Source organism: Lissotriton helveticus, chromosome 8 (assembly GCF_964261635.1).
Source record: "Lissotriton helveticus chromosome 8, aLisHel1.1, whole genome shotgun sequence".
Taxonomy (NCBI): Eukaryota; Metazoa; Chordata; class Amphibia; order Caudata; family Salamandridae; genus Lissotriton; species Lissotriton helveticus.
In genome coordinates this window covers 1,617,101,592-1,617,173,680 of record NC_136069.1, presented here as the reverse complement: position 1 = coordinate 1,617,173,680, position 72,089 = coordinate 1,617,101,592, and the positions used below count along the sequence as shown (strand labels likewise).

The following is a 72,089-nucleotide window of genomic DNA, read 5'->3' as shown; positions in this document are numbered from 1 at the left end:
GGAGGTAAAGCTTTGGAATTCGGTACATTTGCCTTAGTCACTGCTTCTAAAGCAGGTATAGGCAAAACCATAACAATGTGTTTCCCCTGCGCCAGAGATCGTTCTTTCAGAATAGCAATTTGGACTGCAGTCAAAATATTTTCAACATTGGAAAACCGTATTTCCGCTGATGTGTACAAATGTGATTTGTATGCAATTGATACTGTGTCTCCTTCATTAAACGTTAAGTAAGTGAAACCTACCGTCCCCAGCAAAATTTGTATGTCTAGGTTCGTAGTATTGTCACGTGTTAACAAGAAGTTAGTCGCCAGCAAATCAGACTACAATGATTGAAGAATAGAGGTATGCCAGAAGCCAACTGGCAGAAGAATACGAGAGTTGTTTCAATGCATAAAGCGGTTTGATACGTTGGGCGTAATAAGAAATGTAAGTTTTCCTGAAATTCAAAAATCCCAGCAAAGACTGAAGTTTTTTCAGGGTAGATGGGGGCTACAATTGTGCACATTTCTCCAGAAAGTGGGGGGCTAACTCCCTACCTTCATTATTGAGCTCATAGCCCAATAAATCACCACTAAGCAAGCGATGTGTGATTTAGCAAAGTTACATTTATAACCAAAGTCGGCAAACAACAGAATGATCTGATCCATGTGGACTAGATGTGGAATCAGGTCATCATCCGTCAGATAAATGTCATTAACATATAAGAACACATCGGGGTCAATGCTGTGTAACAAAGACACAACACGTGCAGCAAATGCCCCAGGGCTGTTCCTATTGCCCTTAGGCAAACGTGTAACTCTTTTTTGGTTGCTGACCGTGCTAAATGCGATCAAATCACGGCTTTCTTAAGCCAAATTTTGACTGTAAAAAACGTAGGATATATCCAGTGTTATTTCGTATTGTTTATGAAGTATGTTATTCACCAACACAGAGCTGTACTGCAAATGTACGAACATGACTATTTAAATTTCGATAATCTAAAACAATGTGATATGAACCGTTCGGTTTCGATAAAGAGGTTTATTCATGGGTGATACACAGGGTTCAATTATACCTTGATATTCCAATTGGGACAAAATTTCATACACAGGAGCTTTAGCCTCTCGTCCGATAGGATATTGTGGTTGGGGCTGTGGCGTAGATCACAAAGCAATCTCATGTGCCGGCAAATCTCTATCCCAGCCCATTGGATTACAATTCAACGCCGGAGCCAGGGCCAAGGCCCACTCCGATGCTTAAGCTTGCTTAGCTTCCACGGGGCGTAAAAACTCAGAAGTATCACGTCCTCCCCATAAGAAGAAGCCATAACAAATGGTGGAGGCCAATCCGCCTCTGCCAACAAAATATCATACGAGGAGGTGGGATTATCCCAGAAAACCACAGTAATTGTACGCTGAATATCACCTTCATTCTGGAGTCCTATTTCATATAGTCAATCAGGGGTTGTAACTGTTTCCACTGTAATAAATGTATCAGTTGCTCTCGCCTCCAGACAGGGACGCAGTGTCTCCCGCACTATGGTAACTTCCGCTGCGCTGTTGAGGAGTGTCACTATCCAAGTCCAATCTAGTAGTAGCATTCTCCTCGTCTGAGGCATACTTCGCTGTTAAAGCGTCAACTTTCTTCTATTGATAAGGGGGTCCAAAACAAGGCGGTGCCTCTTGTTAGGCTTTTACGTCAAACTTGCAAGCTGGATCCGGTCCCTGCTGACCGGTTGTGTCTTTGTTGCGATCCTGGCGCTCTCCACCACCGACTTGAGAGTCCGATGTGTCCTGCAAAGAACGCGGAGAGCGCTGATCAGGGACTTGAAATCTATCTGGTATCATAAGTACGCTCAGAAGAAACAGGTGTCTGTGAACCAGCACGTGACCCTGGCTTCTGGTTTTGCTGCCTCCGATTTTTACGCCAGTTCTTTTTAGGAAATAATGGTCGCCCATCTTTCTCAGTTTGGGCATTCTGCTGAGGTTGAGTTTGAGTGAAAGGCTGAATTCCCAGACTATTGTGCCCTAAGGTTTTATAAGCTTTAGCAATAATCTTTGGTAATTTGCCCTGTTTGTCTGCGTCATCCACAGACTCCAAGCGTTTTGCCACTTGTAAGCTTACAGCTTCACCCTTCACATTAGCAAGGTTCATATCGCAAACAATGTCGAACACTCCCACCAGTCTCATTCCCAACTCTAGGACCGATTTGGGCCCGTGTTTATCCTGAACGTGTTTTATCACGGAAGGAGAACGGTTATTGAGGGGGTGCCAAAACACATCGAATATACCGCTGCAAACACACGACCCCAAGTGTTACAATCAGCTAACTCGGGAACAAGGTTTTTTGTTAAACTCATAGTCAAGGTACTGTGTTTCTCAACAGGAGTAGTATTTGGAAAAACAGATTCAATTTGCCCAATTTTTTCAGCAAGCCAATAAGGAAGTTTATCCTTATTTTGCGGACGCTTGCCCATCACTGAATTAATCATGTTTAGGACTTATAACTAAACCACTGTGTCTCGGCGGTTGTGCAGCAACTCCAGGTGGTGCAACCTGTATGCTGCGCGACATGAACTGGATAACAGCTCTTTGTATCTGTATTAACGATGTATGTAATATGCAACATTCAGATATTGTGGATGTGGGGTATACCCAGCCAAAACAGGACGCGTGGCCCTGTCAATTGATAAGGGGCCTAAACTAACCGCTGTCAAAGGGTGAGGAAGGGAGCCATTAATCCATACAGTATGTTGCCACGCTGTCAACAGAACTTCAAGAGATCGATAAAGTCGATAATTCTGCGGAAGCGCAGTGGCAGCATATTCATGAAAGAAATCATCATTTCCATCTACTACCGGAAAAGTGACCCAAGAAAAAAATTCCCCAAAGCGATGAGCTGCATCTGCCTCAAATAAGCGCAGCACCAGCATTAGGGACTCCATTTTGAGTCAAATAAGCTGTGACTGGAGCACGGTTCAGAGCCATTATTGCAACCACCATAATTTAAAGAAGATAATAACCAACCGATGAGCCGCAGTGCAATAATGGGTAAAAGAGAAAGAAAGACCTTTTAAACTTCAAGCTTGAAAAACCTATAATATTTGAAATATAGGAGGCTACACCGTCCCAACTGTCTCTAGAAACATAATTGAGGGGTTTGTGAACAAGCACAAGCACTACTCAGGAGTCTTGCAGATAAGTACCAGACCAAACGTTGGCCGCCATGTTGCAGGGATTCTGAACATACAGAGAACTGTGCGCAGGAATACGGTACCTCAGTGTATAGGGCCTAAGCCTTCCTACTGCTTCAGTACCCACTATCCCAGGACCGACTAGATATAGTGTATCACTAGCTCTCCTAAACAATCACAAAGATGCAAATGATTAGACAATCCAGAACACAACACCCCTCGACTCTCTCTGGAATCGCAGTAACAAGACGTTCCCTTTCCCTCACTCACTCCTACTTGTCCACAATAAGAACAGACAGAGACACTGGTATAGTTTAAAATGTTTATTTTACCTATTGTGCTCAATAGTGCAGTATACAAGCCACTGCTAGCAGCAAAACACATAAACCTAAAACAGTGAGCATTGTAGCAAGGCCATGTATTATAAAGAGAGATGGTATCGTATATAGAGGGTGGATAAGGGACTATAAGGCCTAACAAACCTCTCCTTTGGTAAAAAGAAGTATTATTATATATTAGAAGATCTCCGGGCTTTGTCAGCAGACCCCATTCCTTAGTGCCTAGATGGTATATCTAAATCTTAGGAACTGCATGGCTCTTCTTCCTGGAAAGGTCCCTCTCCAAGTGTGTATTAACCAAAAATGCATTCCCATAATATCAAAGCACGAGTCTTCAGCAGTTGTAGCTGTGTTAGCGTGTTTTGTCTAGGTGCGAGGGACTGACCAGAACAGAATAACAAGGGGCATTGTTTATCAACCTTGCTCACCGTCTTCAGAATAAGATCCAGGAACAGGCGGAGAGCGTACAAAGCAGACGGTTCTTATGTGAAAGGCATAAATAGAGTCTTGCAAAAATAAAATCATGTAGTATCATGCGCAAAAGCAGCATCACTGCAGCAGAGCTCATGCTAACTTAGCGATATCGACAATGTCCCTATCGGCCATATGACACAGGCAGCACATGTTTAAAGTGCTTGCGCATGAAGCAAAGTTAGTTTGCGAACTTAGGGGCATATTATCAACAACTAGCGATAATTATCGCTAAATGAGCTCAGCGATATTTATTTTATCGCCACGCATTGCCGGATTTTATCGCAGAGATAACGTGCTATTAGCAATGTTTATCTCCAAAGCCATAAAATATCCGGCGATAGTGGCAAAATGCGTGAAAATAGCGATATTCAGGCATTATCGCTAATAAGGTCTTAACCTGAATATCCACCTCCCATTGGATATACTGGCTAAGAAGTGGTCTGAGCAGGCGTTAGGTTTTGGCGATATTCGCGCTTAGCGCACATTTTTTTTATCGCTTCGCCTGTCTTGCTTATAGGCGATAGCTGTGTTAGCGACTGCTTTCAGTCTCTAACAGGTTGGGTACGCCCACTTTGCATGTCATTAGCGATAAATATCGCTGACATGCAAAGCGGGCCCCAAACCGGTCGCTATCGCCTAACAGCTTGCTAATAGGGCGAAAAAATTATCACCGTTTTGCGGCCGCTAAAGCTGCGATAATCTCATATCGCCCGACTTGATATTTTGCCCCTTAGTTTGGTGTACATGCAAATCCTGCAGTGCCAATCCCTGGTGACTCGCACTACTACTGCTGAAATGGCCAATGGAGGTACCAATGGGTGAGGTGGACTGGCGTCAAGGGTCTTGTGACCTCAGTGACAGAGTCACTGTCGCTCTGGAGTGTGCAGCTTCACATGCCTGCCCACAAGTTTCTGTATTGCTTTATTTAGTTATGTAATTGTTTTTCGTATTTTGATCCTTTTTTTCTTTGCACTTTGGAATAGAAAAAGGTCGGAAAATCCAGCCTAAGTGTTTCGTTCTTTTTTGGTTCCATTTCACAGTTGAACAAATAAAGGAAAGGAGAGGCAAGAGAGGGTAACAGCAAGTAAGGAAGAGCGAAACAGAGACAGAAAGAGAGGGAGGAATAAAGAGAGAGAGGGGAGAAGGGTAGCTGTCAGTGGCAGAGCAGGAGAAGTGGACACTGCCCTTGTCTTCCCTGTAGAAACATATGGTATCCCAACTGGTATTATTCAACGGCAATTAGTGAGGATATGAGTACAACATTATCCACAAGGAAGCAAGGATACTCTATATGATTATAGCATGTGCTCAAGGCATCATTTATATAAGCATTTTGGGACACAGGCAAAGAAAAGGCAATTAGCAGTTGTGGCAGCACTGCAATATACAAATAATATAATTGAAAACAACCCAAATTGCACGTGGTGCTCAAGGTGTGTGGATGAAAACCAAGGTAGCGATGCAGGTAGCGATGCAGGTGACAATGTGAACAGCGTGGGCGGCGCAAAGTGACTGGTGCAAAAATATACAGTGAATAATTTGGCACAGAGTGGTTCCAGGTAACTTCAGGAGTTTGCATCTACTTCGGTTCAATGTAGTGCTCGTGAACCACTTTGTGTATCGCGCCTATGATCGCGCTCGATGGTTGACGGTGTTTCGATCCACATACATCAGGATCTTCATCAGGACTGGGTTGGGTCGAAGGCAGTGCTGGATGGGAGGTAACCGGAATGAATCGCCGCACTTTGGGACGTCAAGCGTGGTAGGATATGAAACTTGGAATCAATATAAACGTCAGCGTGGGATCTGCTGATAAGGGCGAGCAGAGTTCATGGAGGTCATGGTCGTCAGGGCTTGCGGATAAGTCGCGCTACACGTGGGGGCCCAAAAAGGCAGAAGTCCTTGTCATCGATCCGGCAGTGATCGGTGGGGAGAGACTGGATCTCTGTCAGTCGTGCAGTCAGTCGTGCAACAGTTCCTGTTGTTGATACAAACTTGTCTTCCCTGGGCAGGAAGGAAAAGAGACAGAGTTTGTTTCCATCTCTGCCATCCCTGAACACTAAGCCTTATCATTAGGCCTTAGCTATTTCTCTTGTCATATGACACATTTTGTTTTAAGTAGGATTATAGTTTATATTAACTTTAAAAAGTAGGGCATGCTGTGGCCTGCAGATCCCACCCACTTTGATCACTGGCGGGATGAGTTGGATAAAGTGGAGCATTGCAAAGAAACAGCCCTTGGATGATGAAAACCACCCATTACTATAAAGACATTATAAACATATAGAATGCCGAAAAACATCAAAAGTTGAAGTAAAAACAAAAATGCTAGGGAAGCAGTAGGTTACCAGTCAAATGGCTTGGAATGCAACCCGCGCTTGCAGCATGATTAATAAAGTAGGGCCTAGGCCAATAATGTATTCCCAATCCCCAAACTTCTCTTGTTATTCAAATCTTCATGCTACCCTTAGGGCTCATTGTTCAAGCCGGCAGATAGAGTAACACTGAGGTGGGGCAGGGTCAGCCAGCAATCAACAGTGTAGTTCAGACTACATGCAGCTGTGGAGGCGAAGTGAGATGAAATTCCTAGAGGGACAGAGCAGAACAAAGGGCAGAAGGCAGGTGGCCTCTATGACTGGAGGTAAGTCACAGGTCGAGTGCAGGCCCTTAAAGGTAGTACTTTCGGGCACTAATGGCCCTGCAAGTCACAGAAGGCAGAGGGGAAATTCTTTTGCTCCCTCACTGCCCCATACTTATACCCCATGTCCCCCACTCCAAAATCTGGGGGGGGATCTATCCCCCATGTCCCCCACATTTCCTACGCCCATGGTGTCAGCTGCACGGTACCTTTTGATATGGGTTGCTGTGCAGCGAGACTGCAGTTCCCTCTCGGATGGAGCAGGACCAGCAGTAGTCTTGCCTGCCCTGCTCTGAAGAGGTGATGTGTCTGGCCCGTTGTGCAACCCGGGGATCTTGACTCAACTGAGGAAGGTGTCCGTCCGAGGTACTCCAGCACCCTGGGTGGGTTTGAGGCAGACCAGAAAGGGGCGCGGGATGGGCTAATCCTAAAGAGCCCAGTCAGCCACAGAGCCACACCAACTGCCTGTTCTTCCACACTCTGGGAGACAGGACCTGCTGATCCCTTAGTGCTCATCTGGTCCTGTAGGTTGGACTGTAATCCTACGATTTCCTACAGCGCTACAATCAGTGCAGGAGAGAAGCACACCTTTCACTCCCTCTGTACATGAACGGTGCTCAACCTGCGCTGTTGGAAAGGAACACATGAAGAATGAAGCACTCACCATGTACTCGTTTTTGATAAAAGATCATTTACCTATGTACTATCATTTTAGCTACACACACACCTGACTATAGGGTTAACAAGGACGTACTCTAGGGGTGCCCTATATGTAGTAAACGGGGTGTTTCAGGCTTGGCAAGTAACTTTAAATGTCAAGTCAATGTAACAATAACATGAGCATGCAGGCCCTGCAGTGGCAGGCCTGAGACAGGTTTGAAAGTCTCCTTCTGTGGTTGGGTCAAGCAGCGCTGCATGCCCACTAGTAGCATTTGATTTACATGCCCTCAGAATATGGGATACCACTGTACAAAGGACTTAAAGGTAAATTAAATATGCAAAACAGGTGCAAGCCAGTCATACTACATTTAAAGGAGAGAGCACTTGCACTTTAGCTCTGAATAGCAGAGGTAAAGTGCCCAGAGTCATAAAGCCAATATAAACAAGTCAGATAAAATACAGGAGGAAGGAAAAAGGTTTGGGGATTACCCTTCAAAAAGGGTCAGGTGCAACACATGTTATTTAGTCTTTTCCGGTTATTAAAGCCTACTGGCCCTCAGTTCACACACAGATTCCATACAGACTGTAGGTAGTGGTGGAGCAGGACCCTAAAGTGGTACTTCTTGGAATAACGGATGGTTGGCTAAATACTACGCATCATAGGCTGTTTGCAGCATAGGATATCTGGCAGCTAAACAAGACATTGCTCAGCACCGGCAGTCACCAAACACGCCCAAGTTGACTACTTGAAGGAAAGGTATGAACCTCTGTTGTATTGATGAAAAGAAGATAAATGTTAAGAGTATATGCCAAGAAGCATGACAACATTTTTGGGGCGTGGTCCTTGTGGAGTAGGCACACTGCTTTCTTTTCTATATGATTCTATTCATTTAGACTATGGAGACGACATCTACTCACTGTGTGGGTGATGGGGAATTTATGACTGAAGACCGCTACAATGACCATATCTGCCCTGCAATCTTCTATCCCTCTACTGCTGGTTTATGAGTGCTTTAAAATCAATAAAAATAAGTATTATTTTGTTTTTAACATTATTACATTGCATTGTAAAATCTTGTTTCAATTTTCAGCATACCTCTTAACATTTTTATATTCAAACCTGTACTTCTCAATGTTATGTCCACTCTACAAGGGCTGTATTTAGACAAATGTCTGTACACATCAGTGATGTTCACTTCTCCCCTGCTGGGGATTTGGATGTCTGCCACATTTTAAAGAGTTTTTATTAGATAGTTATGTTTGTTTAACTGTAATTGTTTCTGGTCATGGAATGTGTATTGCTTGTCTAGCCTACAAGATTGACGAACAGATTAACTTTGATATGATATTTTTTGCTTGTGATAAAATATATATTTTCTGCAAATTAATTCTAAGAAGGAGATGCTTACAGACATCATGTTAGATTCCGTATTGATTTCATTTCCATTCAGATAAATACATGTGGCAATGGTTTATTTCCTGTAAAATCTTCATCAAATAAGGTAATTTTGATGTTGGATTGGAAAATTACAATTAGCCAACAGTTATTTAGAGTCCTCACCCAACAACAGTTCATATGCAGCAAGGAAAATGCATGGTCATCATGTGGAGGAGGAGAACAGTCTAGGGCCCAGGTTTACAAATGATTTGTGTCAAGTTTATGTTCTTTTTTTAATACAAACCTGATGGGGGATCCTTTTTGGGGATTTACAAAAACGACAAATTGGTATTTGTGGTGGTTTGTAAGATAAAGTAACGCAAACCTTGCGTTACTGTGCATCAGGGAGGCATCCGATGGGTGGTACATGGGCATTCCTGTGCAACCCCCACGGTTTTTGATGCAAAACCTTATCTAATAACAATGGGAGACAAGGTTTTACACCAAAGAATAACACCACTTGAAAGCAGGCATAAACATTTTATTTCTCCTTTCTTTTCCGATTTAGCATGTGTGTTGCGCTGTATATCATGCATACAATGCAGAAAACATTTTACAGCTTGTCTAGCCCTAGTATTTGTATTGGAAATGTACCCTTCAAGTAGAAAAACAATTCTAGACTCACACCAACTAAATTACCCAAAGTGCAAATGTGTGTGCGTGGCAGCCTGATTGTTCGCCAGCACTAGGGACAGGAGTTGCGATTATAAAAGGCGGTTTGGTATGATATTGAAAATTGGCTCCATATATTAAGGTCAGACACCTCATCACTAATAATCCTCACGCTAATAATGGAATCGAGGGATTAGATTTTATTTTTTTGTTTTTTACCTAAGATATATCGAGTGGCCTATTAACACACTGTAGTATTCTGACTGAATGTCCACCCTCTTTATTCATCATAGAAGAACATTCAGTCAAAGTGATATGGCGTTCGAATAAAATACATTAAATCAAAGTTGTTCTTAGTTGCATCTTCACTCAAAGACTAAGAAGTAGCCTTGATATCTTGCTAAAAATTTCACAACTGTGTTTCTTAAATTTGATGGCCTAGGTGTGTATGTCGTGTTGCTATGTCTAGCAAACACTTTCTCAGGCCTCCACATGGGAGTTTATAGGGTCAATTTCTTAGGCACATAGACTTCTAAAACAATGTACTTTTCCATACTTTCTTTTTTTGATATTGTGCTATTGGTGTAATTAATGTGTTGTTTGGACATGCCAAATAAATCATCTCATAATTGTTAATATTTTTATGAAGCTTGTGTGGGCTGATTATTAACATTTCGCCGACATCGTCACATATTTTGGTGTTACCTATTGTCATAACCTATTTGGGGGTCCACGGAGCAGGGCTGGGTTTCTGGGCCCTAATGTATAGGTTTGTTTGTTTGGCTCTCCTGTCATGGTATCACTGCCAGTATCTTAAGAAAACTGAGGCAAGTCCAACCCCTACCGCAGTTGTCCTGCAGTGGCAGAGATGGTGAGCAATCATAGGCTTGTCAGGGAGATCAAAGTAGGTATACACACATGCAGATGCCAACATATAGCCACGGGTGCATTAAAAAATGTGCATTTGAATGTTTTATTTTTGGTAAAAACAAGCACTTTATGTCAATATGGAACACAATTGAACATAAACTAGAAATATTATTGGATATGCATTGTATAGGTGTTAGGCAAACACATCTAGGGTTTCTATTTCCCTGTGACTCAACTCATCTCCTTTTGTAGTTTTGGGTGTATTGGGCTAGAGACACAGTGCAGGTGCAGCACTACATTTCCGTTCTGACATACCATTTCTGACTGCATTTTTGTTACAAACTCACTCAATCTTCTGGGAATGATCAGGCCAGAGTGTTCCTTCTTCTTACAGTGTGCTCCTAAAAGAGGTATGATGTGCCACAATTGAGTGGCACATCTGTAACACTATGGTCAACAGGTGCAGGCCAGTTTGCAATGTCCTAGAGGGACTTATGTATACATCATTTAATCCCCACTTCAATGTGGATGGGGCAATTGATGTGGGTTACGTTAACAAAGAAAAGATGAGTAGTCTTTACACTTTTCAAGCCCCAACCTATTCAATGATATGTGTGAGGATCATGTGTGCCACAGTATTGTGATACTTTGTTGGTAAGAATGGAGTGACAGAGTGAGAACATGTGAGATTGCAATTATATTGGGATTGGAGTGAGTTGGGAAAGCTGTCAGGTAGAATATTTGTGTGAATAGGTTGTCATTAGTACAGATATTTGTTCTAGGGAATAGGAGTGTGGACTGGGAGAGGGTGATTTTCTACTGCGTGAGAGCTAGTGTTTGCACTTACCAGTCTCCACTCTTCCCAGAATTCCCATGAAGCCTTCTGTGTGAAGCATGGACAACATGTTCAGCTCCCTGAGCAAGAGCTTGAGGGTCTGGGAGGCCCACCACCAGTTGTCCAGGTCTCTTGGTTGCCCAGGGAGCAAGTGAACAGATTCTCTCCTGTAGGTGCTTTAGTTGTTTGCAGGTGTTCTTCTGTGCATGTTTATGGCAGTTGAATTGGACAACACTAAGTCCAATGTGTGGCCTGCCAAGTGTGTGGGCCCCTGATTTATCTTTTTTAGCCCCAGTGTACCCAGGTCAGTTAGTAGGCCCATGATTCTGGCCTGCATTTCCCTTCTCTGGGTCATGAGCATTCTCTGGAACCGTTTTCAAGCAACTGGTGCTCAACCTTAAATACCTTCATTGCCCGTTTTCTCAGAACCCGGAATCTCTTCTGCCACCCATGTGTGAAAGTTTTGACCTAGGATCTCTGACCCTGCTGCGTGGCGTGAGTGGTAAATGGTTTGTGCGGTTTGAGGAGTTTCTTTTGTAGTGGGAGTTGTGGCTGTTGTTGATGTGTGTGTTTATGGATGCATCCATCAATGTTGACAGACAAGTCTACCATCAGAAACCCCTTTCACTACTGCTGTCCTCTGTCACCACGGTCCCTCTATCCCACTCCGAGGGCAGACAACGCCAAATATGAAATCTGAATCTCCACCAGCGCAGCGATGGCGGAGAGCTACCCATCGAAGAAGGGTAGAGGACATGAAAATGGATGAGTGAAAGGCAGGCGAGGGTCCTTCCTCCATTATGATGGATGGTGGTCTGTCAGTCCTAGCCCTAACAACAGTCTGTCTGCCAAACTATGCAACTGGCCCTTAGATGTTGACTCATGTCCCACTATGTGCTCTCAGTTAGTCATTATTAATCACATTGTGGAAGTAAACATGCGATTGAATAAAGACTTTTTGGGTGTTTGTTTATGTCTGGATATGTAATTCTTCTGTTGTTTTTTTTGGACTAGTCAATTTTTTTTCTTTATTGCATGGATTCGCATAGTCATGCGAATTTGATGGCAATTGTAGAAGCTGGCCTTCCCTTGGTATTGGAGAATATGCTGCAAATATCACTCAGGCTTGTTTGCTGAATTCTCAGACTATTTTCCCCTTCAAAGAAAACGGTTTTCATTAGCATATCCAGCTGTTTTTTAATAGAAGTGCGGAAGTTTCTTTATTTGTTTGAGATAAACAATGCAAGGTCAACTTGTTATTTTTTAGCTGCTTTCTAGCATTGCCATGAGTGACAAGTTTAAAATACCAATTTTCAAAATTCCAGAATTCAAATATTGCATACATAAATCTCACCTATTTTTTCCCATTATTATGAGGTTTAATTTGCATTGTGTTTGTGACCCACACCCCCAAGAGGCAGGAAGTGAGATCATGTTTAGAACCAGGCCACGAGAGGGAGCAGAGCTGTGGGCTCTGGTAAGTGCCCCCCTGGGGAGCTGAGGACTGGCTTTATAAACAGCCCTGTCCACAAGAGGCACAAGCTGAAGCCACTGTCGGTGCCTGCCGTGCTTTTCAGCCACGGGACGATGGCGAGCGAGTTCCGGATCTTTGATGCTTGTCCGGGTAGGTGATAACAGCAGGGATCTAGCTATCAATTGTGCAGCAGGTGCAGTGGCACCGGGGTCCAGGAGTTCGAGGGGTAAACTTCACACTAATTACTAGCTGATGTTTTACCACCAACCCAGAGGTTGTGGGAGACTTTTGCTGCTTGCATTAGGTCTCTTTGAAACCATGCTACACCACTGAATTACATGTATGCGCCCAGGAGTTTTCCCCCCTTCTCATACTGCTTTTCATTGTTTTGTTTGAACTACAACTTACAGCGGCAGTCACAATTCTGCCACAAATGCTCCCTCTCCGCTTACAGCATACTTGATAAACAGTTTAATGTGAAGTTAAATTAGGAGGGTCCCACCTTTAAACATTTCTCAGATGTTTTCCCCTTATCCTCTACGGTGTGTGAGTGATAATAAACGATTAAATCAGATTCCTGCCTCAGGCACATAGTTAATTTCGGAGTGACTGCAGCTCCCTCGCCCTGTTTAAGCAGTACCTTACTACTAAACATTAAAGGCGTTGAAGAACGTTTAACTTTATCACACTTTATTCATACTTGAAAAAATCCTCTAAGGTCTCCATGTTTTTGTTGTTTCTTGGAGCACCCCCGGGCTTTATAGAAAGTTTTATATGACCTTGAACCGTAGTTGATGCGTCTGTTACACCCGCCATCTTGGACGCGTCTTCACACCTCCACTTGCATGCTGTGCCGCTTTAGACTCTAAGGGGGGGCATATTTATGAACCCCCTTTATCTGCCGAAGCATCACGTTTTGTGACATTCTGGTGGTGCAAACTACAAAATCATATGAATGCGGCCTCGCAAAGCCACTTTGCTTGGCTCGGAAGGGCCTCATAGATATGTAGTAAGGAAAGGCTGCGCAAATCGCTGCGCTGCCTTACTCTACGCTAGGGTGGCGTTCCGTGGGCGTTGTGGTGGGCGTCACTGACGAAGGAGGAAGCACTGAGGTGTGGGGGTTGATTGGACCCTCTTTACCCTTCGCCCAGCTTGGCTCATGGGGCACTGTCTCCTCATGCAAAAAGCTTATATCATCAGTAGTACTGAGCTAGCTTTTTCACGTGTATCCATAAAATGTATCCATACACATTGATCATACATTTCACTCTCTATCTGTGGGAGCGCATTAGTGAGTGACAGGGGGATCTATATACCCGGTCCTGACGAAGGGGCATGTCGCCCCGAAACATGTTGACCCACACAGGAGAGCAAGACTAGTAACTCGTTCTTGCCCTCCGCCTCACCCCTTTTAACGATACCAGCCAGTGCCTATTAAATAATTTTTTCTATACACCAGGCCAGGTATCTTTTAACTTCACTACTTATCACTCCTGACCCCACTGACACTCACTCCATTATCACTCACATAGTACTCACAATAAAAAGGTGCTCCGGCGTAGCCGCTTGTCGCAGCACTGCCCCGTCCCGCAGCGGGGGCGGGAAGACCCCGATGATGAAGCATGACACCAAGGGCCCTTTTGGTGTGTGAGGGGTATTTTAACACACTGAGTATATTCCAACAACATCGGAATATATACTGAATATATTTTTTTCAGGTGGTCTTTGTTGATTATTTATGCTTTCATAAGAGGAGGATTAGCCCACCGAGGTGCCGAGTTGCACCACCTCTTCACTCCCCCTTTTTGATATCTCCTGGGTGTTTCAATAAAACACCCAAGGATTTTGACGTTTCCTCAGATTTATAAAATCATGTAAACCTGGGGATGCGCCAAAGCCTTATCCCTCCCCAAAGGAGGCGCAATGAGCAGAAATAACTTTATTTCTCCTCATTTTCTCCTCTTTACATGTGTGCTGCGTTACACATAGAAAGGGGAAAAAGTCTCTCAGGATTCTTTTTGTACAGGACAATGCCCCTTCCTGCACAAAGGCAATCCTGCTGACAACACAGGCACCCTTGCACCATGGTGCAAGGGTGCCAACATTGACACTAGGCTGATGAAACGTTGCCAGCGCAGGGGGAAAGGACAGGAATGTACTGTATTGGTTAAATAAGGTGCAGTCCTGTTATTTCACTTTCACGTAGGGCAGTGCAGCAAGGTGACTTGCCGTGCTGCCTGAGCCAAAACCCCATAAATGAGGCCCTAGTAATCCGGCCCATCAGCGTCCATACACACACACACAAACGTCCATGGGGCATATTATCAAGGGCCATATCGCCGCTTTTTCGACTTTTAAAGCCATAAAAGCACCAACATTTCCATCGCACTATAAACAAGCTCGCACTAACCCTTATCAGCGCTTGTTTTCGCTCGATGACTGCCAATTTTTTATCGCCCTGCATGCCATCGCCAATGACAATCTCAGTTTATTGATAATATGCCCCTATGTGTGTAAAAAAACTGCTGGTGCATAAAGGGTGAAATTCATAGTTTCAGAAATTTATGAAATTGTAAATTCATGATAGTTGTTTTTTTTATGCTCACAAACCTTTCAATAATGTGCAAAACTGACAGGGACCATGTTCTCACCCTCCTGGTACCCCGTCACACTCCTCTGTAACCCAGTGTGATAAAGGATGCACTCTGGTCAAAGATCTTGTATTGCAAGCCAGGCATCTGCCAAGTGGGTGTCTTTCATTTGGAAGTTGTTCACCTGTTACCTTGGAATGAAGACCCCATAGCGTTGTGAGACAGGCGCCTTCTGCCTCGCTGGGGTGAGTACCCTCCTGCCCAGAACAGACACTGGGTGGCACTAGGACGTGCCAGCTGCTGTTTTCGTTAATGATTGTTGAATTAATCAGAAAACCTCAAATCCCATTGGAGTTTGTCCATATCCTAGCTGGGGAGGGAGATGATCTTAGCAGCAGCTAAAAATCAAACGAGAGCAGTAGCAGAGTGTACCCTGCCGAAACAGAGAGGCTTTGATATCTCATAGTGCTCACCACCGTGCAATGTGGTGCCCTATAGCAATGAAGAAGTGGGTACTTTCATTCTTGTTTTAGGCGCATGCTGTGAGATGCATTCTACATCTGTGAGTATCTCTAACAAGCCACATCCACCATATGTCCTTCCGTACGCCTGGGAACCCAGTGTAGGGGGAAACTCATTGGGGCAGATTTACAATTCCTGGCGCATCCCTGCATATCAGCAGCGATGCGCCAGGAAACTTGCGACACGCATCACAAACCACCACGGATACGCCGCATTTAGAATGCGGTGCATCATGGCACAAGAAAATGTAGATGCGTGTCGCATCTGCCTTCGTAATGTTAGCGCAGGGCGCGACGCAACTCCAGCACTATGCCAACCTGGCCTATCTTGCACATGGTGCGTCACACCTTACGCCTGTTTCAAGCAGGCGCAAGGTTTTGTCTCAGCGGGGTTGTAATGGCCCGATTTTTGCTAGTAATCAGGACATGTATGCTCATTCCTCTTTGGACCAAAAAGATGCAACATCACACTCCACAATACTTACCCAAAAAGGAATAATAATAACACTAAATCTAAAGTTCTTTGCCTTGCCAAGAGGGCTCATACACACTGACAATCTTCCTAGCGACAGGCGCTGTGCATGAGGCAATTAACCCCACTCCTCTCCGCTACAGAATACTCGCCTAGAAAGAACAACATATATAACAAACACAATACCTCTAACAACAAGGCTGGGGGTGGAAGAATTAGAATTTACACTCCCTGGATGGGAGTAGAATAACTTTCTATTCACAATTATCTGCTAGAAGGGAACATACCCACCATTCTAAGCATAAGTAATTGGATAGGAAGAATCCACACCTCCCATCCCAGGAAAAACAGACAAATAATGATATGCTCTGGGATATTTTATTGGTAATATATGGGAGGCCAAATTGTACTATATGCAAGTATCCATCCTCAAACTAACACCAGTTAGGAATATAAGAATTAGTAAGACACCTCACCCACTGTCTATTCACCCCGGATCCACTTCGACGGAGGGGTGCCCGTTTCTCCGACCGAACCAGGTACAGCGTAACGCCTCCCACAATCACAGCTGCATGTCTTCCCTGTGGTGAACTACTAAAGATCGGAACCCAGACACCTCCTCTAGTACTAGTGGAAACGTAAAACGAAGCTCCTGTAAGCCTCACCCCCTCTTTCTCATCAGATTCAGCACCAGCCTGCTCCAAGCCCACAGCTTCGGCTGGCCAGGAGTCTGTTATGACTTCAAAGCAGAACAAGAACATTCCTCTGACAAGAACTGGTTCTTTCTAGTTTAAGAAGGGTGAACAAGTGGAAAGGAAAACATGGCTTTCCACCTAGAGAGGCTCAGAAAATGGCGACAGCTCAGAAAATGGAGTAGCTTAAGCATGAGCCACTTTTCCAGCAAAAAGGCTAAATTAGTATGTAATATGGCATAAGATCATGCCAAAGTCAATAGGCAAGCCCTGCCATTAAGCCAGAAACAGAAAGTGACATAATCAAACCCTACTTTGTAGCATATTCTTACTAGGCAAGCCTATATATCACTATGTTATGTGATAATATAAATTGCAAAGCAAGATAACATGACGTCAATGGCAATAGTCAGCACTGCCATAAAACAAGGTAAAGTCAGAAACAGGCCTACACATCACTATATTATGCTAAAATATGCTAAATAAGACTGAGATGGTGATGGGCGACAGTCATTACCAAGCTATTTATCATAAAAATAGCACATTCATCACAGGAGTTTGAAAAGTGCCTTAGTGAAATCTTGTAGATTTCACTCAGGTACTTTTCTGAGGCGTTCCTGCAACAGAAAGCCCACGCTGCGCCAGAACGCCCACATGAAACCTGACGCAGGTTTCATGTGGTGCAGGGCTGTACAACGTGACGCATCTCCCTAGATGCGTCACGTTATTAATCCCCTGCAGCATGCCGCTAGTGACGCAACGGCGGCGCAAAAGTGGCACATGGGGCTTGTAAATCGGCCCCATTGTGTACATATTTACCTAGTTCTGGCTTTAGGGCAGTGCGACTGGTACGGCCGCACTGGGCGCTGACTTGTGCAGGGGCATATTCACTGTGCACATATTTACCCACAAGGTGCTAATTGTGTTCAGATGAGAATTGAAAAAAAAGAACACTCAGGTGCATTATTTCAGAACATAAGAGTTGTGCATTTTTAGGACCTGCCGGATCATGTGTCAGTCATACAGGAGAAAAGCGCAGTATGTACATTAATAGGAAGAGTTTAGTCAAAATACCAACACACTATGGAGAATGAGTCCGGAGAGACAGGGAACTCAAGACCATGAGTGTTATTGATCGCACACTAATTTACAATAATAATAAAAACATATACACAAGACCACTTATGCACACTGTAATCATATAATCGAAGAAAAAGGTTAGCAGGCAAGAAATCCATCTTCACATGTGGTCTTAAAGACTGCAAGCGATGAAGAACTGGTCTTGTATGTGTTGGCGTTTTGCCTGAAACGAACACCAATGAAGTGATAAACAAACTCACCAGGGTAACTGAAGATGTTGGAAGTGTGGGTTGGGCGATCACTGGAATACAGATAGGAACAGCATAGGGACGGCGGTGGGCTTTAAAAGTGGGGTGCTTCAAGTGCATGATAAGGGGGCGCTGTGGACGCGTGAATAAAAGTGACACTTAAGTGTGGTGATAAGTGCAGTGAGTTGTATTGATTGTGGGTCCGATTCACAGAACTAATTTACGACAAAATCCTAAACTTACTACTTTTGGTATTTACAGAAGGCAGTTAGTAGTCTTAAGTTAGGGTTTTGTCTTAAGTTAGGATTTTGTCTTAAGCTAAACTTAAGTTAGTTCTGTGAATAGGCCCCGTGTGTCGAGGAAAATGGTGAGTGTAGTGTTACAGGTGAAAGATGGTGGTGCACCAGTGATGTGGGTATAAATGTAGGAAGACACTGACATGAATAGCCAAGATCAATGCAATTGAAACGCTGACACTGTTGAAATCAAGCTCATGCATATAATAATTATGTCATATGTGCATTAGTGAACCTAGATTTGATAGAATATCAACACTGGCAAAAGATTTTTTCGCTGCTACAATAAGATACGAATCAGGACAAGAAACCCAGTGGATAGGGTGGCACGACACTCCAGGTCCTTAAGGAGGTTGTTTCCCTGCCTAGCATTTGTGTGATAGCCTAGTGCATTGTGGATGCTGTAGTCTTGTTTTGCTTTGAATGAACTAATTAGAGCAACAGATCGGAACTCAATTATTTGTGAGTGATTCTTTCAGACTAGAGAAGGTGTCAGTAATGACCAGGAGTGAAGTAGCTAGAAAGGAGGCACCAGAAGGCGTCAGGCGTATCTCACAGGAGAATTAAATCCTGGTAGAAGAGAGTTATTTATGTTGGGGAGTGGTTTATCTGCAAAGGTTAAGGTGACCGTGAGGTAACTCAAGATATTTCACAAGAAGCTTTCATGAATTTAAGGGTTCTCTCAGAAGGTGGTTTCAAAAATGGGATCAATTCTGAAAGTGTTAAAGTAAGTGGTGACCTGATGAGTGTGAAGGAGCATTGGAAAGAAGAGGTTTATAAGTTGTGTGGAGAAAATATAAATTATAATTGATCCAATGTATGCATAGGATTGGATAGTTCTTTTATGCTGAAATACATGCACATAGTTTTGGGAAACGCAAATGGCCTGGTCCAAACTGGGGGGACGTGGCGACCAAAATAACAATGGGTTATACCCAAATCTATGACTGGGGGTGAGTGTTTGAAAACTTTCAACACTCCTTCCATCATTTTATGTTGTGATGTTGCAAACTTTTGTGGATAAGCATTCATTGACTGACGTTAATTACATATTGGCTATTCTTGGTAAAACAATGTGGTTTGCCATATTAGATCTGTTATGTATTTAGATAGTATGGTACCCTTTTATATCCTATAATGATTAGTGTAGGCAGCCTGGGGTAGAATGTGTGGGAGCATTTCAACAAGCAGACTGAGGTAATTTTAAGGTTACAGCACACAACATGTGACACATTTTTCCCATTACGAATGAATGGAATAGATTAAGCATGGGTGGAATTTTCTGATTCGTGATACGCGAATTCGCGCGAATTCGTAATCGCGATTCGCAAAAATCCACCAAATTCCACGAGCTTGAGAATTTTTTTTTTTTTAGAGTATACGAGATTTTTTTACCAGTTCGGGAACAAGAACTTGTGCATGTGGTCACAACGGTTGCGAACATGTTGTTTCCACTTAACCAGCCTGCTCGCGATGCCTTTTTCCTGTTTCGGGTTGCAATGATGTCTTCGCGATTGCAATTTCCTGTTTTGGGTCACAATGACGTGTTTGCGATCGCAGCGTCGCTCGGCCAGCTACCAAAATCTCGCAGCGCACGCGAACAGGGAGGAGAACTCATCAGCGAACGCAGAATCATGGTAAGTCAATGCCGTGCCTGAGAGATTGTATTTTTGAAGCACGAACAAGAAAAAAAAGTCGCAAATTGCATATTTTTGGGCAATTCCACACGATTTGCGAAATTGCCAAAAATTAGCAAATTCCGCGAGCGGAACAGATTTTCCGCCCATACTTAGAATAGATTCTTACAAGAATGGCCATTGAGGGCATATGTGCACTTCATTATGCAAACACACAGCAAATGGGTTAAATATGCAAAGGATCAGGTCATGGGAGGAAATGTGTATGGTGAGAAACCCCAAGGGTATGGTTTGCCATACAATGGAATGGTAAGTACCTGCCTGTCAGTAAAAAATACCATGATGAGTGTTAACCTCTTTAAACTGATAATAAGGCAGAAGGCCGGATCTAGTGTGGATCCAGGGTGGTTGCAGGGAAGGGATGTGAAGAAAATGATGGTTTATCTATAAGCCAGAAAAAGCTTGCAAGCAAAAAAGAGTAGGGATATAGAATGCACTGACATTAACACGTTAGGAAAGGATTTAAGTAGATTAAAATGTGGGTAGCATGGTGGAAATTTGCAAAATCAAAAAGGTGGTCAAAGGGATGCAAGTGTACATACACATTCCAAAATTGTGAATAAACTGGGTAACAAATTATTGTGTTGAAGTGCTGACTGAGATAGAAAAATGAATGTGTGGTCAAGGTGAGAAAGTGTGGTGAGAAGGAAAATAATGCTAGTCTGTTGGTGAAACAGGTGGCTTCCAAATCTGTGTCTATAATTCCGGTTTATTTTGTTTTGGTGTGTGTCAGTGTCTCACTTCAAAAGATAGATAGGTAGATAGATAGATAGATAGATAGATAGATAGATAGATAGATAGATAGATAGATAGATAGATAGATAGATAGATAGATAGATAGATAGATAGATAGATAGATCTTTATGTATCAAGTTATTTAAAGCCTTCACAATATAAAAACAACATTCTGGATAAAACAAGCAAGACACCTAGGCGAGATGTTGTCCACATGGGATTAGAAGGTCCCCTCTAATTCAGCAAAAGTAACAACCTACTACTAATGCATTAGGTTTGTGCACTTCCAAAAAGAACGAGGAAATTAATAACCATTATCTTTTGTTTTTATTTTCTTTAGGAAATATGGTCCCGATTTAAAGTTATATCACAAATGTGAACGGATATCCTGTCCACCATATTACAAATGCATCATATCCATTGGCGCTTGTAATACAGCGACAGGATATCCGCCACATAAGTGCCTGAGTAACCCGTAGGCCAAACTCTAAATCCGGACTTTTTTAGTTCTTAAATATCCATTCATCTAACCTCAGCCCTTTAACAGTGCGCAGTCTGGTGCAATTTCCCACATATGCGAAGAAAGTTCCACTTTGAGCGCTCATCATATTTGCTTTGCATTTCTCTGCCAAGTACACTAATACTACAGTGGTCTACACTAAATCCAAATGTTTATGGACAGTTCCTACATCCACATATCCTTATTCTTTAAACTTTGTGGAGAAAACATATATACTTCTGTCAAAGATATGACACTTTTCAAGCTTAAGTCAAATTTAGATCTGGGAAAGAAACTTCTTTGTATCTCCAGGTCTATGATACTCATTGCAAGTTGCCCAACGCAGTATCCCCTGGAGAGATATTGCTCTGGGACATTCCAACGTTGCCAGTGTTTCCAGGCAAAGAATTAGCAGATCCACAAATACCAGACCCAGAAATCCTGGTCCTGGAGACAACAGTCCAGATCTGGATGCAGAGCTGCTGGGGCCTCAGGCTCCACCTCCTACTGTTTCACAGTGGGAACCTCAAACATTCCTTCTCCGGCTAAGAGCTTCTTGCTCTGTCCACACTAAACCCCGACCACTGCCCTGATCCACTCAGCTTTCTTCGGTCCCATTTACTACCTGCTTCTAGCAAGTGATAGAGGGAGTGGAGAACAGCCTGTTGTTGTGGAATCAGGAATCTATGTTTAACCCCTTCGGCGCTGATGACGAGCTCAGTTCGTCATCAGTTGCGCTGCTCGCACGCTGATGACGAGCTGAGCTCGTCATGTAACGCGAAAATCGCCGCAGCGCGCATGCAGTTAAACAGACCCATTAACACAGGGTCTGCCATATTATCCCTATTCTGGTGTCATTAACTTAAAATTGCAGGTGGTGGAGTTCCAGAGGTTACAAAATTAGAGATTCCAAATCCTCCAAACGATGGTCTAAATATCTCCTGACAAACAGTTTAACATCATGCAGGATTGTTGTATGTAAGGAGGTGCACCAGGAAGACAAGTCCAATCTCATACATTTTGTAATGACATCCTTTATTTTATCAATCATCAAAACTTTTTAGTAAAATGTACAATTAGCTGGATTGTACTTTTTATGAATAAGTTTTGAAGATTGATCAAATAAAATATGTCATTAAAAAAATGTATGAGATTGGACTTGTCTTCCTGGTGCACCTCCTTTTGTACACAAATTTTGTAATCTGTCGAACAGTGGCACTAAACGGCGACAAGTGCCTGAAGAATTGTGCACAGGACATGTAAACTATTAGGGCCATATTATCAAGAAAGGGCGATACATTATCGCAGCTTTTATCAGCAGGAAACTGCCTCTAAAGCAGCGATAATGGGCTTGATAACATGCCCTTGTGAATTCCCATAGAAGCCCAGGTTCTGGTGTTAACCTGAGCTGCTATGGGAATTCACAAGGGTATATTATCAAGCCCATTATTGCCGCTTTAGCGGCAGTTTCCTGCCGATAAAAGCGGCGATAATATATCGCCCTTTCTTGATAATATGGCCCTTAGTGATTAATACGTGAGGTGCAGCCTGGATGGTCCATCGCCTGGCTTTATTTCTGTGTTACAAAATCATGCAGGATTGACATTGCAAGGTTCTGTAGCAGGATGACAGTGTATTCAGATTTTCAGGAACAGTCCTGGTTTTTCATCATCTGCCCTGACAGATTTCAGAAAATTTTGCACGTTTCAGTTTTCAGAGATGGTCGAGTGAGCAAAAAGAGAGGCACGTTTGCAAAAGTTTCAATGCAGGATTGGTTACTAGCCCAAGTCAAAAAATTATATAATTAACACAAAGGATTCTGTGTGCCTCAATGTCAGTGTTTTCTATGTTGATAAGTGCGTCATTTAAGGCATACATGATGCAAAATTGTAGTCTTACTTCTATTTTCATAAAAAGTCCTGTTTTTTATTAGGTCTCACCTACAGACAGCTTGAACTGTCAGTTGTGGAAGACACAGTGCGTCATTTACAAAGAATTGACATAGGGCAGTGCTGCAAGTCATTTTGCTGCTCGTCCCTACACCAATTCATAAGGGCAGGAATGCACCATAATTACAAGATAAGGTGCAGTCCTGTCCTTTCCGTCAGTGCACAATTTGCAGCCAAGAGCCAACACAGGCACCCTTGCATAATGGTGCAAGGGTGACTGTGTGTTGGCATGAATGTTTTTTGCAGGACGGTACACCTTTGTGCACAAAAACAATCACAAGAGGTGTTTTCCTCATTCTATGCGTGCTGTAGAATGCAGGATACATGGAAAGAGGGAAAAAAAACCAAGAAGAAATGTAAACATTTGTCCTTGCTATGCCTGCTCTGAGGAGGTGATAGTTTTAGGCACTGCCCCAAGTTTACATGATGTTGTCAATCATGGGCAGTGTCAAAATCCGTGGGTGAAGAGTGGTAACACCCACAGCAATGCCCATGGAATGTCTCGTTGACGTAGAGCAAGGCAGCGCTTTGCACTGCCTTGCCTGACTTCATATCTATGAGGCCATACAAAGCCACACAGGGTGGCTTTGTGTCGCCTCATAAATGTGATTGAGAGGCCTGTGCCAATGGATCATCATAAAAAGTGAAGCTCCGGTGGCACAGTCCTCTTGTAAATGAGGGCAATATTGTCTCCTGCAGTTGGTTCATACCCTTTTGACTTCTGTGGATCCCCACTTAATCATTACTGGAATCCTCGGACCCCCACTGATACATCATTGGAATCTATGGACCCCAACTAAGTCATTACTGGAACCTGGGGACCCCAGCTTAAGGAACTTTAAGAATGTGAACTTCAAAACAATGTATAACAATACAGAAATAAACATTCATGAAATCAATTCAAAGATTATGAAATATTTTATATAATTTGCAAAAACATAAAAAATAACACTTTAATTATAATCAGAAGGTTGGTGCTTTTTCTAAATTAATCAAGGCCACTGTTCATACTATTTCTGTTTGATGCATTTACAGTGCTTCCATAAATCAATCTGAGGGCACCAACTTCATTTTAAGGCTCCAATTGCAAATACCTTCATCTTTACATAACAGTTTACATGTTTACATTTTTAATTTTGCCACTGTATTTTTTCAAAGACTGTATTAATCTCTTAATATTCTTCAATTTTCAAAGCAGTCACAAAGCCCCTAAGTAGGTTTTACTGACCCCACGGAGAGTCCCTAGATGACACGTTAAGAACCACTGATACTATTTTCTTGTAGTGGGCTTTGAGTCAGCACTTTGCCTATAACTGGTAGTCTTTCTTGTCATATCTCATTTGCTTGTTACTCATTCAATGGCTTGCCTTCCTCTTCTTGTGCTTGTCTCTCCCTTGGATGAATCCCTACTTACCATCCTTTTTGATTGGATTTCTTATGGCCTTGCACAGGTGACATCAGGGAACTACTTTTTTCATTTAGCTTTAGCACTCCATGGGGGAAGGGTGTCCTTTTTTTGTATTTGGCACACAAAGGGCCTTATTACGAGATTGGCGGTCTGTGGAGCACTGTACCGGCGGTGGAGGTCCAACCGTGGCAAGTTAGGTGAATCGACCGTCATATTACAAGTTGGGCGAATTAACATTACGAAGACCGCTGCCAAACTGCTCACACAGCCAGCCAATTCTGACTGCTGCAGCTGCAGAGTGAGCGAATGAGGCTGTGGGAGGCTCTGACCTCCATTGGAACTACCCACCCAATTACAAGTTTCTTTACTGCCACCATGACCATGGCAGTCCAACCACCGCAAAGGAGACGTCTTAAAGGGAGGGATATAAGTCCGAAACTTACCACTACTCACCTCTACTCGTCTTCTACCATCATGGAGCCCATTGGACATGTTGTGCTGCTGCTTAACTATGTTCAAAACCCAGTCCGTAATGGACAAAATCGGTGGTAAGTCATTCAACTATCTGTTGCCATAGACTCCTCTGCAAAACAATGTCTGCCATTCACCAGGCAGGGGAGTAGGGGACTCTGAGTAATTTACACGTATACAGGGACCTTGTCTGGGACTGTTTCATAACAATCATCAAAAATACATCTGTTTGAAGCCCTCCAAGGCCAGAAAAGTGGTACTGCACAGACACACTATAGACAAATGGACATATGCTTTCAAATTATATAGATTGAAAATGATGTGTGCATTATTTTGTGTTCCACAACCGCACCTCCCACAGAATACCACACCTATAAATGTCTGTCACACATCTTTTGCCCTTTCTCACTTATCTCCCATGTTGCAACTGATTTACACTAGTCATGTAGCTTACCATTACTCAAGTGTTTTAAAGAGATATTGAAGTGACTACAACTACCATAAGGCTTTGTCACTCCAACTCTAACCAAGCTGCTAGACTCCCTTTGCCCCTTCTCATTTGTCTGCAAGGTCACTACTGATCTTCACAAGTCAGGCAGCTTACCATTACTTAAGTGTTGCTAAGGAGAGTTTGAAGTAACTACAGCTACAATGAGGTTTCTTACTCCAACCCTGACCAAAATGCTATAATGAATATGACACACTTATACTGCACTCATCCTAGGTCATGTTTTGATGTCAAAGAAACATCTGTGTGGATGTTACAGTAAAGTAAAACACACCTTCTCTGTTACAACTCTGTATTGGACTTGGTCCTGGTTCCGCCATGACAGAGGTGGAGTTAGCCATCTCAGGAATGGGGAGGGGCACAGATTGGGACTGACTGGGCTAAGTGCACAGGTTGGGGAGGCAGTGGTTGGCTGTGATCTTGCAGAAGTGGTGGGACGTGTTGTAGTGGGCACAGTTATACCCACTGTTGGTATCTGCCCAGGCTGACCAGATGGTTCAGGACTGTCATTCACATCCACTTCTTCAGGAGCATTGCACCATTGAGGGCTTTGTCCTGGGGAGGAGAGGAACTCTGTTTGGTTTTCGAACTCTGTGCACGTGCTGTGGTGGATCGACATGTTGATAGATAGAGAACATTGTTAATGGTGGAAGTGAGGTATCTACATTCAGGTTCAAAGGAAATGGGGACCTAGAATGGACCAAAATAGATAGAGATTAGCATTTTCATCTATTTGCATGGAGTTGAATTTGGTTACTAGACATTTGTTGACATTCAATAGATGTAGTAGTTTTCATCAGCTTATTAGATGTGTAGAAATGAGGCCTTTTGGCCTTAGGGCTAGACATGACATCGCTAAATCTCTTCTACAAACACAATGTAGCCATAGCATGTGTATTTGTCCATTGCAAGGTCTAGTTGTGTCTAATACAAACAAACACCCAGATTGGTTGTATATTTAGCATGGTTTATAATGTGGGAAGTGCACAGTCAAGAAGTCACCTGGCACTGCTAATCAGCTGAGTTTACTTCATGACTGACATATTTTAGGGGTACACCATTGTTATAGTGCCACTCATGCCATCAATAGTTTGAGATGATAGGTCCAGGACACCATCAAGTAATGTATCAGACTTACATCTGATTATAGCATTGTCTGTACATTGCACAGTTCAGGATGAGTGTAGATCAGTTGTAACATGGAAGACTAGTGAGAAGGGGCTTAACCCCTTCGACGCTCATGACGAGCTCAGCTCGTCATGGAGTTTCCATTGATTTCAATGGAAATTACATGGAAGAGTATCAGGTACCTTAGCATCCAAGTGGTTAAGCAGTCTACTATTTTGGCTGTTGGAGTTGGAGTGACAGGGCCTCATGGTATTAGCAGCAGCTTTTCTATCTCAACTTACCAACACTTGACAAATGGTAAGCTGCATGATAAGTGAACATCAGTTTTAACACGTCAGACAAGTGAGAAGGGGCAAAAAAAAGAGTGAAGCATCTTGTTCAGGGTTACAATACCAAGGGGTCATGGTAGTTGTAGTCAGTTATATGTCACTTTACCAACATTTGACAAATGTTAAGCTGCATGACTAGTGAAGATTAGTAAGGCATGGCAGACAGGTGAGAAAGGGCAACAGCAGTCTAGCATTTGGTTAGAGTGGTTGTGACAGGGCCACGCGGTAGTAGTGGTATCTTTTCTACCTCTACTTACCAACATTTGGCAAATGGTCACATGCTTGACCATTGTAGGTCAGTTGTAACATGGCAGACAAGTGAGAAGGTACAAAAGGAGTCAGACATCTTGGTTAGAGTTCGAGTGAGAGGTCATCATGGTAGTTGTAGTCACTTCAATCTTATTTTATCAACACTTGACGAATGGTTAGTGTACAATAGCTGTCTGCAACATGCATTTAGGATGGTCTATACATTTAGAGTTTAACACATATCATGGGTCAGGATTGATATTTTGATGGTAATGCACTCACAGACAGTATTGCAACATGTGGCATGTCATGGAGTTGGATACATGTGCTCTTATGTACAGCAATGCACATTGCCACAGACAAACCAACATCATGGATACTTTCAGTGTTGCATGTTAGGAAAGTAGATAGAAAACACATTAGCAAAAGCAGAGTTGAGAGCAAACAGGACATTGCGATATTGGGGCAGGTATTGAATTGTAACTTATCCGTGTCTACTCCCCCTTTATTTTTGAAAAGCCCTCAGTATTCAGAGAGGCCAAGAACTTCTCCTTCCAGGGCAAGCATTGTAATGGTGCACTGGGAGAGAAACCACTCATCCTCTGCACCTCCAGGTGGTGGTTGTCATAATGACTGAGGTCATTCCACCTCTTCCTAATGTCGCCCTGAGTGTGCAGGGTGGCACCAACAGCATTCACTCTATTGACTATACTATCCCATATTTCACATTTCCCACAAGTAATAGAGGTAAAAAGATGCAAACCCAAAACTACAGGTGGTGGAGAGAGCAAAATGAGAAGATGAAAAAAAGGTAGCCTTATCTACAACTGTAAAAAAGTTTGCTGCCTATCTTGTGGGCTGTAGTTTGGAAGAAAAGAATGCTGGCCAAGGATGGGGTGTGTATTATAGTGTGATTTTCAGGTGTGTTCATTTGCCAAAGCACATCAGGTGTATAGTTTTTAAATTCCATCCCATGGTCACTGTTGTGTTGTTGTCTCTGACATGCACCGCAGTGGTCAACTACCGTTGGGTAACCGCCGTAGGTTGACCACTGCTGAGAGACTGCGAGTATCACTGTGTAGTCCTAATATGCTTGGCGAGTGGACCGCAGACCGGGCAGCATCGATGGATGCACTGCTCACATTGCGGTCCCACCAGGTAGACCACCAGGGCCTCTAGCGTCATTTCAGACAGCACAACTTGTAATACGGTGGGCAATGGGTCGCTGGCGCAGCGGTGTCATAGATGGCTCAGATGCAGTTCTCAGGCGGTCGGACTGCCAAACTTGTAATCAGGCCCTAAAAATTGGCTCATACCATCTTGGTATAGAAAATGAAAAATGTAGGTAAAATGGCCATTGCATTAAGATGTACATTGAAGTGCCAATAAGCAACATAAAAAGATGGTGCACATAATTTTAAACATTGTCAAGCATTCTCCCCCAGTCACAGATCTTGGTTAAATCCCTCGTTGTTTTGGTTGTCACACCAGTTTGGACACAGCCATAAACAAATCAGCCTTGAACCTGCTCCCCAAGGGCTAAGTCCAGTCTGAACTACCAGGCCAGGCCCATCCCTGGACAGGAAAACAAGCATCCTGATACAGGTTTTGTGGTATCACCCCTCATCATCTAGACTAGCTTGAATCCGATGGCGTAGTGAACATGGAACCCATGTCTGGTCATACCCTTCTCACTAAGGGTGATTTATAGCAACACAACCACGCCACTATAGTAAAGTTAACCTGGCTGATGAGGGGTGATACCCCGAATACGGTCTTAGGGTGCTTTTTCTTGTCCAGTTCAGGCTGGACTATGCCCATGGGGAGCAGTGTCCAGACTGATTTGAATATTGCTCGGTCTAAATTGCAATGGCGTGGTGAGCAAGAAAGCAATGGATTTAAGCCCAGATCTCTGTACTGGTGTGAATGTATGACATTGTTCAGCATTCCGTCCATAAATTGTTATTTTTGAAGCTCCAATGAGTCGAATGGAAAAATGTATTATGGATTTAAAGAATGGATTAGTGTAGAGTGTACTACCTTAGAGTGTAGTGAAGTAGAGTGGAGGGGAATAGAGTGTAATGTTGTACAGTATAAGAGAATACACTGGATTGTCGTAGAGTACAGTGGCATATATTACAGTGGTGAACAGTGGAGCGCGGTAGAGTGGAGAGTTGTATAATGGAATCGGGTATATTACATTGGTGTACCCTGAAGTGTAATTCAGTCGAGTGGCATACAGTAAAATTGCTTAGAGTGTAGTGTCATAGAGTGGAATTGTGTACAGTGGATTTGCATAGACTGGAGTAGCATAGAATAAAGAGCTTTACAGTGGAGTGGCGTAGAGTTTTTATCACAGTTTTACTACATTCTGCTTTTTGCTGTGTTTTGGGTTAGTGTCTTACATATAGCAAAGTAGTTGGTTTTATTGTTGTTCACTAGCTATTACCACTTTAATAAAGTGGTAACAGGCAGAGAAATGTATTTAAAATGTCTATATATTTTTACAGCAGTCCTAAATACATATAAGTATACTATATTTGTAAACAATAGTGTATTATAGTGTATATTTTCAATTTGTAACACATGTATTTATGTATTGTTGGGACCATAGTACTCTTGAGACAGTACTGTGGCAAACTGTACATATTTATTTGAAACTTATACACATTTTCCCCTGCCTATTATCACTTTACGACATTGGTAAAAGGCAGGGGGAAATACCAAACCTAATACTTACCTAACTCTAAAGGTGTAACACAGCACACAGTCAAAATGTGCATAAAAAAGCTGACTGTAAATTTTGCATATGTACATATCTATCCTCAGTCCTTCAGCAAACTTTCTCTGAAATCCAGACAATAGATCAAGTTGAAATACACTAGAACTTAAAAATACTTACCCTGCTTACCTGTAGTAACCAAAAGCATCATATGTGTACAATACTATCTAAGTGTGACACATTTCATGTAAATCTGTTCAGCCATTTTTCAGCTGCGTCGAATAAAAAAGCATATGAAAAATTCACTGGAAGAAAAATGTGTTTTGGAACACAACTTTTATCTTTGCAGCCCATTGACCAAATCCTTGAAACTATGTATCATCGACCAATGTGGAAGGAAATATATCTACACAGGTTCACAGAGATTTGACAAATGGGTGCACAGTTAAAAATGGTGAAAAAGCTGACCCTATCTATAACTAAAGAGAGACTGCGGTTAGGTCAGCTACAGAGATACAGTGTTTAGGTTAGTGTTTCCATAGGAAATGCCTTTTTTGTTTTGCTAAAAACATTGGTGCCGTTTCACATATCTCCACAAAACTTTCCAAAAAGTTTCTGTTTTTTGTCTACTTTAGGCATGTTCTCTGGGATCCGTTATAAAGAGGCCTGGGAAAAAGGGGGTCCCAAAATGCAAAATCCCCATGCATTTTCCATAGAATTCTTTAAGGAGCACTGCCACGAAAAATGCTGAACGGAAGGTAATTATTCCAAATTTGTCAGGAAGCTAGATCTTGGTCCAAAGATTGTGCTTTTAGAGTCTTGGTGTAAATATGTTCTGCAGTTAAAAAAAAACAATTTAAGGTTAAAAAATATTGCATATCAGGCTGGTTGGTTTGAGGGACTCCTATGAGAGTCCCTTGTTCTCAATTTAAAAAAAATTGAGCCTTCTGATTGGCCCGCGAGCTGTTTTTTCCCTTGGGCCCCAAAATACAAAATCCCATCTATTTTCCATAGACATTTTTGAAAATGTCTACAGCCCAAACTGCTGGTATCAGACTGCCTTGCTTGGCTGCCAGCAACAAGAGAAAAGGTTGCTGGCAAGCATTACAGGACTCAAGGACTTAGTCCCCTCTCCTGAAATTTACAAGTCAACATAACCCTTCCCCCTATGCTCTGAGGGGGGGGAGCAGGGGGAACCTGCCTGGGCCAAAATAAAAAAAAAGTTCATCAGGTTTTGCCACAATCTCCCTAGACTCTGCTGGATCACAGCAAATGGTCCATCGCCTTTCTAAAAATATATTTGAGCAGGCGAGCGTGAGCACGGTCCCCATTCCTAGCCCATTTTGGACACCATGGATCCCATCCCACAGGATACTATGCCTTAATGAAGGTGGGGCCAGACACCCTCGCTAGCCTTGTTATATCACAGGGACCTGATATCTCAGGGCCAACATGAACTTTAAAGGGAGGGGGTCATGAGGCTCCCTACCCTGAGCCTTAAGAGCCTTAAAAAACCCCATGGACCACATGCCCTGGGGCTGGTCCAAGTACTCTGTCCCGGAGAGCCCACTACTGGAACAGAGTAGTGATGCAGGCAGTAAAACATATGTTTGTTCTTGCCTGGAAGGAGCATTTTTAAGCCACTGGGGGCAGGGAAGGCATATCTACTCCCATCCTGCGGAAGATTTGAAAATGATGTTTCCCTGCCCGCATTGATGTGGGCAAGAAAATAGATATAGCTCCTTCCTCCAGGGTCATGCAAAGAAAGCTGCTCTCTCTGGGTGGGAGTGTTTCCAGCTCCTGCAGTATGCGGGGAGCTTGGTGGTGCTGTAGGGGTCCAGAGGCTCCCCCGCACCCACTACATGATGTTTGTGGGCTCTTCATGTGGAAACCACTGCACAAAATAGTGACACTGGGGGATGCAGTCCCCAGGGCGCAAGAAGTCTAAGGAGGGGAGCCGCACACCACACCACATAATTCTGCAAGTCTCTGGAGCCTAATAAGATACACAGAAGGGAACCACATGGCCACCTCTGCATTTTAATTGCTTTGGACCATGGGGGTTTGGGATCCTTTGGAGCATTATAAGACTCAGGGAGGGGAGCTATGTGGCAGCCTCTCCTTTTTCTATTGTATTTCACCTTGGGGATGGTATAGCTGGGATCTAATATGTCTCAGGGAACACATGCTCCTTCCCTTATAATTTTGCCCCCGGGATGTATGTCTGGGTGCCTTTTATGGCTTTTATGCAATTCAGTCCTGGGTGATGGGGTCGTCGGGCCTAATAAGGCTTGGAGCAGGGGCCTTGCACCCCATTCACCTTAGAAATAGGATGCAGCCTTGGGAGATCATATCGCTATGGCCTTTTAAGACTTGGGAGTGGGATCACATGCCCCTCCCTTTAAAGGAAAATATGGCCCCCGAGGACAGTATCCTTGGGGACCATTGGGGATAGGGAGGTGGGCAACTTGCCCACTCCCTAAATGTAAGTTATTTAGCTCCTAGGAAGGTGTCCCCAAGTACTTTTACGGCTCAGGAACAAGGGCGATGTGCCCCCTAACCTATAATTTAAGTATGACCCTGGGGATAGGATTCCAGGGCTAATTAGAGATCGGAAGAGGGGTGAAACCCTATATCTCCCTTAACGTTAATGTATTTTGCCCAGGAGGATGGGTTCCATGGGGCCTCTAAATGCTCAATGATGGTGACCACATGTCCCTGTCCCCAAATAATATATTTTTGGGCCTCAAGCTTGGGTAGGGGGCTGAGAGACCACAGGGGGTTGGGTGCCTGCAGGTGTTGGATGGTGTCGCCACACCATGCATGGTCAAAGGCCATGTGCGAAGTAGGGTTGCATGAATGTGCAGGGTTTGCTGCAGGGTCTGACAGAAGACCATGCTGTGCAACCGACCCCCGCTGCACCCGGCCAAAGGCTACTTGAGATATCATCAGTGATGTCGTAAATGATGTCATAGAACATGTCATGAGTGATGTAATATATTATGTCATAAGCAGTGCATTGCATGGGTGCAAGATATAGTTGTATATGCTAAATATAGCCAGTGAATGTATGTGTTCATTTTTAATTCAAAATCTTATGTTGGCACTAACATATTCACCGAACTATAACGTTGCTTTAACCTTTCATTTTGTTTCTGTGAATTTCTAAGGTTGTTTTAAACAAAATCAGATCACACACACACACACATTTACCCACCTATACCCATACATACATATAAACATGCACACATATCTAGGTAGTTATAGGTACAACTTATTTTGGTTTACTAAAAATGTTGGTGCCTTTTGGGCAAATGCCCATAAAAGATTCCAAAAAGTACTCTTTTTTGCCTAGTTTCTTCATTGAACGTTTTGGGTGATCTGTAAAGCAGGGGCTAAGAAAAAGGGGGAGGCCCCAAAATGCAAAATCCCCATCTATTTTCCATAGACTTTTTTGAAAATGTCTACATCCCAAACTGCTGAACTGAATGACTCAAAATTTGGAAAGAAGCTAAAGCTTGATCCAAAAAGCACACTCGTGTGATTTGATGGAAATCTGATCAGTAGTTTTAGAGAAATTAAGGATACAAAATATGTATTTAACTGGATGGTTGAATTCAAGGGACTCCTGCAAGCTCAAGTTAAAAATATAGAAAGTTATGATTGACCTAGGGGGCTATTTTTCCTTGGGTCTCCTCTCTGCATTCAAATCCACAGCCACACTACATCAAATATAACCCAGGCCTTCTCCAAGTACTACTTATACCCTTTTGTACTATATAACCTATAGCATTTAGAATATTATAATAGTTATAACATTGCAAATCACATTCGTTGTGAGAACACAGTGCATGGTATGCAGTAGCTAGTTTTAGTTAATGTACTACTGAGTTTAATACACTGTGTATGGAGGTGTGCGAGTTATAATAATTTGAAGGTGTTCAGTAAATTATAAATTAAAGGAATACGTAGAAGTTTTCATTTTTAAATTTTTGTGTAGTTTAGGTTTGTAGTTAAAGAATATTAAAGCTTTATTAATTTAAAGCTGGTGCATAATGTGTAAATTGAAAGTATAAATGTTTGTGTATTTTAAGGTTGATTGATATTGATGTCATGATCCAATGAAGAGTAATTGTTTTTAGCCTGGGGAGGGACCAGGACATGGGGGTTCGTTTATCCCTACTCTGCCCCCTGTATGTTTTTTTAAAACTTTTTTCAGGACGGAGGACTGCATCCCCAAGTTCTAAAATGGCAAATGCAACACAATTCTTGATATTGTGGCAGACAATCAAATAGTATCTCTTGATCTGTCGGGTCTGAAATATACACAATTATTTAACCTCCATTTCTCAAAAAAGTCTGAACAGATTTACACCAGATCACAAAAAGAACAGTTTCCGGATCAAGATATCTCTGTCTGCCAAATTTAGCCTAATTCAGTGCAGCTGTTTTTGTGGTATTGATGTTAATTTTAACTAAGGAAATTGCAAGGGAAGTGACATTTTGACATTTTGAGACCCCCCACCGCTTTTGTTGGCCACAGATTCACGTATCACCCCAAAAACTAAGAAGAAGCGGAAGTTGATGAGCCTCATTATAGGAAAGTTTTGTGAAAAATTGTTAAACAGCCCCAAAGATATTAGCAAACACAAAATTCCTTTTCCAATGGAAACATGATCCTAAGTATAATTACCCAGTGGATTATACATGGAATATAAACAGCCCCAAAGTTATTAGCAAACACAAAATTCCATTTCCCTTGGAAACATGATCCTAAGTATGATTACCCAGTGGCTAATACATGGAATGTTCAAGATTAAAAATAAATATTATCTCTGATTTGTGTGGCTTCATTTAGTTGCACCTCATAAAATAGTAAACAAACTGTATCACAAGTCGTATCAGAAGAAGTCTTGGTCTCTTGCACATCCCCTCATACTTCAGCACGCACCCTAAAACTGAGGTCTTTTCAATGGGCATTCCTGTGCTTAAACATCCATGCTTGACTTTTAAAGAAAGGTGCTAGATCTTTGCAGATATTGTTTTCCAATTTAATTCATAATTCAACCAGTCATGTGATACCTAAAATGGGTCTTTTATTATGTGCGTGTTCATTTAAATGATGGGTTCCTAACACATTGCTATATCTATTTCTTCATAGTAAACCATTTCAGAATGACCACAAACAAGGCTTGATAAGGACATGACAGCTGTTAATCCCACCAATGTCTCTTGGACCACTTTCTTGCTGAGGGGCATTCCTGGCGCAGAAGAAGCCCACATCTGGATTTCCATCTTTCTCTTCACACTTTCCCTTGTCTCTATCCTTGGAAATTGTATCATTCTGTTTGTTATAAGGACCAATCCAAGCCTCTCTGATCCAATGTACATGTTTATATCAATGCTCGCCCTTTCTGACCTGGGCTTGACAGTCTCTACGTTGCCTACAGTGCTCAGCGTATTCTGGTTCAATGAAAGAATAATTAACTTTGATATTTGCCTGACACAAATGTTCTTTTTCCAATCTTTTGCCTCCCTGGAGTCATCAGTTCTAGTCGTGATGGCCTTTGACCGCTTTGTTGCAATTTGTTATCCTATGAGATACTCCTCAGTTCTAACCAGCCCAAATGTCCTTAAAATTGGAGTGATGTCATTGATCAGGAGCACAATCATACATATTCCAGAGCCAATTCTTCTGAAAAGACTGCGGTTCTGCAATAACAATGTTCTTTCGCATGCCTTTTGCTTTCACCCAGACTTGATAAGGCTTGCTTGCTCTGATACAACCATCAACAGTATCTATGGCCTTGTTCTAGTTCTCTCCACAATCTTGCTGGACTCTGTGCTCATTTTATTGTCTTATATCATGATCCTATGGGCTGTCTCAAAAATCAACCCAATGGAGACACAACTAAAAGCTTTTAACACCTGTGTGTCTCATATTTCTGCGGTTCTTATATCATATATACCTCTTATTGGCTTAACATTAGTTCACAGGTTTGGGAAAAATGCCCCTCCTCTTATTCATGTTGTGATGGGAATCATCTATGTGTTTCTTCCTCCTGCCTTAAACCCCATAGTTTATAGTCTGAAAACTAGTAGGATTAAAGAAGCATTGTGCAAGCTTGCTTGTGAAAGGAACTCATCTAGATAGGTCCTTTAACAAGGACCTCATGTCATGTGTGGTTATTGCATTAGCACATGTTACTCTTTTCCTGTACTAAGTTTGCACAGCAAACATACGGTGTGGCCAAGGTCATGCATAGAATTGAAGACATAATAATTGTGCACACAGAGAACTTGGAAAGGGATCAAACAGCATTCCCTATTTGAAGTACATGTGTTGTTGCAGAAAAGCACAGGAATAAATTGTATTGCAAAGATTAACGCTGAGCAGTCCCTCTTCCACTTGTTTTCTAAATAAATCCCCCAGAAAATCATTGGAATTATTTCAGGGTTTTCACTGTACTTAAAAAAAGCAATACTTCATATATTTATGTATTGTTCCATCGTTTTTACGCCATGAGTGGTCCAAGAAGCTATTAAAGGATCAAGTTTTGAAATTACTGAAGAGTCTGGATTGATTCATGTTCTGTGCATTTGTGCTTTGAAATATTCATGTTGCTTCTCTGTGCTTTTTTTTGATCCATTCACACCTGTTCTGAACGCAGCGATCTACTCCCCACCCTGAGCTCACTGAGTGCACCCAAGGACTTCATGGACCTCAATTAAATAAACATACAAGGTATCGGCACTGACATTATCACTAGACAAGCTAATGAAGACAAGAAGAGATCTGTAAAAAGTGCTAGGATAATGGATTCCCGTGCCAAACTCCTTTGAACACCCCTCCATTTTCTCAGACCTGTTCTTTCCCAGGCAGATAGCTTAGCATTATATTGGCATTTTTCTCCCCCCTTCCGCTCTCTAAAGAGAGTTTTAAGGGCTGATTCACAGACGTATGGTGTGGGAAGTAGTTCTCCTATGCCTTTGTAAATCAGCACGAAACACCTGACTCACGATTAGTGAAAGCACAGTGATAATGACTGCATATTCCCTGAATATTCCCATTTTATTTCCACTTTAAATGTTTTGGGGACAACTCACATAAGCACTTAGGAGTATGTACTGGAGTAATACAAGACCACTACTTCACCTACTACAAAATGCCTTTGTGAGTAGGCCCTATAGTAATTTACTAGTCATTGTATCTGTCTCTAAGCGTATATGCTAATCCTATATATTTGCTGTTTTGCCCCCTCAGGCATATGATTGTCAAATGCTAACTTAAAACCTGTAAAACATCTTTCATGAATTACTGAAGGTAAATACACTTAGAAATATTTATGTGTTGGAAAGTGATGTATTTTAATATTATATGTCCTAAAAAAGGGAACAATACATATGTATGAGGAATATTCTCTGGATCCTGGACCACTCAGTGATAAGCCTGCATTAGTTGGGGTGGGCACAGTACTAATCTCTGAAGTCCCAATGTTCTCTGGAACCATTGAACTCAGATTTATTTGAGCTGATGCTCTACATGTACACTGACAATCCATAGGTTGCGTGAGTAAGCCCTCAAGGCTTTCTCCATGACCTGCTAGTAGGCTTAGAACTCAGGCATAGCATAACATAATAATCACATGCAATAAAATCAACCTTTGTTCAGAGCTATGACTTAAGAAATTAATGTGCCTCCATTTACTGTGGGTAAAGGAAGATAGCCTGAAGAAAAGGCTGGCTGGGACATATCTACAAATGTTGCAATAGCACTTATGGAGTAGATAATGTAGATGTTTCATCATTAGAATCCAAGAGCAATATTGTTCTGTTGTGTTGGATTGCAATGTCTTTATCAGCATTCTGTTACTTTTGGTGTCACTTTCTTTTTTCCAATTATTACAGTGTGTGGGTGCCAAAGGATCATACACTATATCACAAATGGATATTTTAAGCATGGTCTTTGTCCTAGTTAGTCCACATCTCCACACCCAATGTTAAAAAAATGATAGCTCAGTGGTTCTGATTCAATGGTGTGAGTACGAATCCAAAGAAACACAAGGAGATGATAGATAGATTGCTGAAACCTTTCAGACACTCACCCTAAGTCACAGATCTGGGTTGAATCCATCATCTTTCTTTAGCTCCTATTGCCACCCCAGTTCAGACCCAGCTTTATGCAAATCAATCTTGACCAGTGCCTCATGGGACCAGTCCAGCCCGAACTGCCAAGCCAGGTCTTCCCTGGACCAGAAACATGCATCTTAGGACCAGTTTTCAGGGTAACACCCCTAATTCGCCCGGCTAGCTTGAATCCAGTGGCAAAGTGAGAATACATTTGGGCAAACCCTGCCAATTTGGGGCGAACAAAGCAAACACAAGGAGATGATTGAGGGAGCGCTGCAACTTTTCAGACACTCTCCCCCAGTCACAGATCTGGGTTGAATCCATCATCGTTCTTTAGCTCACTTTGCCACTCCAATGCAGACCCAGCTTTATGCAAATCAGTCTTGACACAGTGTCTCATGGAAACAGTCCAGCCAGAACTGCCAAGCCAGATCTTCGCTGGACCGAAATAAGCATGCTGGGACTGGTTTTGGGGTAACACCCCTCATCAGCCAGGCTAACTTGTATCCTGTGGCAAAGCGAGAAAGGGACCCACATCTGGGCGATCAAAGCAAACACAAGCAGATGATAGACGGAGCGCTGAAATAAGTATGGGTGAAATTTGCGAATACGCGGTACGCAAATTCGTGCGAATACGTACTCACGGTCTGCAAAATTCGCGAATCTGTGCGAATTTGCGGATTTATTATTTTTGCGTGTTTGCGAGGTTTTTTTTCAGCACAGCTACCGCAAAGTTACCCATGCGGTCGTAGATGGGCGCGGCCATCTTGTTTTCAGTGTTCGCTTTGCGTATTTCCGTTTCCGGGCGCTAGTTGCATGCTCGCGTTGGACATTTCCTACGTGCGGGGCGCAATTACGTGATCGCGTCCATTTTTTGCGTGCTCGCGGGGAAAATAACTTACCCACGTGGTCGCAATGGGCGCGGCCATCTTGTTTTTCATTCATTGCTATTGTTCTGGGCATGCTTTTTCTATCCTGCTTTCATCTTTGCAATCCTTTGTTTGTTTGACCTTTTTTTGATCTTTTTTACTCATTATACATTCCTATATTTTTCTACATCTATATTTTGTGTTTTTTTCAACTTTTTGTTACTTTAATAACTACTTTTTTTGTTTAGCTCTCTCTTTTCTTTTATTTACTTTTTTTTCCCTATTCTTTTCTTCTTTCACCCAGGACCATGGAAAATGGAGCCGGCAAGTCTAAGGGGAAGGGTCCCGCACCCCTTAGCCGGCTCCCTTGCGGGCGCTTAAGCGGGGAGGAAGTAACTGCCCGGGAGATCTTTAGCACGGTGGAGGTGGCCGCACAGGTTTTCTTCGTCCAGCGCCACCTCCCCAAGATCGTTGCAGCAGGCGGCAGGCCCGGTACCAGGTACGGGCTTCAGGAGCGTCGCCAGCTATGGGGGAAGGTGTGCCGGACCATGTATCGGGAGTCAGGGGTCCGGCGCACCTACAACTAGGCGACGCACCGGTGGTCCGACATCCTGGACCGGGAACACGACCTGCTCGACCTGCTTGGCATGGAGATCCCTGGGCTTGGTGAGTAGTAGAAGCGATTTAATCACTACTTTGTTTTCGCCTGCTCTGTGTTATTATCATATTGCAAATATTTGGTTTTTTCCGAAGAGCAAGAATGCTGCCGATTACATTGCAGGTAAATTATGTTTCAAATGCTTCTGTGATTGCAGGTGCTCGCCTGCTCACTGGCGGTGCTACTATGCTTACTTGTTTTCAATTTTGTGCTCATTTGGCCTGGGTGATTATGTATGAGTGTACTTTACACTGTTTACAGAAGTGCGTGATACTAAACACTAGAGATTACACTGCAGGTAAATTATGTTTCAAAAGCGTCTGTTATTGCAGGTGCTAGCCTGCTCACCGGCAGTGCTACTATGCTTACTTGTTTTCAAATTTGTGCTCATTTGGCCTGGGTGATTATGTATGAGTGTACTTTACAGAATTGCGTAATGCTACACACTAGAGACTCAAGTCCAGTCATTCCTTTGTACTGCTGCCACTAAGAAGAGATAGTGGTGGTGGATTGATAGTTTGAGTATATTATGACTGGTTATTTAGTAGGAAACTTTAGTGGTCTGTAATCAAGACGGACTGTGTCTGTCACTTCGTGTGCTGCGGAGTGCTGCCTGCCAGTCCTAGTAGAACCTTTTTGTAGTTGGTTTAGTGAGTTACATAACTTTCCAAGTAGACGGTCCGCGAATCCAGCAATACTAATATCCTAGTAGAGCACATCAGATAGGTCAATAAATGTACTTAGTGCAATTGTTGTCTATTTCCCCGAAATAATTTGTTATTGTTTTTTTTAAATGTTTGATTTGGTTGACAACAATCATCCATGTTTGTGTCTTTCTTTCACGTTGTACATCAGCTTCCCCAGGGGCAAGACGACAGAGGAGGAGGTAGCGGTACCGGCGGAGCAGGAACAACAACAGGAAGGCCAGGATAGGTCCGCCGAGGGCTCCTCTGCTGGCCCCAGTAAGTTTCCCTGTTAATATTATTAATTATACGTCCCTATCTTTTACAGCACCTATTTATTCCAAACGTTCCTCATAATTCTATTTTTTCCTAAATCGTCTTTGATCTTCTTGTAGACTGTTTATAAATTCTTATCCTGCCTCTACTATGACTCTCTGTGCTACTACTAAATTATTATTAGTCTGTCTGTGTAGCTAGCTAAGCTTGCACAGTTGGCAAAAGGTGTACTGTTAAACAAAACTCCTATTTAGCAATAGCTCCAGGTACTGAGTGCAGTCGTCTGGGTTGTCCATAATGTCTATTGAAGTCTTCTAAATGTTTATGCTTTGATAATTCCCAACAATAAAATGTCAATGGCCACCAAGAATAAGATACTAGTTTACTTTTTGATTGGATAGGAGGACAAACTACTACTGTTGCAGGGACTATTCTGCACATCCAGAACTATGGACAAGAAATAGGGCATTGGTTATGAATTGTAATAGGCGCAGTTAGACTTTCCACATACCTCAGTCATAACAGAAGTTGAACCCCCAATCTCCTTACTGACTAGCTATTGTGTCAGAGAGTCATTATTTAGCTCCCGAATGCAGCGATGATCCTCAATGATTACACAACCCAGAACATAAGACTATGGAGTCAGAGTCCTGACCTCTCAGAGTCACGGACTCATGCTTGCAAATTGCAAACCCTTTCGCTCACTCACTCATGACCAAAAACCACAGAGTCTATGTAAGTTTTAAAGCTTTATTAAAAGTAAATCAACTAGCTCTGTGTGTACTCTGTAAAAATTAAAATTGTGCATTATATAAAAACATTTATTAAAATCAATGTCAAATAACAAACAGTGAACAACTGAAAAGTGGCTGATTTCTCACATTAATTGTGGGACAGCCCTCACCTGGTTGGAACTTAAAGTCTTGGTGGGGATGAACCGTTGATGACTCCGCCTAAGATATGATGATGTTCTTGTTCGTAGAAGGGAAGCTTCTGTCTGTTATGAGAAAAATTATGCGTGTTTAAAAGCAAGCTTTCATCAGTTGTGCCAAAAAGTGTAGCATCACATGTTATGGCTAAGCATAAATAAAAAACACCCTTCCCTGAAGAAAGGGACATTTTTAGTTTAGACTAGAGAGTCACAAGTTAATAAAGTTGTTTATGTAGTACTAGTAACATTTTTTTATTCCTAGACAAAATAGGGAGTGGTGTATATGGCATCTAAAAATATTAAATGTATTTTCTAGGCGTAACACCATCGGCACAGCCATCCACCAGTGCCGGGGCCAGCGCGGAGGTGGACACTCCAGGGGCAGATGCGGTGCCACAGCCAGCAGGAACTGCTGTGGGGGATGCCACGGTAGTGGTGGGCAGTGGTAAGCTGTTATATTCCTTACTTATTTAGATTGCAGACTGGGCTCTCTGCAGGGGTGTATATGTTGTACAGTACAAGTACACTTTACTGTTAAGAAGACTTACGAATTTAGAACTAAGTTTTTGTCAACCAGGTAGAAGACAGTCACCCTTGACTTCTCATTAGCAATAGCATTAGCGGCGGGAGTTGACCAGTAACCAATGGCCTCCTCTAAATTTGACTTCAACTCAGCTGTGAAAGTTTTATCGAGAAGCCAAGTCAGATCAGAGATGAACTTGTCGGATGGGATGAACGAAAAGGGAAAGAAGGGTGTAAGGAAGGACAAGCGAGTTAAAATTAATGACTGGCAAAGAATGATACATGTTTTTGAATGCTGCCCGAGGTGGCTGGGAATCTGATGCATGGCCGGTTGAAGGCTGAAGCAAGGATGGGTGGAAGGAGAAAGAAAAGAGGACTGCCTGGGTGGGTGAAGCAGAATTTGTATCTGTGCGCAATATATCCTTTGGTTCAAATTCAAATGCAAGTCAAGCACGGATGCATGGCTGGCGGTTTACAAAATAAAATAAAAAGGTTGTATTTCGGTGAGAAAAAGGAAGGTTTGTCCAGTTGAGACATTATGAAGAGCGATTGACATTTACTTTGAATGGATGGATGCCTGGATGGTATCTTCCTCATAGATAGCATAGGTGTATGTAGACAGAGTAGATGGTCACTAGATGAAGAGTGTTACTTTGAAGAGCATGTAACTCCGCACCTCCGTGCCAGAGTAGCAAAGCCGAAGAAAGAAGTTGTAATTTTTCAGAATACTACCATGACTAGTAACAGTAGTTTGCAAGCACAGCTTATATCCGGCGATTATGGGGAGTCGGGGACCACTCACTGCCTCTGTTAATAATTTTTTTACAACTCTGTCATTGACATAGATGTTTGGCCTATCGGGGTTCCGTCAATCAAAAACAAAGCACCTAAAGTCATCCCATATGTAAGCAAATATCCTGTGAAGGAGATAGATGATCATATTATCTTCTTCATTTTCCTTTTGTAGTAGTCAGGGGCAGGCCAGGGTGAAAGTTAAATTAATTGAGCAGTAGCCCTTGTAACAGAGTATGGCCAGTGCCACCCGTAATAGAAAAGTAAGAGCTTCACCACCTGCATGTACTGCAAGTCTGTGTCATCATGGCTTGCGTCTGTTTTTCTTGGGTGCAGGTTGACTGCGCTGGCATTATGCCGGCTTCCACAAGTTTACTTACCAATTTCGCTAAACCAGAGAGAAGAAGAAGACTGGTGTACTGTCTGAGTCTATTGTAGTGAGTCTATATAGTGCTAGTAGAATTCCTGAAACTCCCACTAATGTTAGAGTAGAGGCCCACGAAGTGGGAGGTTAGATCGATACATGCCACAAATGTTATGTACTGTGCTTGCAAGTTGCTAGTGCTACTGTGACACAACTTTCTGCTGAATTATTTTGTGTTAATCTTAAAGAGCATTGGTTACAGTATCTTTTTCTTTCTTCATATAGATGCTCCTTCCAAACTAACAAGGAAGGAGTTGGCTAGACGGGCCCGGAAACGGAAGCTGGAGGCAATTGTCGTCGAATATCGGCGGCTGGTGGCCCAGGAGGAGGAGGACACGCAGTCGCAGTCGACAACCTCCACAACAGCTGCATCCTCCTCCACTGTCCCTGGGTCATACGGTCAGCGTAAGCCTTCAGCGGTACGGAGCCGTGGTCCGGCAGCCACCCGCCGCCGCCAAGCAGCAAAAAAATCAGCTGCCCCCCACAGTACCTGCAGGTGCAAGGCTCGTGTGCACCGCTTGACCCACAGAGTGTCCAACCTTGAGCAGGAGGTTGCGAGGCAGAAAGCCCTGCTCAAGGACCTCCGGAGAGAGCTGCGTGACCACCTGGCCACAGGACACCGCCGGCGGAAGTAGAGGAGAGACTGTCCCTTGCCCCTTTTTTAAAGTCTTTTGGGGGGGTGGGAATTGGGCGTAGGTGTTTTTGGACTTTGGGGACTTTGACTTCATGGACATTCGTTGGGGTTAGAGAGGGGGGTCGGATAGTTTATTCATGTTAGGGCTCCAATAATTATTTATTTCTACTTAAACATAGCATACGCGTTTTTTTTTTACTGTTTTGTGGGGGAGGCGAGGGGGTTAACTGTACAGTTGTTTTCCTGAAACTTAACTGGCTGGTTGATTCAAATTGTCTAATCGCCCAAATTTGTACAAAAGTCCCACTGACAGAGTTAGTGAATTCAATTGGCCTACTACTTTACTAGTACTACCGTCAGTCTCTTCTCTCCTCCTACTCCATTATTCTTCCTCCCCCACAATGCTTATCTTACCTGTGATTCGTGTTTGAGAATAGGGCTAGGCACAGGGCTGGCTGCATGGCAAATGGTGATTAAGGTTGGCTATGGAATCCTGGACGGATGAAATGGCATCGTTGTGGTGGTAGTAGTAGTGGTACACACTGGCAGTAGCAGCACATGTAAAAAAAGGAAATTAAACATTGAGTGACCTGAGCGGAGCCTTAGAACAGTATTTATTATTATTATTATTATTATTACTGAATTTTATATAGCGCCTGGTTACCCTTGGGCATCCCCGCGCTTATCCAGAGAGGTAACGCCACCCTACTAGGCACAGAAAATTAGGCAGGAAAGAGATAGGTTTTTAAAAGTTTACGGAAACGTAAAAAACTCGGTTCCGAACGCAAGTAAAAAGGGAGAGAGTTCCACAGGGTGGCCACGTTTATGGAGAACCTTCTATCACCAGTTCTTGCCTTCCTTGCCCTCAAAACCTGCAATAGGTGTTGATGATCAGAACGGAGGGAACGGAAGGCCTTGTAAGGTTGAACCATATCCCGAAGGATCGGAGGGCCTTTCCCCTGCAAACTTTTGTGGGCCAAACAAAGTGCCTTAAAGCTCACCCTCTCCCTCACAGGGAGCCAGTGTAGCGCCTTCAGCGCAGGGCGTGCTGACTGACGCCTGGGAAGGCCCGTCAGGAGCATGATAGATAGTACAGTACACAAGAACAGTGCCATAAATTGTAGCCTAAGCAATGCTAAAGTATTCAAAATATAACTACTAGTTGCATGGAGTATGGGTACTACAAGAGATAGTACTGAAGGTGAAGGACACAGCAGCGTAAGCATTCGTGACGTCTAGGAGGAGGATGCTGTAGATGATCAATCCACTTGATGGCACACATGAAATTCTGACTTGATTTGCAAATACTCATGGGTGTGTGTCAAGCAGAATAAGAATAAGAATATATCCTTGGATTCCTTCACCAGCCTTGAAATTGATTTTCTGTTGCTTTGACCTTATCCTCCCCAGCAAGTGTGTGGAATTATTGTTGTCATTTAGTCACACGTCGATGAAAACCACACTGCCCGGGGGAAGATGGTTAGGGTCTGAAAATTGGATGGCGATGGGGTTTTTGGGAAAGTTTTGTGGAGAGAGGAAAAAAACACAGCATGGACAAACAACAAATGAAGAAAAACAAATGTTTGGATACGAAGATATCCATAAATCTTTTAAGGGACATAAAAGAAGTTCACTGCATGGATGATGAAGTTGTTTGCTAAATGGATGGTTAAGTTACTGAAAAGTAGTACTTACTACAACTTACTAACTATGAATAAACAATTTGACTGTACAGGGCTGCAGTAATTACGCAATTTCACTTGCCTACCTGCCCTCAGAGAGAATAAACACTTATTAGTACATTAAATTAGTTTTAAAAATAGCAAAGAAACTTATCAAATAGCTGTAGGGATGAATTTGAAGCAGAGAGCAAACAAACAGAGTCACACTCATAGAAGTTCACAACAATAACATTCTTTAAAAGATAAGGAGAAGTGAAGAGGATACTGTAACTGTATGTTGTAGTTGTCCTGTTCAGTTTGGGAAGTTGCATGCATCCAGCCATTCCTCTTATTCGAGTTACTCCTCCATTTCATCTGACGCTCCGTTGATCAATCTTGGTGACCAGACACACTGTCCACTGCCTGCCTGGCGGATGGGGAAGTGCGGATTGCTAATGGTAAGCCTGAGTTAATGTTTTACCATCGCAACAGGGTAAAAGCCGGCCTGTAATTGTTGAGGGAAAAAAGGAAGTGATATTAAACACCACGGAGAAAAAATATAAGGTACGGTGTGAAGTGCAAAAATAACACTTTCAGTTTCAGAGGCAACAGCATTACATACAACAAGCATAATTTCTAAAGTGTGTACTCTGAGTCTCCTTTTCAAGGATAATATTTAGCACACAGCAGGCCAAGGCCATGCAGACAGTAAAGGGAGGCACCACTGAGTGAACCAACCTGATGTAGCATAGCTCTTTGACACTGACAGACAAAGCATATCTAATTGTATGCAGCAACCCACATAGCTGGAATTTTACATGAACTGCTGTCTGGACTCTGGCATAACAACACTACACTGGCTCGACCACTCCATACCACGGCTAGACAGACATGTAGTTCTGCTGTGGTTGTTGTTGACTTGTTAACCTGTTTGCCACTCACAAAATGGCCATAGTTCTTCCATAAACCGGCGATGATGATCCAGCATCCATCCCAGTGAGTGACTGTAAAGAATAAAGATAATATGTAACTTTGATCATCAAGACTCATCATCATTATGGTATATTGGCAAACTCAATGTTGTTCATGCAGTCACAGTCTACACACAGTGAGTCCAAGGACATTTTCCATATTAAAGAATGCAACGTAGTGGCCCCAGCAGTAGAATTGCAATTTGAATTAAACAAGGTAAAAACAGAGTAGACTTGAGTTAGATTTAGTGTGTAAAAGATTAAATATTAACGGAACACATATGATTCATTTCATGCACAACAAACAAACAGCAATTGCTTTCAACAGAACCAGACAGCCAGTGTTGTCCACCGCATTCCATCTCATTATTCATTACCTGTTCCACTTTTTGTCCGCATCTTATTCTTAAAGTTAAGGCCCACAGGGCAGCCTCTCATGTCATTTTCCGAATTAACAGTCAGCATCAGCAATAAGCATACAGTCAGTAATTCCAGTCCCACTTCTTTTGAGGGGACTCGTCTATGAAGCGACAGTTTCTTGATTCTGCGTAATCCAGCCATCTGCCTTGAGGGAAATGGATAGGGGGAGTCTGGAGGAGGAGGATAGAGGAGCATGACTGAGTTGTGAAATTGTGAACTTCAGGAATGCATACAGCGGCACCTTCAATAAGGAAATAAGACGAAGACAGTGCTGGTGATGGATTTGTTGTGATTAGAGTTTTCATGTGGTAAAAGTTGCAAAACAAAGAAAGACACACAGGAACAAAAGTGAATAAGGACAAAAAAAAAGAAGTCAGTATTTCAGACCTAGGTCGGTGTCAGAGAAATAGAGCTTGTCCTCAAACTCTGTGACTTGCAATGGGAGTAGGTCAGCTAACAGAGAAGCACTTCTGTCACCTAAGTCAGTGTCCTACTCTTCTTCCTGCGTGGATTCACATATTTTGTAATCTGGTGGTGTGAAGTGCTAAGTCATCTTGATCATTGTTAACCTCTCCACATTTTTGGGTGAGAGGTAGGTCCTTTTTGAAGTTACAATGGCACCAACAGCACTGAAAACACGTTCAGAAGACACGCTTGCGAGTGGGCAAGACAAATAATTTAGAGCCAGCTTGGTGATCAGTATCCATTGACCCCTTTTCCCATACCAATACATCAATGGGTTGTGATCAACGTAGACCTCTGTTGGGTCATCCAAATAGGCCTGCACCATCCACTCAAGGTCATCCAGGGCTGCTCCACTTTGCATACCATCTGTGGCCTTTGCATCAGCAATGGAACGAGCAAACCCTTGATGAGTTATCCAATCGGCTTCCGACAATATTATGGCTGGGCCTGGTGCAGGTGAGGATGATGATGATACGGTTGCTGCTGTCGGTAACAGCTCTGAGGGAAAGTGACTGCCTTCGGCCACAGAAGTGGACCTTGACGCCGGATGGCCTGCTGATTCAGTAGTACTTCTGCCGGTTCATTCAATTTCCTGCCGATCTTTTTTGAACCGAGTGGTTGACAGAGCTAGCCAATGTTTGTACTTTGAAACATCTGCTTCTTTAAAAGGAATGAATGTATTGCTGGTCAGTGCCTTTTTGTACCGTGGATCCAGAATAGCGGCACAAATGTAATGTTGATCACAATGTATTTCATTAAGCCTTGCATTGTCAAGTAGGCGGGTTATTAAGCTCTCCGCCAACTGATATGCGTCTTGCTTGTCAGTATCATCTTTTAACGTTGAAGACACCACCTTCAGTTGGTTCTCTAGCATGCGCAACAATGGGATAGCTTTGCCCAAAGTACAGTCCTCCCTGCTGACTTCACGCGTGAAGACCTCAAAAGGACGAAGCATGTCTGTCAGGCTTGCAGCTAGCTTCCATTCCTCCAACACTAGCCTCATGTCTTTCATAATAGAACCCAGTGCAAAGACATACTCATTAATTACCCCCCACACTCAGACAGATGCTCAAGCATGTAGAGGGTTGAGTTCCAACGTGTTGCCACCTCCTGGATGAGTCCTTTGACTGGCAGTCTACATTCATGTTGCATGCTCCTCAGCCTCTTCTGGGCCTTAAAAGAATGGCTGAAATGTGTGCCGATTCTTCGGCAGGTGGTGAGTAACTTGCTGACTGTGATTTCTTTTTTCAAGAAATCTTGCACTACAATGTTAATACTGTGCGCCAAACACGGCACTCTGAAATAGCCACCTTGCTGCATGGCCTTAACTATATTACTGCCATTATCCGTGGAAACATAACCAATCATGCGATTTCTTGGATGCAGCCATTCATAGACCTTCCTCTCAAATTCCTCCAAAAGGTTAGGTGCAGTATGAGATTTCTCCATGGCAAATATGGCTACTGTTGCATGTTTCCGAGTAGCTTGAAAAACTGTGTCTGTATCAACACCTGCTTTTAACTTATCTTTAACACCTGCACAAGAGACCCAGTGTGCAATGATGCACATGTAATCAAGGGCTCGGCAACTGGTCCACATGTTTGTTGTCAGGTGGATAGTGTGAACAGCACTCTTCTGAATAGCTGAGCCAATCACCCCCAGCACATCTTGATGTAGTGCTGGAACAGCAACTCTGGCAAAATAGTTCCGGCTAGGAACCTTCCATTTAGGGCAGACTGTTGCCACAATTTCTAGAAAACACACCCCTTCCACGAAAGGTACAGCGCTGGCATTTTAGCCAGCTTTGCGTTCAAATGGCGCACCCGACTAAAACATGCTTTTAATGGTGGTCTGGACCATTTTCATATGTGATGAGGAGGATCCAGACCTCTTCAACCCAGTTAGGCTCATTGATGTACTTTTTCTCATTGGTGTCTCTCCCAGACTCTTAGTGTGCCTCATAGATGTTGTTGGGGTAGAGGGTGTGGGCGCTACCACTGCAGGGCTGCTGCCAGGGGTACTGTGTGTAGCAAAAAAAATGTCTGTCGCTTCTTCACGTCCCCCCTGCACGATCAGGCCCTCGTCATCATTAGATGCAATATCAATGGATACATTTGGATTTGTTGTACTTTTGACTGACCAGATCTTACTTAGGTGCGCCATCCACTGGATAGTGTGGTGTTTTAGGAGATGACCTCTCTGGTCTCCAGTACCATAGTTGGTACCAAGCTTACCCCGACTAACTACAGTTTTACAAATCGAACAAATAACTAGGTTTTCCACCTTTTTACTAAAACTAAAGAAGTCCCAAACTAGGGAGTTGAGATTTCTGGTGGTGGTGGTGGAGGTGCTACTTTCAATGCCAGAGGAGGTGGAGGATGGGCGTGGCCGAATTTTACTCTGTTGTGCACTTACAGTTACAGTACCACTACTTGAGGTAACGGAGGTCGAGCTGGATGGAGGTCCCTGCCGGCCCTTCTGAAGAGAAAATATGGCAGCTGTAGATCGTGTTGGTGTAGTAGTTACTTGTGTTGGTGGTGGTACCAGTGCCACGCCGCCCACATCCCGCTCAGCAGCAATTCGGGATAGGGTAAAAATGTCTGTGTGCTGCATGCCCGCTGGGGCTGGAGTGACGACTGTGATGACTGGGTCGTCATTGTCAGACTGTTCATCAGCAGCAGAATAAACCACTTCTACTTCTTTTCGTCGTCATCACCCATAAGTGAAAGCCTTTGCGGGAACCTTCTTTTTAGGCTTAGCTACCTATGTCGGCTCATGGCGTGCCTCCCTCTCAGACTGCATTGGTGGGTTCCAATCAAGATCAAGGTCATCAGAAGGGGGGGCTTGAAGAAGAACTTGTAGTAGCCCTCCTTGACCTTTTTCTTGCTGGGGATCTGGAAGACAATGGATCATCAGGAGGAGTGGCTTGCTTGGATGATACCTCCGCTTGAATCTCGATTTCCTGATATGCCCATACTTCTGGAGGAACAAGCATTGTGGGCAGTTGTGCCTCTCCATGCGCCTCTCCATGTGCCTCTACTTGCACCTCTACTTGCTCCACTCCTTGCGCCCCTCCTTGCGCCTCTACTTGCGCCACTCCTTGCGCCTCTCCTTGCGCCTCTCCTTGTTGCACCTGTGGTTGTCATTGCGGCTGTAGTTGAACACTCATCAGATGAGTTACACCCTACGTTGATTGGATGCTACTTTCTTGTGATGAGTCAATGCCAACATCACTGGTCGATGGTGATTGAGCAAATAAAGTGACTGCCTCTGCGGCACTCATGGCCTTGGGCCCAACTTGGCGTGGTGGCACTGAGACCAATGAAGCTGAGGTGCTGCTCCCAGCTTGGTCACCGCTGCTGCAGGCGTAGTTTCCCCCCCCCCAAAAAAGTGTCTGTGGGCACACCAGTCTCCTTGGTAAGTGGCGCCACTTGCTTCTTCTGCTCCTTCTTACTGGCAGTGGCACTGGCAACTTTCTTGGTACAGGAGCTACAGCCACCTTTCTTTGGGCCCATCTTCTTCAGATGTCAGAACAGCAGGCCGCAGTTGCACAAGTCGCAGAGTTGCCTGTGACCACATGTGAAGTCACATGACGTTGTGCACACACCGCAGCAAGACTTCTTCCTGGCATTGATGATGAACGATGAGGATGATTTGTGGTTCTCTTTGTGCACCTAAAAGCAAAGGAAGCCAGAGGAACATCAGTTAAATAAATGTTGCATATGTTGTGCTTCAATTAATATTTGCAACTAGTCATTTATTATTATTACAACACACCCAAAAACGGAAAGACCAAAAATAAAAACTGCAATTATTTCTTTCAAAAATGGATGTTTACATTTATAGAAGAGAGACCACACAGAGAGAGTTGTTTCATGCACCACTGAATACCCCTGGACATAATGGATGAAAGGAGGCAGACTGGGTGCAGGCCTATGGCACAAAGCACACTGCCTGGTTTCAAAATGGCCCCTTGATCCCCAGCCACATGACCAGGCCCTGCCTTGGACCAGGCCTCAAATTGCCCCCACCCACATGGCCAGGCACCAACACACCCCAAAAAAGCGAAAAACACACAAAAATCACCACAATCCAATGCCATCCATGCCCTAAATGATGTTTAAATTCAAGGCACTCCACAGAAAGCCTTGGTCCATGCACCACTGAGTACCCCTGGGCATAATGGGTGAAAGCAAGGCAGACTGGGTGCAGGCCTATGGCACAAAGCACACTGCCTGGCTTCAAAATGGCCCCTTGACCCACACCCACATGGCCAGGCCCTGCCTGGACCAGGCCTCAAAATGGCCCCCACCTACGTGGCCAGGCCCCAACAACACCCCAAAAAAGCGAAAAACACACACAAATCACCACAATCCAATGCCATCCATGCCCTAAATGATGTTTAAATTCAAGACACCCCACAGAAAGCCTTGATCCATGCACCACTGTGTACCCCTGGGCATAATGGATGAAAGCAAGGCACACTGGGTGTAGGCCTATGGCACAAAGCACACTGCCTGGCTTCAAAATGGCCCCTTGACGCCCCGCCACATGGCCAGGCCCTGCCTGGACCAGGCCTCAAAATGGCCCTCACTAACATGGCCAGGCCCCAGCAACACCCCAAAAAATCAAAGAACACACACAAATCACCACAATCCAATGCCATCCATGCCCTAAATGATGTTTAAATTTAGGACACCAAACAGAAAGACTTGATCCATGCACCACTGAGTACCCCTGGGCATAATGGGTGAAAGCAAGGCAGACTGGGTGCAGGCCTATGGCACAAAGCACACTGCCTGGCTTCAAAATGGCGCCTTGACCCCCAGCCACATGGCCAGGCCCTGCCTGGACCCGGCCTCAAAATGCCCCCCACCCACATGGCCAGGCCCCAACACATCCCAAAAAAGCGAAAAACACACAAAAATCAACACAATCCAATGCCATCCATGCCCTACATGATGTTTACATTCAAGGCACTCCACAGAAAGCCTTGGTCCATGCACCACTGAGTACCACTGGGCATAATGGGTGAAAGCAAGGCATCTGGGTGCAGGCCTATGGCACAAAGCACACTGCCTGGCTTCAAAATGGCCCCTTGACCCCCAGCCACATGGCCAGGCCCTGCCTGGACCAGGCCTCTGAATGGCCCCCACCCACATGGCCAGGCCCCAACAACACCCCAAAAAAATAAAAAAAACACACACATATCACCACAATCCAATGCCATCCATGCCCTAAATGATGTTTAAATTCAAGACACCAAACAGAAAGACTTGATCCATGCACCACTGAGTACCCCTGGGCATAATGGATGAAAGCAAGGCAGACTGGGTGCGGGCCTATGGCACAAAGCACACTGCCTGGCTTCAAAATGGCCCCTTGACCCCCACCCATATGGCCAGGCCCTGCCTGGACCAGGCCTCAAAATGGCCCTCACCTACATGGCCAGGCCCCAACAACACCCCAAAAAAGCGAAAAACACACAAAAATCACCACAATCCAATGCCATCCATGCCCTAAATGATGTTTAAATTCAAGACACCCCACAGAAAGCCTTGGTCCATGCACCACTGAGTACCCCTGGGCATAATGGATGAAAGCAAGGCACACTGGGTGTAGGCCTATGGCATAAAGCACACTGCCTGGCTTCAAAATGGCCCCTTGACCCCCAGCCACATGGCCAGGCCCTGCCTGGACCAGGCCTCAAAATGGCCACCACTAACATGGCCAGGCCCCAGCAACACCCCAAAAAATCAAAGAACACACACAAATCACCAATATCCAATGCCATCCATGCCCTAAATGATGTTTAAATTCAAGACACCAAACAGAAAGACTTGATCCATGCACCACTGAGTACCCCTGGGCATAATGGGTGAAAGCAAGGCAGACTGAGTGCAGGCCTATTGCACAAAGCACACTGCCTGGCTTCAAAATGGCCCCTTGACCCCCAGCCACATGGCCAGGCCCTGCCTGCATGGGCGTCCGCAGGGGAGGGCAAGGGGGGGCACTTGCCCCCCCCTGGAACATCGGTCCATCACTATTGACAGCCCCCACAGTGGTGTTTGTCTGCAGGGCCGTCAATTTTAAAAACGTGAGAAAGCGCTTGCAATGACGGTCCTGCTGATGGGCAAGAGAGAAGGCCCGGGCCTGGCTGCTCCCACAGCTTGAAGCAGAGGCGCACCTAGAGTCAAATGTCGGGGGGGGTGAGGGGGGGTACATTTTCAAGCAAAGGAAGAGTGGAGCTGCAGCCAGGGGCCCTAGGAAGGGATGAAAACCATCAAAGCCTCATTAACGCCAGCACCGAATTACACAATTCGCCCAGAGATGCAATGGGTGTGTCTGCCTGTTTTTTGCGAGATCAATTGGAAAGTCCTTTTGTGCACTCGTGATTTATTCGTACTCAAGCTATATTCCTTTCTTTTGTTGGTGCTACTACATCCTGGTACCTACTCTTTAGGTGCCCTTTCGTATACCCTATCGTGTGTGGTGCAGACACTTCTGTTCCGATGGATGTTTGCACTTTTCAGCGAACATTAAAGTTTCATCAATTTCTTTTCCATGGTAATAATCAGTTTTAATTCATATTTTGGTTTCCATTGTTAACTGTTGTTATACTTTTTTAATATATCCATTATTTCTAAAATAAAATAAAATAATGGATATATTAAAAAACAGTTAACAATGGAAACCAAAATATGAATTAAAATATTTTGTTGACAACTGAAAAAGAGTTAAAACTGAACAGAAGTGTCTGCACCACACACGATATGCCTGTTTGTTGCACCATAAGCACTAGTATTACAGAAGGGTCTGCATATGAGATGGATTAAAGAGTTTACGCCTTGAGCTCCAAAGGGGCAGTCCCTCATGTTCATTGCAGCATCGAGTGTAGCCCCTGGACCACTGTCTGTACTCACTGTCGCCTGCCATGATTCACTAAGGGAAAGCTGTCCCACAGGGACAACTTTTCTTTTCTGAATCATGTACCAACTGCAGCTCAGTGTTGGTATCCGATCAACGGTTTGCGACTGCCATTGCGTTTGAAAACCATTGATATATGTCATTGTAAATTGCAATTTGAAGATAGCTCCCTTTCCACTGCGCCTCCAAATTCCAATATGAAGTAAGATGCAGAACCCCTTTTGTCAATCATGAAGGTTATACACAACTCTAAAAAGGGGTTTTGCAGTAGCAACCACTGTGATGCTGCAAATTGTAAGCTTTATGACCACAACATCCTTTTGTATTTGAGGGCCCTAGTTATTTAGATAAAGCAGGATGTGCGTGAAAGGAATGACGTTACAAATGGGTAGTGCCTTTAATGCTCTGGAAATGCTAGGATCTCCAATCTACCTCTCTACCTCTCTCTCTCTACCTCTCTCTCTACCTCTCTACCTCTCTCTCTCTACCTCTCTCTACCTCTCTCTCTACATGTCTCTCTCTCTATGTCTCTCTTTACCTCTACCTCTCTCTCTACCTCTCTCTCTACACCTCTCTACCTCTCGCTCTCTCTACCTCTCTCTCTCTACCTCTACCTCTCTCTCTACCTCTCTCTCTCTACCTCTCTCTCTACATCTCTCTCTCTACCTCTCCCTCTCCCTCTCTCTCTCTCTCTCTCTCTCTCTCTCTCTCTACCTCTCTCTCTACCTCTCTCTCTACCTCTCTCTCTCTACCTCTCTCTCTCTACCTCTCTCTCTCTACCTCTCTCTCTCTACCTCTCTCTCCACCTCTCTCTCTACCTCTCTACCTCTACCTCTCTCTCTCTCTACCCCTCTCTCTCTCTACCTCTCTCTCTCTTCCTCTCCCTCTTCCTCTCCCTCTCTACCTCTCTCTCTCTCTACCTCTCTCTCTACCTCTCTCTCTCCCTCTCTACCTCTCCCTCTACCACTCTCTCTCTACCTCTCTACCTCTACCTCTACCTCTCACCCTCTCTCCCTCTACCTCTCTCTCTCTCTCTCTCCCTACCTCTACCTCTCTCTCTCTACCTCTCTCTCTACCTCTATTACTCTACCTCTCTCTCTCTCTCTCTCTCTCTCTCTCTCTCTACCACTCTCTCTCTCGATCTACCTGTACGTCTCTCTACCTCTCTCTCTCTCTCTACTGCTCTCTCTCTCTCTCTCTACCCCTCTCTCTCTCTCTACCCCTCTTTCTCTCTCTACCTCTCTACCTCTACCTCTCTACCTTTCTCCCTACCTCTACCTCTACCTCTCTCTCTACCTCTCTCTACCTCTCACTCTACCCCTCTCTACCCATCTCTACCTCTCTCTCTACCTCTCTCTCTCTCTCTATCTCTCTACCTCTCTCTCTCTACCTCTCTCTCTCTACCTCTTTACCTCTCTCACCCTCTCTACCTCTCCCACTCTCTCTCTACCTCTACCTCTCTCTCTACCTCTCTCTCTCTACCTCTCCCTCTATCTCTATACCTCTCTCTCTACCTTTACACCTCTACCTCTCTCTCTACCTCTCTCTCTCTCCGTACCTCTACCTCTACCTCTTTCTACCTCTCTACCTCTCTCTCTACTTCTCTCTACCTCTGTCTCTCTACCTCTCTACACCTGTCTCTCTCTACCTCTCTCTACCTCTCTACACCTTTCTACCTCTCATCCAGTTGAATTCCGGGAAGCCCAAACCATCAGTATTTCAAATCTGCGCATGAAACGTGGATAGGATGAGCCGTGCAGCTCAGAAAGGGATGTTCTTTTTACATCATTTGTATTTAATAGAATTGGGAAGCAGGAGAGCAGTCTCACAGTTGAGATAGGGATTCACATACACTGGTGACAGCTTTTGAATTGGCTTTAAAACCATTCAAAGATGGCTGCAGCATCTACGTGGGATGTGGTGGACTAAGTGGCAGCCGAAGCCATATAGCACTGCTTGTCATTTTTTTTTTAAAAAAACAGCATTGACATAGCCAATAGGTCTCCCCTTTGGGACCTTATACGTGTTTAGTTGTCTAGTACAATATCCTTGGTGCAACAACTTCAAGTGTTGCATGGCTAAACACTTAGAAGGTCCCAAAGGCGAGACCTATTGGCTATGCTAATGCTTGTTTGTTTTTTCCTCTGTTTCATTGTGGTTGCCAGGTAATCTGCTGTGAAGCCTCACATGATTTTTCTCCCACCCCATGGGTTTCTTTGTTTATTTAAGCTCTTTGTCTTATTAGATTTTTTTATTTGTTTATTTAATACTTGTGCTCAATCATGTCGGAGGATGGTGATGAAGTAAAAATGTTGCCCCCCCCTGGAAAAATTTCTGCGGACGCCCATGCCTGCCTGGACCAGGCCTCAAAATGCCCCCCACCAACATGGCCAGGCCCCAACACACCCCAAAAAAGCGATAAACACACAAAAATCACCACAATCCAATGCCATCCATGCCCTAAATGATGTTTAAATTCACGGCACTCCACAGAAAGCCTTGGTCCTTGCACCACTGAGTACCCCTGGGCATAATGGGTGAAAGCAAGGCATCTGTGTGCAGGCCTATGGCACAAAGCACACTGCCTGGCTTCAAAATAGCCCCTTGACCCCCAACCACATGGCCAGGCCCTGCTTGGACCAGGCCTCAAAATGGCCCCTACCCACATGGCCAGGCCCCAACAACACCCCAAAAAATCGAAAAAACACACACAAATCACCACAATCCAATGCCCTCCATGCCCTAAATGATGTTTAAATTCAAGACACCCCACAGAAAGCCTTGGTCCATGCACCACTGAGTACCCCTGAGCATAATGGATGAAAGCAAGGCAGACTGGATGCAGGCCAATTACATAAATCACACTGCCCGGCTTCAAAATGGCCCCTTGACCCCCAGCCATATGGCCAGGCCCTGCCTGGACCAGGCCTCAAAATGGCCCCCACCCTCATGGCCAGGCCCCACCAACACCCCAGAAAATAAAAAAAACACACACAAATCACCACAATCCAATGCTGTCCATGCCCTAAATGATGTTTAAATTCAAGACACCCCACAGAACGACTGGGTCCATGCACCACTGAGTACCCCTGGGCATAATGGAAGAAAGCAAGGCAGACTGGGTGCAGGCCTATGGCACAAAGCACACTGCCTGGCTTCAAAATGGCCCATTGACCCCCACCCACATGGCCAGGCCCTGCCTGGACCAGGCCTCAAAATGGCCCCCACCTACAGGGCCAGGCCCCAATAACACCCCAAAAAAGCGGAAAAACATACAAAAATCACCACAATCCAATGCCATCCATGCCCTAAATGATGTTTAAATTCAAGACACCCCACAGAAAGCCTTGGGCCATGCACCACTGAGTACCCCTGGGCATAATGGATGAAAGCAAGGCACACTGGGTGCATGCCTATGGCACAAAGCATACTGCCTGGCTTCAAAATGGCCCCTTGACCCCCAGCCACATGGCCAGGCCCTGCCTGGACCAGGCCTCAAAATGGCCCCCACCCACATGGCCAGGCCCCAACAACACCCCAAATAATCGAAAAACACACAATAATAACCACAATCCAATGCCATCCATGCCCTAAATGATGTTTAAATTCAAGACACCCCACAGAAAGACTTGGTCCATGCACTACTTACTACCCCTGGGCCTACTGGCTAGTGTGGCTTTACACGCACCACAAAATCAAAAAGACAATCCAAATATAACAGTGAGCTATTCAATTACATGTCATAAATGATATTTAAGTTCAACAAAACTCACAGAAACAGTTGTATCATGCACCCATGACTAATCCTGGGCCTACTAGATACTGTGGCTACGCACAACATATTTTTTTTAAAGTTGTGAAAGAGTTTAAAAATTGTAGTTGCAGCAACTGCAATGCCCCAAACAAAAAACACCAACTTACTTATAAAATCTCAAATCCAAAGTAATCCAAAAGTGATCCAAACAAAAAGTCCTCAAATACAAATATCCAGCAGCAGCCACAAAAAGTAATCCTTCCAGCTCCAGATCCAAATGAAAAGTGACCAGGACATGGACAAAGCACTGGGAGGAGCCTGCTGGACAGGAACAGTAAGTTGGAGACTCTGGGGCACTTCCTTCCTCCAACCCCAGCAAAAATGGTCTCCTTGCAGAAAAAAGTGCAGCCAAATGTCAATCTGAGGAGTTATTATGATCCAAATCATCATTTTCAGAAGGTTTATGCTGCCTGCAGTAGATTAGTTTTGCAGAATTGCATTTTTTACAAGTTCGGGAAAGCGAGCTGTTCAAATCTCCCGCCGGAAGTCAGCTGTGCGTCGCATCTACGTGTTCGCAATTGTTTACTCCCGCAATGCGTGATCGCGAGCCCTTATGACGTAGTCGCGTTCTCAAACTCTCGCAGTGCAAGATGGCGGGCCGCTATGACGTACTCACGGTCGAAAAGTCTCTCGTGATCACGCAGCCAGATGCAAAATGGCGCAGCGCACGCAAACCGGGCGGAAAAACAACTCGGCGAACTCAGAATTATGGTAAGTTAATGTCGCGTGCACGAGATTGCATTTTTGAAGCACAACCAAGTAAAAAAATCCGCCAGCTTGCGAGTTGTGAATTTTTTGACAATTTTGCGCGATTCGCGTACCGCGAAATAGCCAAAAATTCACAAAATCCATAAGCGGAATGGAATTTCAGCCCACACTTACTTTTCAGACACTCACCCCCATTCACAGATCTGGGTTGAATCCATCATTGTTTTTAGCTCACATTGCCACCCCAGCTAAAGAATGATTATGGATTCAACCCAGATATTTTCTTTAGAATGACAGTATACGTTGTTCTTAAAGGGAAAGACCTGTGCACCAGTGTTGGTGGGTCACCCCCAATCTTTTTGCCTTCACCCCTCCTGTTTCTATATTTCATTTCTGTCAGCATTAGGACTTTGTGCACTGCTAATCAGGGCTAAAATGCTTGTGCTCTCTACCCTAAACATGCTAAAATTGGCCTACATCAAATTGAGACATTTAATATATGTATAAGTCCCTAGTAAAACGGTACTACATTTAAGCAGGGACAGTCAATTAAATGTAACGAGTCGGCCTGCAGAACCAACTTACGTATCCCTTTCTTAACATGCCTGAGACCTGCCAGTACACTTGTGTGCAGTTTTAAACTGCCCATTTGACCAAGTAAAATAAACCTTTTTCCAGGCCTAAACCTCCCTTTTTAATACAGAAAAGTAATCCTTAAGGTAGGCCCTAAGCAGACCATAAGGCAGGGTGCATTGTAATTAAACTTGTACTTTTAAGTTTTACATATCCTGGTAGTGAAAAACTCACCAAATATGCTGCTGCAAGGCGTAACTATCCCACAATTTACAGATGGGTACCTTATTACATTTAGTATGTAATAACTTTTGTTTGTGAACAGGTAGAAATGTCATGTTTGATCTCTAAAGAATTGTAACTTAAAATCCTCTTTAGTGGTAAAGTCGGAGTTTAAGCACCAGTTAGAGATTTTTTACCTTTTGGACTCCATCAAACCAGACATACTGCTTCTAACAGAAACATGGCTTTCAACCGAATCCACTCCAGACATTCTGGCTGCCATCCCAGACAACTACTACATCCTCCAGGCCAATGGGGCCATTATCTCCCAATCTCACAAATTCACTTCCCTCACCACCTCAAGAATTTCTTCTGTTGACTCCCTGCTCTTCAAATTTGAATCTAAAAGTCTCCCTTTCATATGTGCCCTATTTTACAGTCCCCCTGCCTGCATGCCCAATTTTCTCCAACTATTCAGTAACATGACAGCAGAGTTGGTGATTAACCATGCCAAAATTCTTATCATAGGGGACTTCAATTACTGGCCTCGTGACCCGGGTGAAAGCCCTTGCTCAATAAACTTCTCTGAGTTGCTCAATGGCTGGTATTTCACCCAACACATTGAAGTTGCCACCCATATTAAGGAACACACCCGTAATCAGGTCTGGACCTTAAACCTTGACATCACCAACCTCCAGATCTCATCCTGCACTTGGTCCGACCATTCCTTTATTGCTTTCTCCATCACTACCCCTTCCACAGCCTAAACCCGACCCTCTTATGACCAGGAACTGGAGCCGGGTGAACATCCCTACCCTCTGCACATTTCTCTCCACCTCCACGCCTAGCACCTCTCAGCCCACCAGACCCCCGGTCTCACCACATATCCAGGCTGAAGACCTCAATTCTTGGCTGACCCAGGCAAGAGACAACTTCGCTCCCCTGAAAAAACTCAAAAACAAGAGGCCCCACGATGCCCAGCTTTGGTTCACAAAGGACCTCAAAGATAGGAAACTCACCCTACGCCAAACTGAGCGAAAGTGGAGACTTGACTACTGTCCCCTTAAAAAATCCACCTTTACCTCAGCCTCAAAGGACTAAAAATCTGCCATCCTTACAGCTAAAGCTGAATCCTTCTCCTCTAAGATCTTGGTGTTGACAAAGAAAGCCAAAGACATTTTTTCCATCGTGGACGAACTTGTGAAATCCGACCGTATCACTCTCAAACCTCAGCCATCACAATCTCTCTGCGATTCCCTCAACACTTATTTTATTGATAAAATTAACAACATCATAACAAGTATTTCCAAGGCCGCCTCACCCCCTGATCCCAGTGAGGCTCCCCGCAACCCCTTTCTCTTCTCCCACTTCCCTTTGATCACTCAGGATGTTTTCTTTTCCCTCCTCAAAAAAGTTCGATCTGGCTCCCCGCGGGACAGCTGTCCCCCCCACATTGCCCGGGAGATCTTTCTCAACATCCCCAACCCCCCTCTTTCTCTTCTCAATAACTCCGCCACCTCAGGCGTGGTTCTCAATTCTTTTAAGACTGCGGTAGTCTTACCCATACTTAAAAAGGCAGGGGCTTACCCAGAGGTGCTAAGTAATGTCCGCCCCATCTCTTTACTTTCCTTCCTTGACAAAATCCTGGAGGCCTACGTAGCAAACTGCCTTAGCACTTTTGTGGAAGACTCCCTCTTCTTAGACCCCCATCAAGCTGGCTTTAGACTACAGATTACTTTGGACTATTCGGTTAAAAGTGGTGAACTTGGTTTACTACAAGAGTGGAGCATCCTCACTATAGCAGTGTAACAGCAGGGGGCTCAAAGGTCACCTGTTCTGCCAACTTTTAGAATGTTGGCATTTTTTTGTCCGAACCCTTTCGTATGCCTGCAGCTTGTGGTCCTCGACACATAGCTGTGATTAGAATGGCAATTGGCCTTTGTGCATTCTTCCCAGACACTGAGACAAAAAGGGAATAGGTGTTGGCCGGATTGGCAATCCTGCAAGGATGGGAAGGATGGTAAGGGCCTCACTTACATTTCAAAGGAGCTGCCTGAGCACACTAACAAAGAACTTCACTCCAGTCTTTTGTCACACCAGATCCCCTGGAACCTGAGCAGGGAGGAAGGAAATTGCTCAACCATCTGTGGGTTTGAAATCCTAAATGCATCTAACACTTCAAAGCTAGCACCAGGTATAAAAATAGGGCCCACATACCCCCACTGGGTACACTGCTAGACCTGTGGACATTACAGGAGAACTGCCTGTTGCCAGAGGGCTGCCCTGCTGGTGCTTAACACCTGCCCTCTCTGAGAGGATGACTGGACCTGCTCACTTTATCTCATGCTAACCTAAGTGATTTCTGTTTTGAGCTACAAGGATACAAAAAGCTACAGTTGCCTCTCTGCAACTGCCCATCTGACATGCTGCAACTGGACCTGCCTGCATCTGTAACTAAACATGCCTGAGCCATGCTGGCCTCTGCAAGAGTGTGTCCCAGATCTCCAAGAGTTACCGCCCAAGGTCCTCGACCCCTTGCTGCCATCAGAGTGCAGTCCTCTGAAGAAAAGGGAGTAATCCTGAGGTTTTGGGTCTTTGCAACTGTGAATGGACCTGTTTGTGTTGAGACCTTGCAACTTGCGACAACCACCAACGTGAAGCTCCAGTAAACCTGTCTCTTCGTGCCACAGCATCTACCAGCAAGACCGGCACCACAAGACCTACAATTTGCACTACAGCATTGACAACCCGTGATGACCCCCAGCATGAAGCTCCAGCAACAACTGCCCATGGCACCTGACGGGTTCTTCGTGCTAACCATCCTCAAAGCTCTACCTGCTCCTGACAGCCTCCCCAATGTTGAACTGAACTCTTTGCACCAGTCTATGAGAAGGTAACTTTTTCAGTGGGACTAACATGGTCCCTGTATTCAGCTCATGTGCCATTGTGATCAGCCTGAACTTATGCCTTTCCCCTGGCTTAGTACAACTAGATAACGTGAGTGGCGCTTTGTGCCTTTGGGCACTATACTTGTCTAAAATCTTTGAAAAATAAATACTAAAAATTGAAGTGCCCTTCCAGGGTCAGTAAGGACACTATGGGAGGCATAGGCAGACACAGTTTGAAATTCTTGATCATAATGAGTGCTGATGCCTTTCTAGCGCGCATGGGAACTCTATGGTAGGATGTGGGAGGCACACAAATTAAATAAATAAAAAAAGTATTTGCCGGAGTCCCTTTAGGGCCCAGGGGGACTCACTGTAAAAGCAGGAAGAGGCAAACAAAAATCAAATACGTGAAATAATTAAATGCTAGTATATCTCCCAGGTCCATGAGGAATCTGTATTATAGAAGGGGAGGTAGGCACAAATACAAAGAATGAAAAGCGTAATTGCTTGTGACCTTCCAGAGAGCGCTAGAACTCTGTTGGAGGCAAGGAGAAGCATGTAAAATTTGAATAACTTAAAATATATTTGGTGGTGTCCCTCTGGACACATGGGGACTGTATGGAAGGAGGGGGGGCAGACAAAAATCTAAAAATAAATACAATAATTGCTGATGCCCCACAAGGCCCGTGGCAACCCTATGAGAGGTAGAAGGGGGCAGGCAAAATTGATTAACTGAATTCAATAATAGCTGGTGTCCATAGGGACTCTAGGAGAAGCAGTGGGAGGCACAAATTAATTTATTGATGACACTATTTGCTGGTGCCCCTCCAAGGCAGAAGGAAGCATGCAAAAATCATCGAATAGATGAACTAAATAAATGCTGATGCACCCGCAGGGCCCACTGGGACTCTATGGGAAGCAGAGGCACTCCCACATCAAATCATTGAAGACATTTTATGCTGGTGACGTTCACAGGCCCTCAAGGGTTCACTGGAAGACTAGGGGAGGCATGCAAAAACTGAATAAATTAATTAAATGTGCCGCTGCAAGATCCTTGGGGACTTTTTGGGAGGCAGGAAAAAATGTAAAAGATTCATTGAATAATTTCTAGTCCTCTATTGATGGGCCTCTATTGATGTCAAAGGAGGGCAGAAATCGACTTGTTGATTAAAATATTACTGTTGCCTATATAAGAATGATGAGGTCACATTGGGAGGGAGGGATGGTGTAAAATTGAAATAAATGATTATCACATTTGATGAAGACCCTCCAGGATCCCTAGGGACTTCTTGTGAGGCAGGGTAAGGCAGACAAAAACTGGAATAATTAAATGCTATTGCCTCTCCTGGGCCCATGTGGAATCTATAAGAAAGAAGGGGGGCGGGGTAGGCAAACATTGAATAAAATAAAAAATGAAAAATGAATGCTGGTGCCCCTCCAGGACCATGGGAAAGGCAGATAAAAATCAAATAAATATTTACAGTAATTGCTGTAATCCCACCAAGGTCCATGGTCAATTTATGAGCGGCGCGCAACTATCTATAAAATAATTACTGAAGGCCCCCTGGGCCCATGGGGACTTAATGTGAGGCAAACACAAATCAAATCATGGCCTTTGAGGACTCTTTGGGTGACAGATAAGAACCGAGCAAACAAGTAAAATATGCTCTTGTGCCTGTCAAGGGACCTTGGCGACTCTATGGAAGACAAGTGTAACAAAGCAACATTTTAATATATATATAATTTGCCCCTATTGGGATTTTTGGGATTCTCTGTAAGGCAGGCAAATATCGAATAAGTCAACTAAAGGCTGTCAGTGGTGGTCCGTCGACAGACAGGCCATCGTCTGAACGCCGCTTTACAATGTGGGCAGTGGGACCACGGAGGTTGGTGGGAAAGACCACCGCCTCTGACAGGATCATCTGAACCGAAGGAGTGGCGGTCAGAATCGTGCTCCCAACAAGAGGCGGAGATGAGGCAGGCACCGCAATTGGGATTACGATGTCCCTTTACAACAGTTTTTTCATTAGGCTGTCAGAAAGGGACTTTGGGGGCCCAAACAATGCCTCCATCAGCCACTCCAGAGTGGCCTAGGGGGCATATGTAGTGCCCCCATACAAATCCAATCCCTGCATGTCATGCACCACATGGTGCATGGCACAATGTGCAGGATGTGCACAAAGTGCTCATTAACACTGCGGCGTGTGCTGAAGCCCTTTTTCTGTAAACTAGCATTTTCTGACCGCCACCAAGGCGGTCATATCGTAATTGGGTGGTCAGACCGCCAATTGTTTGCTGGGTGGTCTACTGGCTGCCGCAACAGCAGATGGTGGTCCGACCGCCCAATATCGTAATTGGGCCCAAAATGTCTGCATACCCCTAAGGGGCCCATGGGGACTTTATGGGGTGTAGCGTGAGGCAGGCAAATCCAATAAATGAATTCAATAATTGCTGGTGCCCCTCCAGTGCCCAAGGGGATCCTGAGGGAGAAAGGCAACAAAAGTGTTGCTGGGGCTACTCCTAGGCCCATGGAACTCTATTGGGGTGCAGTCAGAAATCGAATACATGAAAAAAATGCTTGATGCACCTCTAGGGCCCATGGCCTTTGTTGAAAGAAGCAGGAAGTGACCAAAAAATAAATGGATACATTGTTTTCTGGTACTCCTTTAGTGCACATGGAGAATCTCTGGGAGGCAGAGGGAGGGAATCTCTGGGAGGCAGAGGGAGGCAGGCAAACATTGAATGACTTAATAAAATAATTAATGGTGCCCCTCCAAGGACCATGGGACCCAATGAAAAGCAAGGGAGGTAGAAAAACATTGAGTACATGAAATAATTAATAGTTGTGGAAGGCAGGGGAAGACAGACAAAGATCAAACGTGTGCATTAAATATTTCCTTCAAAATCCTATGGGGACTTTCAGGGAGGCAAGCATAGATTGAATAAATGGATGCAATAACTGCTGGGTACCATCCAGATCTCACAACGATTCAATGGGGGGCTGGTAAAATTGAATACATGAATGACCTGGTGGTGCACTTCTTTGGTTTATTGGGACTCATGAGAGGCAAAAAGAGGCAGACACAAAATGGTATAAATGAATTAAATAATTGTTGGGTCTTCTCCAAGGTCCTCCAGGACTCTAAGGCAAGCAGTGGGAACCAGACAAAAGCAAATACATTAATTAAATACTTGCTGGTGCCCCTCCAATGCCCATGAGAACTCTGTAGTCAAATAAACATCAAATAAATGACTCAAATAATTGCTGATGCTCCTAAAGTGTGCATTGCGACTCCATGGGAGGCAGGCAGAAATGTAATAAATAACTAAAATATTTGCAGATGTCGCTTCAAGGTACTTGGTGACTTTATGGGATCCAGGAATAAATTGAGTACATGAATCAAACATTTGCTAGTGTTCTTCCAGGGCCATTGTGGAATCTATGGGAGGTTGGGGAAGGGGGGCCAGAAATTGAATACATGAATACAATTATTGTGGTTGTCCCTCCAAGAGGCAGGAGGCAGAATGAGTCTTGAGAAAAATAAAATAAATTAAATAACTGCTGGTGACCCTCCAAGTCCATACCGAGTCTTTGGGAACTAAGGGGAGGTACTTAAAAATTGAAACAATATTAATAACAAAAATCTCTGTAGCATAATCAGCTACAAACACAGATAAATAGTTCAGGAAAAATTATAAAAGGAACAAAAACGTTATTAGCCTTCAATCAATGTTATTTAAAAAATAGATTTGAAAGTGGAATAAAACATTATTGAAACAAACACTGGCTGCACTAGTACCTTGCTCATCCACCACATGGCCACTGAAGATGGAGGCACGGAAATCATAAAGACATACTGGCCACCAAGCACACACAGTCACTGGCTCCACAAAATGGTGGTAACTGCATGGCTAATAATGAAGAAGGCATGAGGAACAAAGACAAAATAGCTCCACATAAACACACAAACAAACATTCATTGGCTCCACAATCGGCTATCACCTCATGGCAGCCCTCAAATTAATTAATTAATTAAATATTTCCTTCAAAATCCTATGGGGACTTTCAGGGAGGCAAGCATAGATTGAATAAATGGATGCAATAACTGCTGGGTACCATCCAGATCTCACAACGATTCAATGGGGGGCTGGTAAAATTGAATACATGAATGACCTGGTGGTGCACTTCTTTGGTTTATTGGGACTCATGAGAGGCAAAAAGAGGCAGACACAAAATGGTATAAATGAATTAAATAATTGTTGGGTCTTCTCCAAGGTCCTCCAGGACTCTAAGGCAAGCAGTGGGAAGCAGACAAAAGCAAATACATTAATTAAATACTTGCTGGTGCCCCTCCAATGCCCATGAGAACTCTGTAGTCAAATAAACATCAAATAAATGACTCAAATTATTGCTGATGCTCCTAAAGTGTGCATTGCGACTCCATGGGAGGCAGGCAGAAATGTAATAAATAACTAAAATATTTGCAGATGTCGCTTCAAGGTACTTGGTGACTTTATGGGATCCAGGAATAAATTGAGTACATGAATCAAACATTTGCTAGCGTTCTTCCAGGGCCATTGTGGAATCTATGGGAGGTTGGGGAAGGGGGGCCAGAAATTGAATACATGAATACAATTATTGTGGTTGTCCCTCCAAGAGGCAGGAGGCAGAATGAGTCTTGAGAAAAATAAAATAAATTAAATAACTGCTGGTGACCCTCCAAGTCCATACCGAGTCTTTGGGAACTAAGGGGAGGTACTTAAAAATTGAAACAATATTAATAACAAAAATCTCTGTAGCATAATCAGCTACAAACACAGATAAATAGTTCAGGAAAAATTATAAAAGGAACAAAAACGTTATTAGCCTTCAATCAATGTTATTTAAAAAAATAGATTTGAAAGTGGAATAAAACATTATTGAAACAAACACTGGCTGCACTAGTACCTTGCTCATCCACCACATGGCCACTGAAGATGGAGGCACGGAAATCATAAAGACATACTGGCCACCAAGCACACACAGTCACTGGCTCCACAAAATGGTGGTAACTGCATGGCTAATAATGAAGAAGGCATGAGGAACAAAGACAAAATAGCTCCACATAAACACACAAACAAACATTCATTGGCTCCACAATTGGCTATCACCTCATGGCAGCCCTCAAACAGCAAACCTTTGAAAAAGTACACATTTAACTTTCTTGATTTTTCAAAAATGTAAAAATTAGGGGTAGGTGAAGCTCTCATAATTTGCTATAGCGTTATTAAGTACAATTTTGGAATTTATGCAAATCAGACAAAATGCATCTTGCACTCCAAAAATTACCCAAACTCACTCTTCGGGTAAAATGTTAATGCAATTTCCAGTTGTTTGTGTTCAAAACTCTGCTGCACGCATTTTGATTTGTAGCTTTGCACTCATTCCCGCACAGTACAATCAGGTATAACATCTACCTGTAATATTATTGGCTTTCCATGTTAAAGCACCTGACGCTCACATTCAAAACACTGTGCTCACATTTAGATTCACAGTTTTGTGCCCAACAATAACCCAAAAGGTCTAGGCAGGTAAACATTGTATCTGAATTGCACCTACGTTTCAAAAATTACCTGAACAGTACATTTTCCCCCCAGAATTATACAATGTGGCATAATGGAGTAATCACAGAAACATTTGTGCACATTTTGTTAATAGAAATTACTCAAATTATGTTAATTACCCTGGAATAAGTAAAATTTTTAGCAGGCCTAGTGAAAATTCTGGACATACACCCTCAGCACCACTCTGTCAACCTGGAGAATTCAAATGCTTGGATCACCAATGCTGCCAACCAAGTCTCTCCATACAAACCGACCAAAGCACACAAACCCACCAAATGAGCCAGCTGGCACACACCAGAACTCCACATAGCAAAACACGAGTGCAAACAACAAGAAAGAGAATGAGGTTTCAGCAAGGACATCAACGACCGGGCCACATACAAAACCACCTTCAACGCTTAACACCGTCAGCTCAAGCTGCAACAAAGGAGGCACCAACTAAACCAAAGAACTCTTCAGCATAGTCCGAAAATTCTCTTTTTCCTCAGCCACAGAAAATGTGACCCCTCACATACAAGAACTCTGTGATTCCTTCACCGACCACTTCCACAACAAGATAGCAATCATTTACACGGACTTCAAACCCCAACGAGTCAACATCCTCAGCAACACATCAGCCACAACAACCAATCACCAAATCACCTCATGGGAACAGCTCAGCACAGCCACCACCCTGATGAAATGTATTCACTCAGGGGTCCCCACCAACCCTTGCCTCTACCGTATTTTCAACCTCAGAAGCAACAAGATCATCCCCCAACTCACCACCATTCTCAACGCCTCCATTACCACAGGAGCTTTCCCCGATGCATGGAAGGTCAAGGAGGTCATGCCCTTCCTCAAGAAGTCATCATCAGACCCAAAAGATCCACAGAACAACTGTCTAATCTACCTCCTCCTGTTCCCTTCCAAAGTACTGGAAAAGGCCATCAACATCCAACTCACTGCTCATCTGGAAACAGACAACCTATTGGACCCATCACAATCAGGATTCAGGGCCAACCACAGAACAGAGGCAGCCCTCATCATAGCAAACGTTGACATCTATGCCCTACTGGATAGAGGAGAAACAGCTGCCCTAATCCTACTGGACCTCTCCACATGTTTTGATACCATCTCACATCACGCACTCATCCAGCGACTTGAGCGAATGATGCACTCAGATGAATGGTGTCCTATCTCACAGGACAAACTCAGAGAATCCACCCGTCTTCAATTTGCACCCCAATCACACCATCTGAGGAGTACATATCTCATCCCCACTCTCTTCAACATCTACAGACATCTTTAGAGCACACAACATCAACATTATCTCCAACGCTGATGACACCCAGCTTGTCCTTTCAGCAAACCCCACCCAGACAAAGACCAACTTCCACAACTACATGAGGAACTAGGCAATACGGCTGAATGACAACTGCCTCAAGCTTAACACAGACAAGACGTCAGTTCTTATCTTCTGCAGACATACCACCCCCTGAAATGACTAATGGTGGCTGATAGAGCTTAATGCAACCTCCATATCATTCTAGACAGTGAAGTCTCAATGAGACGCCAAGTCAATGCTGTTGCATCTGCTTGTGTCAACACCACCCACATGCTCAGATGGCTCCCTACAGCACCAGGAAAAATCGGACACAGGCCTTGGTCACCAGTTGACTCAACTACGGTAACTTACTCTATGCCGGCACAACACCTCAGGGACCTTCACTGGCTGCTCGTCCACAAGAGATGCCAGTTCAAGTTCCTGATTCATGCATACAAAGCCCTCAACAACATTGAGCCACACTACATGAACCACAACCTGACTTTCCACCTAAAACCTGCGCTCCACACATACAACATGCATCCGCACCAGAGGACGCTAGTTTTCTCACCTCGCTGCCAAATCCTGGAACATCCACCCTCTCCACCTACGCAACTCACTCTTGCTGAACTTTGTCAGGAAGGAACTCAATACCTGGCTCTTTGACTGAGAACTGTATCACAGCACCTAGATAACTCCTGGGGTGATAAGTAGCACTTTACAAATACAATTTTGTTTGATTGATTTGATTACTGTTTTTAAAACCAAAATAAAAATTATATTTGTGCTAAAAAAATAATTAATGCTCTGTTCAAGTAAAAATTAAAGTTGAAAATATAATTTTGAGTTGATTTCTCAGTTGCTCACATTCAAAACACTCTCTTCATGTTTGGAGTTGTAATTTTTAGCTTACAAATTACCTGAACGGTCTACTCAAGTAAATAATCTACCTGATATGTTTGTTGACTGCCCGGATTATTGGGAATGATGGTCACTACGGGACTGATGCTGCTCGCTTTCATATCTGTTGTTTGGTGCTAAAAATTTACCTGAAATGTTTTTTGCCTGCCTTTGTTAACAAAACTGCTTATCACACTGGGAAGATGCCTCTTTCATTCTTGTCTAGTTGTTTCCCTACATCTCGCATTATAGTTGCTCCTCGATTGGAAGTCTTGTTACCTATCAATCAATCAATCAATCAATCAATCACAGCATTTATATAGCGCACTACTCACCCGGAGGGTCTCAATGCGCTAGGGGAGGGGGGGTCCGCTACTGTTCGAACAGCCAGGTCTTGAGCTGTTTCCTGAAGGCGAGGTGGTCCTGGGTCAGGCGGAGGTGGTTCGGGAGGGAGTTCCAAGTCTTGGCGGCCAGGTAGGGGAAGGACCTTTCTCCTGTGGTGGCTCTTCGGATGCGGGGGACGGCGGCGAGGGCGTGGCCGGTCGATGGAAGTTGGCGTGTGGGAGCGTAGAAGTTGAGGCGGCTGTTGAGGTATCCTGGGCCTTGGTTGTGTAGGGCCTTGTGTGCGTGGGTGAGGAGACGGAAGGTGATTCTCTTGTTGAGCAGTAGCCAGTGCAGATCTCTCAGGTGTCCGGAGATGTGGCTGCGACGGGGGATGTCCAGGATGAGTCGTGCTGAGGCGTTCTGGATCCGCTGGAGTCTCTTCTGGAGTTTAGCGGTGGTTCCGGCGTAGAGGGAGTTGCCGTAGTCCAGGCGGCTGGTGACGAGGGCCTGGGTGACCGTCTTCCTGGTCTCGGTGGGGAACCACCGGAAGATCTTACGTAGCATGCGCAGGATGTTGAAGCATGACGAGGAGACGGCGTTGACTTGTCTGGTCATGGAGAGGGAGGAGTCCAGGATGAAGCCCAGGTTGAGTGCGTGGTCTGTAGGTTTGGGTGCGCTGCCCAGGGCGGGGGGCCACCAGGAGTCGTCCCAGGCGGAGGGTGAGGATCCCAGGATGAGGACTTCCGTCTTGTCCGAGTTCAGTTTCAGGCGGCTGCTCATCATCCACTTGGCTACGTCTGTCATCCCTTCGTGTAGGTTGGATCTGGCGGTGGCGGGGTCGTTGGTGAGGGAGAGGATCAGCTGGGTGTCGTCGGCGTAGGAGATGATGTTGAGGTTGTGTTGGCGTGCGATGGCTGCGAGGGGGCTCATGTAGACGTTGAAGAGGGTTGGGCTGAGCGAGGAGCCTTGAGGAACGCCGCAGATGACCTAATGTGGCACAATTGCATAATCTTAATTACGTATACATTTCAATATGCAAAATTCTGAAATGTCATCAATTTTGCCGGCGTAATCAAAATGTCAGCCAGGCTTAGGCACAATCAAAGGACAGTATGTAGTGCACTAGCAAGTGATTGGTGGATAATTTGGAGGATTTCTCAGATATTGGTTTTGGAGAGATCTGCAGTCAAGTTACCTGAATATTGGAATGGTGGTGATTTGTTTTGCAGCTTCATCAAAGAGCCCAGGCACATGTGGTGAGTGTCACAATGTCTAGAACT

The 72,089-nt window shown here is 44.0% G+C and overlaps 1 protein-coding gene across 1 annotated transcript; it reads left to right on the top strand.

The window, feature by feature from the left end:
- The first annotated feature begins 35,310 nt into the window (after window positions 1-35,310).
- LOC144773993 (olfactory receptor 51G2-like) lies at window positions 35,311-36,261 on the top strand. The gene has a single exon (XM_078659037.1). It carries the CDS (start codon window positions 35,311-35,313, stop codon window positions 36,259-36,261), a length of 951 nt encoding a protein of 316 aa, XP_078515163.1.
- Window positions 36,262-72,089: the final 35,828 nt, after the last annotated feature.

What these genes read in the sequence shown, in the direction of transcription:
- LOC144773993 (XM_078659037.1), top strand. Translation starts at nt 35,311, where the DNA reads ATGACAGCTGTTAATCCCACCAATGTCTCTTGGACCACTTTCTTGCTG.